We start from the raw sequence: 72,089 nt of genomic DNA on the forward strand, positions 1-72,089 counted from the left end.
AACTTTACTTAAATTTGCTGTGTGTGTGCAAATTTCGTTTTAGCCTATATATTTATATAGTAGTTAATTTAAACATATAAATTATCACATTTTGACTAGTTGTATACTGAAGAAATTAAAAAATTAGCTTCCAATTGTAAAGAAAATATGGTATTGATTACACAGTAATTTGTAGCTTATTTATTTAATATTGAGCTTATTGTAACTTATAAAATAAGTTTTCTTCAGTTCTAATACTGCATTTTAGAGTTTATGATTTGAAAAAAAAAAAAATATTTGCATCTAACTCTTCTAAAAATAAACGTTAAAAAAAAACAGTATAAATAAATTAACAAAAAGTTAAATGTGCAATGCTGATGCGTTTGCCAAATTTGAATATTTTAAATACTGGCTATTTTATAAGGATAATCAAAGTATACTTAAAAAATATTCATCATTCGCTGATTGAAGATTGATTTATGAGGTAAATTTAATATAAAGTTAAATTGATGACCTTTTACACTTTTCTAATCTCTTGAAATTAATAATTGAATTTCAAATTCTTAAAGTTTTAACCAGTGAAATTAAAAAAAAAAATTTCGAAAGAATATTTTGTAGGATTTTAATTTTTTGTAAAATTGTAACTTTTTGTATTAAACTTGTTTTATAGGAAATCAATTAACAAGAAATAAGTAGTTATCTGATTTTAATCATTTAGATTGTTTTACAAAAAAAAAAATTATTAGACATCTTTACAGATATTATAGGGAACAATTATATGTATGTATACTTTTTTTTCTACTTAGTCTTAAGTTTCAAAATGTATTGATGAACATTTAATTTATTATAGCCAATCCAAATCTGTATTAAATTATTTTATGTTATTTTTCATTGGAAAATGTAAGAAATTCCTTTAAAATTGTTTTTTTTTTTTTTTTAATTTTTCTACATATTTTATTATGTATCAAGAAATTAATTTTTCAAGTTACAGGGTGTCGAAAGATAATTATAAAAATGCAATAAAATTTTATGTTTAATTAAATATTTCAGTAGTTTTCAGTATTTACTTTTTGCTCTTTCACTTCAAATAGAATTGTTATTGTTGCTGAGTTTTAAATTTTATATTAAAATTGAGCAATACGATGTCTGTCTTTCTTTAAAAAGAAAAAACATTATTTGCAAATATCAATACTTCAATTCATCATGTAAAATCCAAAAACAAGTACAATAATTGATCCTGGCTGTCTCTTCTGCCATAAAACTTTTTCTTAAATAGTTCATTATTTTCCAAAATAAAGAAAATGTCTTTTTTCTTTTAAATCTTTTCAAACAAAAATATCTTTAAATTATTTTATTTACAAAAATATTTTACAATATGAACTCATGTACACTCACAATATGTCACTTTTTAAAAGTATTTCATAATAAATCAACTATTGTAGTATGAAATTATACTATTATGCAATGAAATAATTTCTTTAATCTAAAAGAATTGTCAAAAATATATTGCAGCAATTGGCATTAAAAGAAACATATATCTCCTCTAAAAAAGTGACAGAATTAAAAATAAGCTTATTTCTATTAGTTACTATCAAATTGTCATGAAAATAAGTGAAATTGAGTGATGAAAATAAGTGAAGTGAAATAAGTGAATTGAATTACTTATAGACCAAATACTGATCTCAAAGTACAAGAAGTTGAACTTTGTTTAATATGAATGTTGCCTTTTATATTTAATTAGTTAGAAATTCCTCTACATGCTTATAAAATTTTACTTTTTTTTTTGAGTCACTTTTATGGAGAAGATTTGAATTACAATTTCAATCACAGATAGAAGCAAATGACCTCTTCAAATTACAGATGAATTGGTGTGTTTTAGGTGAATATTTCACTAATGCATTGAAGTACAATAAGGTGTCACAGGCCAAAAAAAGGCAGAGTTCATGTTAAGCTTCAAAAAATTCATTACAAAGCTGACCTATTGAAACTGGGGACTCCAAATTTTTTAGTCTAAGAGTGGCATTAAATACTTAAACAAGACCTAGCAAAAGCATTATCTTTGGGAGATTAAGAATAACCCAATTTTCATGGTTTTGAGACTATTAAATTGGGGGGGGGATTCTCCAGCCTCTTTCCGGGTATAATATTTTCCCACAAGTTAACTCATCTTACCAACATAATGTAGTTTTAAAATGTAATTGTATGATTTCGATATCAATGGTATGGGATACAAGATTATGACAGTTATTGTAAGTTTAAGATAAATATCCCAATTAGGGATGTAACGAATAGCAATAGTGATTTGGCCGAATACCAAATATTCAGCGGCCAAATAGCAACATTTTTAAAAAAATCATTAATGAATATTATTAATGATTATTTATAGATATATAAATAAGTATAAATAGTTACATATATAAATAAGTCATTATTGAAAAATAATCAAAACTTCAGTACATTATTAGTATAAGGTAAAGGAAAAAGAAATTGAATAACCCCTAGTAAAAGATGAGTTATAGAGTTGAAAAAAGAAGGGAACTTTAAAAAAATGCCCTCTTAATTATTAAAACAAAACTTTAATGCTAATAATATTTTCCATAAAAAATTATAGTCTATCAAAAACGCTTTTAAAAATGCAGTGCTATCATAAAAACATCCATAAAAAAAAGATTATACACAAAAGCAAATCGGGGGAAAATAAAAATCTATCCTAATTTTTGAAGCTAAACATCTCAGTTTTCCAATAAGCTTGTGTATTTTCAAGAAAAAATGAAGATAAAGTCTAACCTTAATTACCACGTCATAATAAAAAGTTTAAAAAAAGAAAAAGCTAGATAGAAGCCAAAATATAAAATTTTCTTACTTTTCAAACAAAAATTAAAATGTTAATTTAGATTTTTCACATTGCCGTATTTTTAGAAAAAAGTGACCATAAAAGATGAACGTTCATTAGAAATGTTCTTTAAAAAATGCTGTTATAATAAAAACGCTGATGAAAAGAAAAGTTAATAAAAAAAGAGAAACACAAAATAAATTATTCTTAGTTCTGAAATGAAACTTTAAATTTTGAGACGCAACAAACAAAAAAATAATAATAATAATTCTTGAAAAGGAAACGAAAGCGTTGAAAAAAGTAGGAAATAGACTTGCCTGATTGTAATTTTAAAAAATCAGCAGTACGAAACTTATGGTTCAGTATAAAGTAATCTAGTTTCAAGTTTCGCTTTTCCATTTGTCTTTCAGAACAGAAATAAACAAGTTTTAGAACTTAAATATGTGTACGAACAAAAAATACATGATTTTAGATCATTCTTGATTAAATTTATTTAAATTCCTCCCCAAAAAAGAACTTAGTCGAAAAACACTTTTCCAAAAAATACTTAGCGGAATATTTTGCCAAAAATATTTGGTCAGCTGAATTATTCCGCAAAAGGGCCAAATATTCGTTATATCCCTAATCATAATTACTGTTAAAATTTTCAGTTTCATTATACTCATCAGTTTTCTTTTGACTAATTATTGTGTTAGTAGATTAACACATGTTGTAAATTTTAGAACTGAATAAAAATTAACTCGAGCAAGTCAGATACCTTGCATGTCAAGCCTGCTTCATGGGCAGATTGGGGATGTAGGCATACCATAATTTGGAGACACCTGTTTTAATCCATATGTTAGAATGAGTGTTGATTTTAACAGCAAGAGAGCTGAAGGCACCTGTACGATGCTAAAGTAATCAATATTATGCACCCAAACAAATGAAAATCAAGCAGCATTATATTAAACAAACAAAAGGCTAAATATCATTACAGAACATGGAACTGAATAACAAATATATGAGTTCCACAATTCCTAACGATATTTGTTAGTGCCTAAAAACAAAAAGTATTTATACATTTTGAATCTGGAGTACTTTATCAATAAATTTTTTTAATTATCACCTTATTAAAAACTCACTGTAGAAAATAAAAAGAGGACGGCCAAGACTTACTTGGCAAAGGCACATGCCCTAAGATCTGTGCAAAGCAAAACTTAATGCATAAGAGGCACTTGTGGCCTTATGAGGCACGAAGAGGATCGGTAGGACTCGGATCGGTTTATTTTATATGTGTATTAATTAGGAAATACACTTTCCTAAGTAAAACACATAAATATTTCTTTTCTGTATTCTCACAGCATTAATTAAACTTTTACATGACTAGCAAAACTATAAGACCAATTCTGGGTTATCCAAAGATAATTCCATACAACAACAAAAAATTTGTAAATATTTATTATTATCTTTTATGATAGTCGAAAAAATTTTAAATTGTAAGGTGAACAAATTTTTACATAATTTTAAGTGTGCAATTTTACATGGCAAAATACAAAATTTGAGTAAATTGAATTTTAAATAAATTACTTCTTTAAAATTTGATTTCTCAGGAACTATTCGACCGATTTCACTCAAATTTTGCCATGTAAATTTACATACTTTAATGATGTAAAAAATTGCATACCTTACAATCCAAAATTTTTTTGACTATTATTAAGTAAAATAATAAATATTTACTAAAGTTTATTTTCTGTACAGAATTATTTTTGGATAAGTGAATTATATAACTGTGTGCAAAAATTTTTCAATTCGCTGAAAAAGTTCTGGGAATATGGCACAAAAAGTAAAAATAACATTATGGAATCCAAACCATCAGGACCATATTTCAAAGATTGTGGCAATCCCCTATATTTTGGGGGGTCAAAAATCAGAATCCATAAAAAAAAAAGAGGTATGTTTATTCTGAGAAAGTACGTTTTTGTATCTGATTTCATAACTAAATATATCGTTTGCACTTATTAATTAGCATATTTGAGGTCACCCCCTCGAACCATTAATATTGAGTCCCAGAATATGATCTGATCATTAAATCAAAAGTTATTCGGGATGGTTCTTTTTTTTTTTGGCGCACTGTGCATATTTCTTCCGCTGTAAGCAGCCGCTAGTGTAGGATCTGAAAATAAATAATCTCTAAAAATAATATTTCACTCTTCCAGTATATATCGTTGATGTTACAACTAATAGTACTGCTTACAAATTTTAATCAGATGTCACTGATTCTTCATGTAGAGTTTTATGTGGAACTAATACAGCAACATAGACCCACACAGCCAATACAGAACTAGGATATGCATGAATATAAACAGCGACTGAAAATTCTGCTCTTTGGTCCTCATTGAGATGAACACCTGTTGCAAAAACAGTTTCCACAACATCATCCAAATCTGTGTAAGGCATTGACAGAGGAAAACCATCAATCTAAAAGACCAACAAAACGACTATTAGGTATGAGTAATTCACTTTAAGTGCAAAGATCTCAATAAGTTAACTTAGATTTATAATTACCTTATACATTTTTAAAAGCTGTTCCAATTCTTGTAAAGAGTCATCACTGGCAGTTCTTCCGAAGTTTCTTTCAAGCCTATAAAGAAAATAAAAAATTTAACAATAAATTTAAATTATTAATAATTTAAATGTATGTTTAAAACTAAATTGTAATATTTAAAAAAAAAATTCTTCGTTTAAATTTGATTTTTTTTTTAGTTTGCAAAAAGTAGTAACTACAAAACAGATTCTAAATTATATATGTATTTTTTCATTAAGAATTTTTTTGTATGTTTTCATTTTTGTTTTCTATTCAAATGAGAGAGAAATAAGCAAATACGACCAATTTGCACATTTTTAAAAAAATTTATTTTATTTTATAAACTAATATGAAATTAATGCAAAGCTAGACATAACACTAAAACAAATATATTGAAAAGAAATTATATATTATTAGTTTTTGCTTTCTTTACAGTTCTGACGTAACAGGAATCAAGTATTCTTGCACACAAATTTAGAATTATATACTTGGTTAATTTTTAATGTTTAATTTTTAGAATATAATTTTGTTAACTTTTACATCATATTTAACTGCATAATTTAACATGCTAAAATCTAAAATTGATTTAATAGTTCTAATCAAATTATTTTAAAATAAAATTTTTATTAATACATAATATAAAGCTTTTTCTAAATTTGAATTATTCAAACAATTTATTTAAAATTTCAGCTATTAAACAACTTTGTAATTTAGCATATAATATTGCGTGCCCAATTATTCATTCAAAATAATTATCCAAAGCATACTTATTTTTTGTTTATTTATAGACATTCATAAATATTTTACTCGCCATAATCTAAATAGATTGCATGATTCATAAGAAAGAATTTAAAAACACATATTTTTATTAATAATAATATGTCTTTAAATTCCAATTTTTTAAAAAATTTATATCAACTTTCAACTATTAAGCAATAATGCAAGTTTATGTACTAAATTTATTATTTAAGCAAATAAACTTTTTTTGTATGAATTGTTTTCAGGACAAATAAATTTTTATAATTATTTATTCTAAAATCTTTTTGCATCTAAGATATTCCCCTAAACGCATCTTGCTAAACTAGTGAAATAATATTTTTTAGCCTGGTCACAAAAAAGTTGCAACAAGCATTTAGGGAAGGTAGGGTTGACTAGAAATGTAATTCACTGTTGATTTGCATCTCGCTTCTTAAATACTATTGCACCTCAGTGCTTCTAGGTGCTCTGTACACTTATCCAGTTCATTGAACCTTTTAATGTTTCTGTGGCGTATGATAAGCAATAAATCTTGTGTCAAGAATCATCTATGCTGTTGTAATCAAAGAAGTGTCAGGTAATCAGTACTCAACTGGCATCTGGCACTTATCGTAACATAAGAAACTAATAATCTCTTCATTAATATTCAGAATGTTTAATAAAGTTTTTAATTAATCATTCCCTTGTGTCCCTTAAGATTTTCTAATGCTGCAAAAATCTTTTTCCAGTTTTTGGGTTGTTACACAATTGTCAATCCTTATCATCTGCCCTGCCTCTCCTAAATATTTGTTGCTACATGTTTGAGACACCTTTTTATTCGATTTTGTAACTTTATTCAAGGTTAAAACAAATAGCATATTTTAAAGGGGTGTCTTAAATCATGAAGAGAGATTTAGAGCACAGGAAAATCTAATCAACAAATCAAAAGTTATTCCGGATTTGTTTTTTTATTATTATTATTATGTGCACTATACATAAATGATTTACTACTTATTAGCATTCTATCAATAATAAAAATGTTTTAATTCATAATTAGCTCTTACCTTGTTAGAATTTTATACAAAATTTTGTTGCAGTTACTATTCCATATTACAGTTGTACTTTTCTGTCTCCATTTTTCAATACTCTCTTTTAAGATATTTTGTAAAGAATCTTGAAGAATCTGGGATGCTTCAATATCTGCAGGTGTGTAAGCTAAGGCTGTTGGCTAGAGTATAAAAAATTAAATATTTTAAATTCTAATGAAAACATGTTGCACGCATTTAAAAATATCTACCTATAGTTCAACTTAAGTTCTTGAAAAATTTATCATGACGGAACACTGAATTGTGTGATTAATAAAGACTGCAAAATAATCTTACAGAGAAAGTTTTAAACATATCTTTTTACTTGTTGACAAACGTAATCTTTTATACATGCGTTTTTAAAATTTTAATCTATAACTTTAAGTCAGTGGTTCTTAATCTTTTCAGAATCATGGAACAAACACAATTTTGTTACATTTCTGAAGAAAGCCAACATAGAATAAAGATGTATCGTTTCTATAATGTACTTGTTGCAAAAAACATGCTTTTCAGTGTGCTAAAATATGACACCTTAATATTAGATATAAAAAAACTTTATATAACTTTTTATTAACTTTATAAATCTATATCTCAGATTTTTATTTGAAAATCATGGTTTTTATCATTTTTATTGATTTATAATGAATATTTTTCACAGTGGCATTTATTCTTTTTCTTTCTCTTTTTTTTTTTTTGGAAATCACATTGAAATTTAAATTCTGCAATCTTTCAAGAGAAAAAAAATTTTGAAAAATTTCATAAATTCATAAATCATTTTCATAAATTAGAACCCTATATTCTATAATCTATTTAAAAGTTATTTCACAACACAATATTTCTGGGCTATCCTACATATTAGCTGCTTCTGCCACAAGCTGATTTGCCCATTTTTAATCTGAGTACTTAGCAATTACTAGAAATAAAAATGTTTTCCCTGTTAACTAATTATGCGTTCTTAATAATAATCTGATAATTCATTCGGCGGGGGGAAAAACAAGAAAAAAATGTAGGCCTAAAGATACATTCGCTATATTTTTATAAATAGCAATTATTGATCTTTTGTTACATACACATTAACAATAATAAACTTGTAAAATACATTAATTTTTACCTGTATGCTTCTTAACCCAGGGTTGGGAAAACTCCTGCTGAAAAATGGCTTCCAGTCGCTTGTCTTATTTACATCAAAATTTATTCTAGAAGGATGGTTGTTTTTCTGAATATTGGCCCATACCTATTTAAACATGAAAAGCAACCTTTTTAAGCATATTTGAAAAAGTAACATTACATAATAAAATTCTAAACTTAATTATAACATATTAATGATTTATGCTAGAAATAACTGCGCAAAATTGCCTTCATGCCTTATGTAAAGATTAACTACATTTCAAAAGGAAACATGTTCCTCTTCTAATTACTGAATTTAAAATATGGTAGCGTCAAAGTCATTTTTTTAACTGTAAGAGATGTGTCCAGGCTCACATTTTGACGTTCAAAACCAAAGACTTTAAATCAAAGCCCATCCAATCCTGAGATTAAAAAAAAATTATTTTTTTGCTCAAATTCGAGCTTTGATATGAGTGATTAAGACCTAAATTCACGAAGATTAAAAACCAAAAACTTGAAGAAAAAACCAAATATACATATAACATCATGGAGGTTACTTATTTACAGATTAAAAAAAAAATTCCTTTAACTCCTTTCCGAATTTTTATTGAACGTATTTTTCATATTTTTTTCATTATTTTGCATTAATTTAGGTCAAAATAAGTAAAAAATATAATATTTAGCATTTTAATAATTAATAGTTATGAAATACAGCATTAAATGCTGGTGTCTTTTTCTGTATCAAAAGTAAAATTTTCCAAACAATAATTTTTCAAATGTGCAACTATTTAGATACATGAGAAACAGTTATTCATCATTGAAATTTCTTTAATTAACAAAATCAGTTATTGATATCTTTTTCAATTTGAAGGGGGGGGATTTCGAACTACTTTCTTGGATTCTATACTTTAGTACAAATGTAATACAATTCCAGATTTATTTTAAAGTAACTATTGGACTGTTTTTAATGATTAAAAAATAGCAAAATATATTTCCACTTGTAATTAGAGCACCATAAAAATTTATATGTAACAAGGACATCGGTGTCAAAGGGTTAATAATTTTTCTTAAAGTGTTATAACTGAACAAACGAATTTATGCATAATTGTTCAGCTTGAAAGTATGAGAAAAGTTTATCTTAAGCCTGAGTCCAATGAATTCTCTAAAATGCTGAGCCTGTTTTATCTCCATAACCCTTAAAAACACTTGTCTAGCCTCGAGCGTCCAAGTAGTTTAAAATTGGGCAAAGTTATTTGAAATGATTGAATAAATTAATTGTAATCAACTTTTTCATATCAGAAAGGCAGTTTGAAACATTATATATGTACTCAACTCAGCTAAATACGAAAAAAATTAATCTATCAGTGGAATTATTAATATCCCAGTAACTATTTTAAAAGTTATCCTCATGCCAAACACACAGATTTAAAAAATTTCACAACACTCTTTTTCTCAGATCATTTTCATTTTATAATAAATGATGTGCATTTTAGTGATTATTAGTTATTTAATAATTTATTTATAGTACTTAAATACTATTGAATTGACAACAATATGCATCTGCATTATGCCAAAATCAAGAATGTGCCAAAAGTTACTTTTGAACAAAACAAACCTAAATGCATTCAAATGTATACTAACCTACATCTCAAATAAAAGCATATACTATTTCAAACTACTTTTAAGTGTGACATTCACTTTCGTGTCTTTGTCTTAGATCAAGAGTGTTGATCAAGATATGAATCCAAAAAGAGATATATATGAGAATATGTAAGAATTCGCAGATTCCTGATTTTTTTGTAGTGCCAACGAACCATGGGTTAACTCAATTAGTTGGTTTAATGTTTATTAAAATCGATTACTATTAAAAAATTATTTTTTATAGAATGTTTATAAAACAGATTTAACTTTCTCCTTTTCATTACAAAATAGAAAATCTATTTGATATTTTTAAGGGTTATTTTTTGATTAACTTAATAATTTTTTAATAAAAAAAAATTTTTTAAAATAAAAATTACTAATGGTTTATGTGGCTTTATTTACACTAGCATTGAACTAATTGTTCATTTTACGAAAATGTTCCTTGAAGTGGCTATAGTTGTCTCAAGGTTAGTATATGTTTAAATTTTGCATAAAACTTAACTCAAAAAAATTTTAATTGATTTTCTTTAAGACATTAAATAAATAAATTTACCTTGAGACATTAAATAAATTAACAATTAGCCTTCCAGTGCTTTTTAGACATTAAAAGATTGATTGAAGAGTTCATTTGATGAAGGTTCTAAGTTCATGTGTTGACAGTAAGAAATAAAGATTATATCCTGCCTCTATTTCCTATTTGCAAACTTTAATCTGACAAATTCTATGTATTCTTAACACTTATTTAAACTGCTAGCACTTTAAGCCAAAAAATAAGTTATTTGTTGAATAATGCTTTTGAAACCATCTTCCACTTTAACTAAAAACATTCAAATATTTCCACTCAGTACATTACCCTCTGAGATTAAAAATGATACAAAATTTTAAGACTTGGCAAAATAAATTATTTTTGTATAATTAAATAAATCTAAAATAAGATCGTTCCCAGAAGAATCTCAATTTTTTCAAAAATGTTATTTGGAACCTTCATCTACTGAACTCTTCAATCATTAGTTTAAAATGTTTTGAAATGATTTAAAGATGATTTTACGTTATCAGTACTGATTAAGCATCCAACACTCTGTAGAGGGCTGTGGTTGTCACGAATGTTGAAATAATCTCCGGTAGTAGCATTCCACACTAAGATATTAACAGATGATTCCCACATTACAACATATGCTGTCGGCCCTTCAGGTATACCAGAGCCCAGAAGAAGCATGGCCTTCTTTCCAAGGTGAAGAAAATAGTTACACAATAAGATGGCATGTTCTTCCTCATCGCCAGTCATCATTTGCAAAAATTGCTGCAAAGAAAAATACATCACTTATTTTTTAAATCAATGAAATATTTTTTTGAAATATTTCCGGAATAGTTTTTTCGTACGTTTCAAATAATGCAAAGCACAAGTTTTTATAAAACCATGGGTAGAGTAAAATGTGGAAGAAATAAGAAACCTATGCGTATTACAGTCATTTCATTTTGGAAGTTACAGTAATTCTTTAGAGTTCTAATAGAAATTTCTTCTGTCTACTAAATGTCTGCACAATTATTACTTTGTTTTTTAACTTAGATGAACATTTTCTTAATTTAACCATAAACATAGAGGAGGATTTTAGAGATTTCTAATTGTTAAAGGGGACATACTCATCACATACATCCCTTTTAATAAATCTGATGTTATATATATAGCACTACAACTATATATATATATCCTTCTGTATAACAAAAGTTAAAAATAGATTAAATTCTGCTGTATGCTACCGAAAGATGCTTTGAAATTACACTATTAAAACGAAATCATATAAACTCTCATAAATTTTAATCTTAACCAGTCACTAAAACCATAATAGGCATATGTGGCAAATGGAGTAAAAATTGTAGTAGATACAATGATAAAAATTAGAAAATAAATAATTAAACAATGCTATGATGAACATTGCATATACATAGAAAATATTATGGTACAATAGAAAACTGATGCACAATAATTCTCTTATTTGTATTTATAATATTCACTGTATTTATTCTAATTCAAAACACTCACCAAACCAATCCATCATGAATGTTATAATGATGAATTTAATATAAACACAGAAATTGCATTTTTAGTCTTTCAGAAGAAAAAAAATTTATTCGCTTGATTGAAATACAAAAAATACAACATTTTATGTATGGTTATTGTGGCATAAATCATCATTAGTGTCGTGAATGATATAATTATTTTAAAATAAATTATTATACATCCATTTCTAAATACATACAATAAATTTAAATGAAATTACCTCAGAAGTGCTCCAAATGTCACATAATCCAGGAAATGTCACACTATCAGAAACAGTTGGAATTAAAGATACAAAACGAGCCAACATTTCCTAAATACAGCAGAAAAAAATTCTTTAAAAACAATTTTTTGAAAACAAATAATTTGCAATAAAAGTCAATAGTTTTTAAATTTTAATTTCTTTAACGAAATTTGGACTGCAAATTGTATCAAATACAATAATATGTTCATGATATAATATAATAAAAAAAATAGTGGTTTCCATAACGCTACTTTTGTAACAGTTAATCAGAAATTTTAGTTTAAAAATTCAAACAAGAATATTTTTCAGAAGCAATATTAGTTTTTAAAACATGTATCGACTGAAACTAGTTAAAATAATATTAGTTATATATTGTATACTCTTAACAATGCCTAAGCATTGTTAGGCGTCAATTCTAATACAACTGCATGCATCATTAAGCCTTCTAAATTAAAAGTTTTGTTGAGCTGTAAATTCTGAAAAAGAATAATAAACCCTTAAAATTTATATAGTAATTATGTATCTTTCTCTTGATCATGAAACCTATCTAATCAAATAATAAATTTTTTATAGGGAGTATATTTTTTAAAATCTTTCTAAAGAACTAATCATGAAAATGAATAATAGCTGTGCTTCAACATTACCATTGCTTCCATTGACTCTTTATTATATCCTAAAAGTTCTTCAGGAGGAGCGATCGATCTCAAGAATCTGGTTACAAACATCCATTTTCCACTGAGATCAACAGACATAAGCTTTATTAAACGATCAGGATATCGAGGAATGACAGACTGACGCCATTTTTCCACTTCTAATAATACTTTCTCAGGCTCTGCACTATCAAACTATTTATTCAAAACATTTCATTAACATGTTTTTATAAGTTTTTCAAAAAGACAATGAAAAGAATCAAAAATTTAAAATCTATGCATCAATTGACATAAAGAGGAATGGTAAATTTTTTTACAAAAATAAGTCAGGATACTTCAAAACCTTTTAGCATACTTAATATAAAGAGAACTTTTTGAGAAGAAACTTAAAATGGAGTTAGAATGATATTTTTAGCAAAAATAGTGACAATGTTAGACAGAGATGAAGAGATCAAAAATGCCAGATTGTAGAGAATAGCCACAGCATGTCAGGAGGTAAATTACTAACAAGTCAAAAATTAATAAAATACATATCTTTTTATCTCTGCCAAGCACTCTCATTTTCCATACAAAAATAGCATTTCTAATATATTTTTGTTTTTTACAGTGAGGAGTATGTTTCAATGAAAAAAAATAGACGTGGTTATTTTAATTTCTGCAACTGGTTTTAATACATTACACTTCAGAACTTGTATCATTATATATTTTTACGAAATATTTAATGATACAAGCTATAATATTAAGTTTATACCTTTCCTTGAAAAGTATGCGCATAAAGAAGTGGTATATTGGCACAGTTTTTTTTTTATAAATACTGGATTAAGATCTATTATCACAATATCACACACTATTTATCACAATAGCTTAGACTAAAGTAGTTTAGAGTATTTATCACAATAATTTCAGACTAAATTATGGTTTTTTTCAACATTTAAAACTATATCCTATTTTTCCTTTAACAAAACATTCAAATGAAACTACTTGTCCTGAAAATATAAGACTTTAAGTTTTAGATTAACTACTAATTTATAAGTTATATTGAAAATAAAAGATGTCATCTACTTTTAATGTTGTCAAAAAAGCAACTTTGTCACCTAAACTCATTGAGGTCACTAACTAAAATGATCCACAGCTATAACAGTGACGTCATGGTTACCCTAACTAGAGAAAGAGTCAGAAACAAAAACAAAAAAAACAATATTTAGGTATAATTATAGGTGCACCATTTATCCTCTTCCTTATTTATTTATTTTTATTGTTATTCATGGAAACTGATAATAATGTGCCTCAAATAATGTGTCTCAAATAAAAATAAATGATATTTTGCATTCAAATAAAGAATAAGTGTCGAGTTTATTAATATGCTGTATTATACCTATGAATAGCAGTGCAGCATTAACAGTTTTGGGCGATACCACTGTTTTATCCAGCACGTTAGGCTTAAAATAATTAACATATTTACGAAAGAAATTACACACATACATATTCATGATTGGCTTTATGCATATTAATAGAAAATACTTGTATAAATTATAATTTCCTCCTCTCTGAAATTATCAGACTATAAAAAAATTATAAAATATAATTCATAGATTACAGATTCATTATGACTATTAAGGATGTATCTAAGGGGTTAAATAGTAGCTGAAGAAACATGCTTAACTTACAATAGCAGTCAATATATACTACATCTTAATGCAACAGCCATTGTCAAAATAATGAGAATTATGTTTTTAAGTTTATTGTAAAATAGTACAATGCATGATTTTCTGTTACTGCCATAGTAGAGGGTTCAATAAATGTATTTTGTTTTTCCATTTTTTTATTTTCTCCATTTCTTTTTTTTTATCTGTAATCTAAGATTAAAAAACTTTCCCAAATGATCTATTTTTAAATTAATAATTTGTTACTTTATTACAATGCTTTATATAACGCTACAATTGTAACACACACAAAAGTAATAATAAAAGATTTTGCTGGAAGCTTGCCCATAATATTGTACAACAAACTTAATGTGGACAATAACATTTCTTATGCACATCTTTACAACCACAAAGTTCACATTCATCGGAACTTAAAATCTAAAGTTATTCAGGACTTCTAGTAAACTTTCTATATAATTAATTAATAAAATGTGTATGTAAAAAGAAAAATATTATAAAAGTGTAACTCTCTAATCTTTGGATTTTTAAAAATAATTCTAATGAACAAGAAAAAGGATCACCTGATCTCTGAAAATTTCAGGTAACTGCAAACAAGGCTCTATAGTCATGAAGAAAGATATGTAAGTATGATTACCAGACAAGTTCGATAAGCCAGTGAGCCAAGGCCTAGGCTCATTTTCATAGCTTAGTAAAACCTGAGGAACATTAAGTCGAAATGTACCCTCAATCTAAAAGAAAAACTATTTATTTCCTTATAATAACATATATAACTCATAATATTAAAAAAAATTCTTATAATAAATTAAATCAAAAACTAAAGTAAAATTTTGCAGCTTTAAGCAAAATGAGTGTTTTAAACATAATGTTGAATAGATTTTTTTCATTAAAACGAATTATTTGATCTTAAAGCATAGTCCAAGTCCAAACATTGCAAATATAACTAAAAATTATTCCATAAAAGTAACAGTATAGTCTGTATGACTTCCAAGTTTATGATACAAAATGTTTGAATCAACAGATGTCAGAAATTACTTCAAGTACGTTAAGATAAGACTACCTAATATTAAGAGTTATAAGTTTCTACAATATTTAGAATCTACAGGCTACTCTTAAATTATCTGACCGAACCTAATAATGCGATGTTGTTTTTAAACACCTGTAGCAAAGACAAATAATGAAAGACAAGTTTTAATTGTTTTTTCATTCCTTTATTTAATGTTTTCTTTCCTCCTTTTAGGTGTAGATGAAAAAGGATTTAAAAGCAATTATTATCCTTTCCCCGATTACAGCTTGATAATCTTGAAATATAGTTGATAAAATCTTAGAGTTTGGATTATGTTAGACTAGAACTCATGTAAACATAGATATAAGCAGTCATAAAATTAAAAAAAAAGTGAAAAAGCAAATTAAAATAATGCAATTGTAAAACATGTGCACATAGTAAATTTATTAACTGACAACACTTTCGTTTAAATCAGTGGTCGGCAAAGTGCGGCTCCAGAGCCGCATGTGGCTCTTTGTCTCCTTAAGTGCGGCTCTGGCACAAATATCCACGGAAGGTGCCATAATGTCTTCATTTAAAAAAAACTTGGTAAGAAAAAAATTGCATCTTATTTTGACAAAATAAAATTCTTCTTTAAATCGAGAACATGTATAATTTTTTGTTTAAGTTAAAAGATAGATAGGTGATTAAAATTTTATATTGTTGTAAAAATACGTAACGAACATCGAGTTTAATTTTATTAGTTTTCGTAAACGTAAACACAAACCATGTACAAGCTACCGGCTGAAACTGTTCGTATGTTTTCGGCGTACTCCGGTGTGATACAAGGGTACCACAAGCATATGCACGTATACTTTTTCTAAAGTAGTGGGGGCACAAATTGGCGTCGCAGACCAGCACTCGCGTTTGCTGTTCTTGCCCTTTTCGGTTCTACATATATATGCGAACAATCTTTTTCAACAAGAACATTGTCAAGAGTAAACTGAGAAGTCGTCTTATTGATGAGAACTTGGAATCATGCCTAAAATTAAAAACAACAATATACAAACCTGACTTACTCAAACTTTCCAAGGAGATGCAAGCACATTGTTCGCATTAATACATATTTATTAAGTATGAAATAGTTTTATTTAGTGTATTACTTATTTAGTGTAACAAAAGTTTACTAAACAAGCAGATTTGGCTCCTAAATTTTTTTAAAATTGTTGTAATGTTCATATTTGGCTCTTTGGCCAATAAGTTTGCCGACCACTGGTTTAAATGCCTCTTTATGGAGGGAAAAGTATAACATTTACTATATTAATTCACAGAATTTTTTTAAAACTTTCAACAAGAGAATTGGAATATATCAATGGGACAAAAATATTATATTTTAAAGATATTTAAATTGTGTGAGCATAATAGAATGCCAGTAACATAAAGTTTAAATTAAATAAGATTAACCATTACTTAAAAACAAAAGTATTAAATGTAAAAAGCTAAGATAGCAAAACATATCATATAAACTTCAGTTTGATTAATAACCTTTGAAACTTTTAAAAAATTAATACGTAAATGATTCCTTAATAAGCCACACTAAAAAATTCAAATTACCAGTCCCTAGCCTCCATTTTTTTAATCTAAGAAGCTTAAGTTCCATTTTACTGCATTAATACAATTTGAAAAGAACACGACATAATAAGAATATTTTAAAAACAATACATTAATTTTTACACAATAAAAAATTTTGATTGGTTAGTGATGTGGTTATTTTCCAACATCCTTGGAAAATGGTCACAAAAAACCAGAAAACTATTGAAAAAAGAAAAATTTTAGGTTTGAGAAAGAATTTCACACCTAAAATTACATACCATTGAAATAAATAAAAAATTGCTTTAATTTTGCAAAAATATTTCATCATTTAAAATTAATTATTATATAGTATTGAAAATTGCTGTTGAGCAATTACCTTTGAATTTAAATATAATGTTGTAAATGGAATTTTCAAGTTTCCCAGCCACCTCCTTTCTAGTCGCTCATAAACAATACTAGCTCTTTCTTTTTCGCTTTCTAAAAGATCAACAGTAACTTCATCGAATAAATTTATATAAATAACATCTTTCACACTTTCTAAATTTGCAGGTAAGTAATTATCATTTGGAGCTCTGTAAAAGAAAAAAATTCTTTTAATTATTACATTTAGGATATTATGGAAACATTGAAAAGTAAATATTAGATAAACTCATAATAATATCACACATTTTTTTAGCAAAACAACATTGTTAAAATGTTTTATATCAGAATTATTTTAAAAACTTCCATGATGAATATTTCCTAAGAGCCAAAACTTAGGATTTATTTTTAAAAAAGTATTTTGAAAAATGAAAGCTATATTAGAAAGCTATGAAATCCTTATTATCAACCTTAAACTATGCAAGAGGTTTCCCAGCCAATAAAATACAGCTTTGAATGTACTAATTAAATTTTCACTTCAATAATGGTGCAGTAGCCTAGCAATAAAATACTTGTCTAATAAGAAGACACGTGGAATTCGAACTGTGCAGGGAACTTTTTTTTTTCTCTCTTCTTTTTTTGTAATAATTTTTTTTAATTTGCAAATAGAATTAAATATAGTTTTATATTTTATTTATGGTATAATTATTTGAAATTTATAAATTTATTAACTTTAAATTATTTAAAATTTATAAATTTATTAATTTTAAATTATTTGAAATTTAAATTACAGTAACAATTTAATCATTCAAGTAAATATTAACTGTTAATATAATATTTATAATTAGAACTAATAATAGTTAAAAAGTTAGATTTTTATTAATTACTTTTATTACATTAATTATTTTTATTATATTATTTTGTTTTATAAACAAAACAAAACTAGTTGATAATTCCCAAGAAAAATTTGAAAACAAAAAATTATTAGTCATATTGAACACTTTAAAGCGCATCAGTCATATTTTATTATTTTATTCAAAATTGATTATGGAAATTTATGATTAACTGTTTCTTAATTTATTTTTTTTTAATATACAGTTTTTGAGAGAACTTATTTCTTGCTTTTATGCAATTAATTATATAGAAATCTATAAATGCTCCAGACTTATTGCCTGCATTTAAAAATAAACGTCACAAGGTCCAATGAGACTAGTTTATTTGGGTGGAATCATATTAAAATATAACTTTTCAATTATGTTAACTACTATTCATAAACATTATTTTAATTAATATGTTTGAATTCAAAGATGGAATTATTACTGTCATAATATCATGTAAGTCATAATATCATATCATATATTACTGTCATATAAGTGTCAAGTAATATCTATTAACTGAAAAAATATAATAAAATAAAATAATTTATACTCAAACTAATACTATTTGTAATTTGTGGAACATTAAAGAAATTTAAAAAATAATAAAAATACTGAAATTTAAATTTCAAATAATACAATTTATAATTTGTTGAAGTAATTATTTTATAATTAAAGTATTATTTTATACTTAGAGTATACTACAAATATACCACTCTTATATATATCATGTTATTCTTATTGTATTCATATGTTCAAAATAAAGATAATAGTAATGATTTTTTTAAAACTTATCTAAACATTTTAGTTATAAAATACACCATGTGTTTCATTTATCAAATACCCATATTCTTTTTAAATAATTCCATATTGTTTCATGTAATCATTTTTGTGTTGTGACAATGAGAAGCACACTTGTCAAAAGATTTTCCAAAACAGCGCTGATGATAATTTCTTTCAATATGGAGTTCAAAAATATTAAAGCAAGTTACATTTGAGAAAAATATTCACAAAAACAAATTTCTTTTAAAAAAGAAAGTGTTAGTCTGTTATTTAATACATACAGAATTATTTAAAATTGTTTGAAATTAATAATTATCTTTATTTTCAGCAGATGAAAAGCTTTCATTTTTAGTTAAATCAAATTCTGCAACAGAATCAGATGTATTTCCTAGAAACTCAACCATGCTGTTTTTGTTTCCTGGCTTAATATTGTGATCTCCAAATCCAAAGTTTCCACTTTCTATGACTATTGTGTTTCTTTTTGTTTAATCTATTAAGACATAATTACAAAAAGCTTATTGTGTTTCTGTAGTTATTGAAGGCATACTTAATATTTTTAGAGAAATTTCAGTAAACTCAAAACCGTCTATTATCAAAGTTTTTATTCAGTGCAAATCAGTTTACTATGACTTTTGAAATAGATTTTTTTTTAATTTGCTACAGAAGGGTTGTTTTTTTTAATGACTTATATGCAGATAAAATACTTAAGATTGTCTTCATTCTAAGAAAACTTTAGGGTAATATTGAAGAACAAAAGAATACCAAGATTTCTCTTGGTTATTCCCCCAAAGTAGCATTAATGAAAATTTTCCATCTCCACATTTATTATATTTCCTATTTTGAAAATTGATCTCATGACATACTGAAATGGAAGTTCAAGTTCTTGATTCCATGTTGGATGTGGTCCATCAGCAATTCCTGTTTTGACTGCCATCCTTTGAAACATTACTTCCACAAATGGCTGCACTTGACTTTCAAAATTAAAAGGAGTCTCTAAAAAATCATTACAAAGATCAAAATTTTTAAGTGCATTTTAAAAAATATACTCGGTACTACATAAATTATTACATAAATTATTATATGTATTTTTTAAATCATAATACCACCCCAATTCAAAATAGAAAAAAAATCCAATAAATTCAATTTATACACAATCTACTAAATAAAACAAAATATATAATTACATGAAATGTATTAATAGCAATTTTACATTTTGCCATGCATCTGTAGGCTACATTAACAAGATAGCCTGCGATAAATTAAAAAGTGTATGAAATTTTTGTTTTTGGAAAAATTAAGAAGGATGGGGTGCATTTGGAAACACATTCTAGTTCATACTTCGAGTGATTAAAATGCATGAATATTCATCACTATTCCCATTTACTTAAATGCTGTAGAACAGAAAAGTCCTACATATGGATACTTTATGCATACACAATCAACGAACAATGTTTTGTCCTATGGTCAACGGGTGTCAAAATGACGGACATGTTGTCATTTAGAGTGGTATAAAATAAACACTATGATACAAAAAACATGTATGAGTGGACAGACCAATTTGACTCCCTCTAATCTTTGCACACAGAAAATGGCCACTGTATTCTGTAGACATGTATGCATATGAATGATGTTTTTATTAAGACACATTTGATTAAATGAGATATTAATGGATATTGTTATGCACATGTCATAGGTTAATTAAAAAATCCAGCTCATTGCCAACTGCTGACGTCTATAGTTGCACTGATTTCAATACATGTAAATTCTTTGCAAATTAATGTGGGCACTTTGAAAATAAAAGGGTTTTTCTAATTAGCCAGAGTAATATACGAGTGGTGTCCTTCAATATATTACATTTTCATTCACATTTAACTTTTTAAAATCTGGCTTTTTCATATAAAGAGAGTTGTTCAATATTAATAAATTCAGTAATAAATTTAGATTGTTTTGAAGAAATAAAAGGTAATACAGTAACTAAATTTATACAAAAAAAATACACCATTGTCAAGAAAAATATTTTTCTTAAATATATTTTGTACTATTACAATAGGCTAAAGGATAGTAGACCAATTTTTTTACAATTTAACAAATCCAGAAAACGTACCTGCTTTTTAAAGATGTAATATTTTGCGTTATTTCTTCTGATGATGCTGACTTTAAAATTATTATAATACATTATTGCAAATTCCTCAAACATAAAATTTCTAAATACAACTAGCTAACAATGAATTAATTTTTTCATAAATTATATATATAAAATTCCAACAAATTTTCAGTACTCCTACAATAATATACATGAATTATTTTTATAATGTTTCCCTTCTTATTTCAAAAGCTATTGTATAAACTAATTTATTTATGGTAAAACACCCATTTACTTTTTTAATGAATAATTTTTCTAATATATTGTTGAATCTTTTTTTCTTCTAATTCCATTTAAATCACAATAAATCTTTGCTAGTTCATCTTTAAAAATTTTTAATAAATAAATGATTTGCTGTTTACATTATTATAATTTGTTTTTATTTACCTTCTTAACTAATTTGAATTTCTTTACTGTGAATTTTACCTTGAAGAAAAATTTTAGTTGAATAAGGTTTTCTTAAATTATTGTAATTTTATGTTCTGCATTCATAATTTATACAGAAAGTATCATTTATTGTTAAATGGAAATGCATTAATTTATCAATTTACTATATCAACTATAAGAACACTCCAATTGATTCACTTATTGATTTTAAATAATGATTAAGTTGGATTTTTATACTTAAATTTATTTTCTTTAAAACAAAATAACTGGAGCTAGAAAGAGAGGCAGACCCCGACTGAGATGGGCGGATTGCCTCCAAAGGGACTTTACCACAATCAAGGTCAGAGACTGGAAAGCCGTGGCATGCAGAAGAAAGGGCTGGTGCAGTCTTCTTGAGAAAGCCAGGGTCCACCGAGGACTGTCGAGCTACTGATGATGAAAACAAAATAACTGCAAAAAAGATAAGAATAAAAGAAAACCTGCAGCTTTTTCTTCATTTTTTTCTTTTTCTAGTCTTGAATCTTTACGTACAGGAACATTCGAAGCATGCAATATTCTAACTATGATCTTTACATCAAGGTGTGTATTGGAGCAAACTATCTTTTTTCGCTCTTTTCTCTCTGGACAGAGTGGACGTCTAGGTTGAAACAGTTTCAATAAACTAAAACCAATAGTCCTGTAAAAAAATTGCTTTTTAAAAAGAAGCATACTTAATTTATAGAAGGGAGAAGAGAAATTCAGTTAATATAGAAGGTAAAGCTTCTTTTATGAAGAAACATAACAAGAGAAATACAAAAATAGCGGGAAGTTTTTGAAACTTCCAGCTAAAAACCATGATGCAACAAAAATATTGGATTAATTATTGGTTCATTTTTTGTTACTTACGTAATTTACATTTAGTGCAGATGGCCTCAAATAATTTTATATTGTGCGTTCGTAAAATCTAATGATTTATCTTAGATGAAAAAGTTCATAAGTTCAAGTAATTGAAAAGCTTTCAACAAACCTGTTCTTGAAACACACCCTTAGTATCCAAATTTTTCTAAATATGACAATGTAACAATCACTTACATTTGAAAAAAAAAGCACTTTCAAAAAGTGAGTGAGCTCCATAAAATGTTAAGTAAAATAAATCACAAGAGTAATTTTAAAAAAATTCAAAATTTTCATATTAACTTAACTTTTATAAAACTTTTTTTTTATTTTTTGATTATAGATAAACTATGAAGCAAAACAAGGGGTATAAAATAAACTATGATAGCTAAAAAAAAAATTTCATTTTAAGCAGCCTTTTTTGGCTATAAATGTACTGAATTTTATAAGAACATAATCTGTTTGTTTTTTTCTGTTATGAGAAACACAAATTATTAATAATAGAAAATGTAAGTTTGTAACATTTCTTTGGATCTCTATTACTTTTTCTTTTGAGAGTAAAAAGGTTATCAGAGATTATGCAATTTTATACTTATCATAACATTTATTTCAGCAAGAAAAAATATGCAAGAAAAAACTATGCAAGTTCATAACTTTTCCTTGCATCTCTGTTCCCTTTTCTTATGAGAGCAAAAAAGTTATCAGAGGTTATAAGTCATTTAAGATTTTAATAATTATGAAACTAAAAAAAAATTTAAAGTTGCCTAGTAACTAGCACCACATAGATTATTTTAGTTTAAGAGAAAATAACCTCTGTTATGTTACAGACTTTACAATCTAGCAGTTACACAAGATGGCTAATGAATGTGAATGATAATCCTTAACTCACTTTGTAACTATTTTTCATCAAAATAAAAACGAATATTTATGAAGCATGCAGAGTTTTGAAACTGATTACATACCTTCCTTAATAATATATACAATATCCAAACAACATATATATTTTTAAAAAAATATTTATATCAATACCCTATAGTAGGAACTTTTTCCTCTGTAACTATATCTTCTAAACATTTTTGATGCTGAGAAACATAAAATCTTTTGGCAACTTCTTCCCTAACCTTTTAAAAAAAAGAGAAATCAATTATATAAAATTGAAATGCATTTAACTTACAAATTATCGCCTCTGAAATATTACAATCATTCTTGTTAATATCTGTAAAAATTTGTTCCTTTACACATTTCACTATTTTTACCTGATTCGTCCAAAATTATAAAAAATAAAACTTTAATTCTACAAAAAAAAAAAAAGACTAGTTATGTTTAAAAATAAGCTAGTTTTTTTTGCCTTAACAACACACTAAAGAAACACTACTTACTACTCAACTAGTACTACACTACACTACTACTACTACAGTTAAGAAGAAAAAAAATTGAGTTTTCTTTATGATTTAACTTTTAGCCCTTTTTTGGAACAACACCCATTATACTACATACATTATCATATTATCATTAACAAACAGCAACGCAATAGGCATGAAATTATTTTATTAAAGCTTTTTGCACAATGTCTTTTTCATAGTTTTAAAACGGTTGTAATGACAATTTTAATCATTGTAAATTTTCTGAATCTTTATTTTTAACATTTTCACGTTGTCAAGCGTCATAAAATTTTGATTTCCATTCTACTGCACAAAGAACTTTTCATTTACCTATTAATAAAAATGTGTTTTGATAAAAATGAATTCGGTGCTAAGAGTTTATATAGATCTGATAAATGATTTACATTTTTTTTAGAAAAATGCAAGCAGACAAATGAAGAAATGGAAGTTACAAGAGGTTGAATCTATTCAATGGTTTACATATGTTAACATCTTTTGTAAGTAATTTCAAAGAACAACCACAGTTTCTTATTCATTTGTTGCTGTGCTATAGCCCAGTATTCATGATAAGATTTAAAAAAAACAGAGTACAATACAGAGCAAAAGAATAGAAACTTTCAAAAATGCTTTATAAAAATAATAATAAAATAAAAATAATAAAAATCCAAACTTGAAATGCATTTTAAGATGTCTTATCTTTATATAATATTATACAGTAAATTCTTTCTCCTTTAACATACATAACCACCTGAAGCCATCTTGGAACAGATTCTACAAGAGACCTGATAATGTCACACGNATGTTTTTATTTATTTAGAAGCTACGGGTTAGTTTAAAATGAGGACGGGTACATTGTTGGACATGTCGTCCTCGGGGACGGGTAAAATTTCTGAGTTTTTCGAGCCCTGAAATCTTCTCTTCATTTTTTAACTGAGTATTTTTTTACTTTTTCAAATTTATTTTTTATTATTCCCCACAAAATTTCTATAGAACTGAGATCAGGGAGTGAAGCAGGCCACTTTAAAATATTTATTCCATTATCCTCAAGCCATTTTGCAGTTTGTTTTGAAGTGTGATGACTAACATTTTCTTGTGGTAACAAAAAGCTGTTAGATAATGTGTGCGAAATTTAGAGAAACTTTTGTTAATTTTTTAACAAAGTTTAAAAATGAAACAATTGCATTTTTAAGTTTCAAAATTACTGGGCCATAAAAGCATGCAATTACTTTAAATTAGGCATGCATTTCTACTTCTAAATTTAAGAACGGTTTTAAAAGGAAATGCAGAAATACACTTTTTACACTTTTAAAACATTCTATAGAGCAGCCAAATAAACAAGCAAATCATTAAATGAAATGAAATTTAATAAAATGCATGGCAGCTTTTTAAACAGAAATGAGAGTTTGATTTAGGGTCATAAAATCAAAGACATTTATCAAGTTGATTCAAGCAGTCATTAGATTATTACTGTAAATCTTCATGCCCATTGTATTTGAACTATTATAAGGTCCTAAATTACATAAACAAGAAAGATAAATAATCTGCCTATATATAAAGGCTAATAAATTTCTAACACAGCTATTTTCTATTTTTTCTAATAGATATCAAATATAAGAAATTAATAAAACTTTCATAATTTTAATTAAATTTTATGATAGTATAAAAGTTAGATCATATGCAAATAAAATCTTAAAAGTAAATGCACAGAAGCTTTTGTCGTGTGTATATTTGCAACTAATTATCTAAATATATAACCATCAAAAAGGGAGTTAGGCCATGAGATCAAAAATCTAGTGAAGGCTGCCAATTTCATGTAAAACATCTAGTATCAAAAAATTGCTTTTGTCAAACCAATGTGTAAAATCATAATTTAATCTTACTTTCATCAGAACTTTTTTAGATTGTTCTCTTTGAAGTTGGTCCCCTTCCTCTTCTCTCGATTCTTCGTTGGGCTGTGATCTTTCTTTCAAATTCTAAAAAGATAGGTCCCAAGTAGAACAACAATTATTTTTATTTAACTAATATATGGATATAAAATAATATAAACACAACATCAGATACTTTTCACATTGTGGATAAAGGAGCTTAGGGAAAAAAATATGAAAATTAAGTGTACGAAAGAAGTAGTGGAGTGTTTGGGGTATAATTAAGAGGTTAAATATAGTTTTTAAATTCAGTTCAGTGCATGCTTAAAAAATGGGGATAATGTGGGTTTAATCCTGTACCAACAGTTGCAAAAGCAATATATTAAAATAAAATCGATTTCATTTTAGATAAAGCATACTTAATATTTTTAAAACTCCTTTATCAATATTAATGTTCTTTCCCTTGAATTAATTATGGTGCAAACAAATAATCTTAAAATAAAATTACAGGAAACTATAATTTTTTGAAACATATAAGCAAATATTTTAGTTCATGATAAAAAGAAAACAAGTAAATGCAAAAGTTCAAAGAATTTTTCTTTATTTTTTAATAGTCTCTTTTTGCCTCACATACATACATTAGATATAGTGTAAATAATTAACATTTGCATTATCAAAATAAATGCATGGCCACTATCACACAAACCAATGTGAAATTATTTTATAAAATCAACTTCTAAGATGTAGAAATAAATATTTTTATTAAAAACTACAAACTCAAAGGTAAGCAAAAACTAAAGATTAAGTACTCATAGATTGAATATTTTTGCATGTTGAATAAATATACTGGAGTAACACATATTATGACCTAATAAGCCAAAAACATTGAAACGATTGAACAATTTAGATTTTATCTATACATCGTAAACACACATTAAATATATAGTTTTAAATCAAATTTATACATACTAATTATCTAAGAGCTAGAAAGAACAATAATTAAAAAATCAAACCTCTAACATATCTTCTGTTACATCTTCTTGATTAATTGGAATCATTTTCAGATTTTGATATTCAGCAACATTGCGATTTCTCAGCATTAGGAGTTGAAATCTTTTATTGTTATCAATTTCATCCATGGAGCAAAATTCAAGTTCATCTTTGAAGGGCTCCAATCGAAAACATTCCAAACTATTTTCAGAATTATCTTCTTCTAAATTTAATTCCTAAAAAATATAAAACAGATTATTAACATTTTCAAATATACAGAATGTTCTGTAATCACGGCCTTCAATATATTATTTTAGACTTCAGAATCATAGTCAAAAAATGAAAATATGCACATTAGAGCTCTCAAAATGTTAAAGCAAAGAAAATACAAAACTTCTATCAAAATCTAAAATGTTATTATTAAGGACTAAAAATGCCAAAGTCTGCTAAGGGGGAAAACAGAAAGAAGTTGAAAACAAATTATTATAAACACTTCTAAGTTTCAGCACGTGAGCAAACTGGTTTTGAGACTTCTTCACTAGTAATTTGATAATGTTTATGTTTCTTCCAGGCTTAAACTTTTGTTTGTATTATGTATATTCTTTTTTCCTCACTTTTTGATAAAGATTCTTAAAATATATGTAATTAAAAGTGGTGGTTGTTGATCACCATGTATATTATAGAACAACATCAATCAATAATGTTACATTAAAATTGATCTCCACAATCCAAATTTAAAATAACACCAAAAATATTTTTCTGAAGAAATGTTACAATTTTTTTGGAGTTTCAAAGTAATTTTTAATTGTTATTCAAAACAAAACAATTTTCAGGATTAAAAATTGTTTATAAGGTATTGGAATTACATAACCTTTATTACACATTAATTATTGGCTAAATAAAGAATAGAAATTTCAAAAAATCTAAAGGTTGGAAATGACTACCTGGAAAAAATGAAAAAGTGCAGCATTTTCAGGATTGTGAGGATCCAGATTTGATTTTTTAATCCACTTGTGCAATTTATCGATGTCAGAGAAGTTTTCAGTGTTCAGGCATGATAAAGGATCTGCTTTTTTGCTTTCACTAAAACAAGCAAGGAATCTTAACCAAAATAAGGAAAAATTAGTAAATAAAATAGCTTTATCAATATCAAAAGCTTTATACAATACAATGAACAAGTGGATTTTGTACAAACAAACAAAAATTTAAAATACTTGGTCAACATAAAATAACAGGAGGTGTAAGTTTTAAGTAATGAAATGCAAAAAAAGTTTTTTTAAAAAAAAAAGAAGAATTTAGAATTAAGAAGCTCTAATAAGAAAATATTTGACGCTTCAAGCATAATGGATAATGAATAGAATATCAAAATGGCAATTATATTGAGTCACATTTGTACATTTTATTTTATTTTATATCCGTCGATGAACAATCGACCCAATTCGGGTTTACGACTACTAATGTTCAACTCTGTGGCCTTGTCATTTTGAACCAATCCAAAAGACACGGAAACTCCTGGATCAGTACCCCCAATTGATTTGTTATGTGAACTTCGCGAGTCTTCGGCCGGCGGGATCGATCCTACGACCTCTTGGACATGGGCCCAGTGCTGTACCAACCAGACTATCCCGGCCCACCCACATTTGTACATTTGTAAATAATAACAAATGCTACTTCTTAATAATGATGAAATAGTTTTTTTCAGCAGAAAATATGTATTCATTTATTCTGCCAGAAGCACAAAATTTTATCCCATTAGCACTTTTAGCTCGATTTTTTTTTTGTTTTTTTTGTTTCAAGAATTGTTTTAATCATTTTGTGTTTTTTATTCTATAAATATTCATATCTACAAATGTACATTTATTGATAAAACAAGTGAAACACTTTTACCAATATTTATCCTAAAGTAATGCTTTTGAGATTGAGCAAATGCAATCTCAAAAAAGACATGAAATATCTTATATTTGGATAAAGTTTCTAAAAAAAAGGTTGTTTCAGAAAGAGTTAGCCAACTACATAATTTTAAGAACTCCTAGAACATATTGTGTTTATTATTTGATAATATAAATGAAAAACATTATACAATATCTCTAATCATTTCTGTGCTTATAGGGTAGTTACACAGGATGATAATGATCCTAAAGTGTACACTTTCTTGACTTCATTATTGAAAACGAATCTAAAAATGGGTAATAAAGACAATGAATGTAGAATAACATGTAAATTTCATAATATTGAAATAAGAAAAAAAAACTTTTCTCAATAACAAGAGATAGAGATTATGTTCAACTTTAATATCATACAAATCAAAAAATTTAATTAAGAAGATACTTTATATTGCTGGCAAGTTTTGAAGGAGCCAAAACAACGTCATCATCAGAGACACCCCACACAAGGCTACACTTGCAGGTTCCACTAGTTAATAAAAAGGTTTCACTTCCATCTTTAAATTTATGAGAAAAACCTGAAATATAATGCGTTATTCTCAAAAACTAGTATCAAAAATATAAATAATATTACAATACAAGTAAATGTAAGTACAAGTAATATCACAATCAATCAAACTAGTAAACCTAGCTTTTTTAATGAATTTTTCAATTTCTTTAAAGAACACTTAATTAAATCATTAAATAAGACCAAAGAGACAATTAAGAAATAAATATGTTTTTTAATACTAAATTTAAGATGAATCTTGTTAAAGAAAAAAATACAGATACATCCATATGCAGCTCAAAATTTCATTTTCGATAAATTTTAGAGCTTTAAAAATGTTTTTTGTATCTAAATTTAGAACTAACAACCTATGATACTAATGTAATTTATTGTTATGTGCCTAGTAAAATACTTCTTTAGTTATTTGAGTCAAATATACAAAAATTTTGTTTTTTAAAAATAATTGTAAAAATTAAAGCCAAATGCAAAAAAATAGATTTAAACTTGAATTAATCAACCAAAATTCCCTCCTTGAAATTGCAATATTTTAATAAATATTTACAGAGAAAAACTAATTTTTTTCTTCTGAATTAAATTTTATATTTTCCCCTTGTTTGCTTAGAGAAAAAAATCAAATTGAAATCCATTATTTAAAAAATTTGTAATGTTTTTACGTCAATTTTTGTTTTAGCTCTATGCAAAACAAAGTTTTAAAAAAAAAGTAAAAAAATTTGTTTTTAAAGTGGACTACAAAGGAGAAAAAAAACTTATAACTCTTATAAAAGTTATGTATCCTATTTTTTTGTTTATGGTGTCTTACAAAAATAGAATTATTTTCTTTTTTCAGTTCATTTTAAAAATTAAAATTTTCTTCTTATAAGTTATTTACCTAGTAGTTCGTAAAAAAAAAAGCCGTCAAAATTACGATTGGTGATAAAATATTAAAACATTTTGTCTGCACCACTTAGGAAACACTTAAAACTTATATTGTCACAGATCTCGAGTAGAAAATTGAACATTCTAAAGAGTCAAAAAGTAGTTCGGAATTCAATCAATGATATTGGCTATAATCTCCGTCTGCAGCAGTTAGGAAGCCATAATATTTTTATCTGACACAGAGCTCCAGACAAAATTTGATTACTTTAGCTGGTCAAAATTTAAATTAAAAATAATTCTTATTTGGTTTTAAAGCAATAAATTCTGCTTGAAATGTTCAGGAAAAAATTGAAAGTCACATTGAAGTTAATTTCAGAGGTGCATTAACAATTAGAGCACTATAGCTACTCAAAAAGTAATAGGAATTTTTACGGACAATAATTTCTAACTGAATTTTATATGACAATAAATTTCGCTTGCAGCTATTTGGAAATGATTGAAAATTTCATTGCTGTCAAAGAGGTGAGGTTGTAATTTGGATCCTTTAGCTAGTCGAAAAGTGGTGAGAATTGGTAGATGATAAATTCTCAATGGTTATTAAGATGACAATTAAAATATTTGTATTGGTCAGAAAACAATTAAAACTTGTATTGTCATCCAGTATAAACTTTCTGTTAAAATTTTATTTCTCGAGTTAATCTTAAAGTGAGCAGAAGTTTTATTTATCGTGATGTTATCCCTTTGGTGATAACACCATATTAAATTTTGCGTGCATCAGTAAGGAAACGATTAAAATTTGAACTATCATTGAGAACGAAGCTACAGTTAAAATTTGAGTATTTTAGTAAATTGGAAAGGGATCAAAATTTTGATTAGAAGATTACATAGTTATAAACATGAAAAGAAGTTAATATTTAAAAATATAGTAATAAAATTGGTTCTACAAACTACAATAAAATTAATGAATAAATTACCACTTCCAAGAGCATTGTATACTGGAGGATAAACTTTATCAGAGCTAAACTGGTGATCCACAAGTTTAGCATTTAAGGCAGTTTGAGAAAGAGTAGGAATAGGTACATACAACTCAGCTAACTGATTGCTATTCAAAAAGCTCTTTTCAAATACCTGAAGAAAAAGTTGATACTTTGAAAGTAATACATAAATTAAATTAACAAAAAATAAATTAATAATTGCACAGATAAATTGACTTTCAGCTCTTCTTTGTTTCTTTAGGTGATCAAACAGGTTTTGGTTTTTTCATTCTCAGTTTTGTTTTATTAAATTTCATTTATTACATATAAAGTTTTTAGCATACTTTTTTACATAAAGTTGCTTCATATTTTATAAGATATGAATCCCATATAAGGTTAACTAATTTTTTTTTTAATTTTATCGTTCAAAAAAACAAAAAAGATATTATATCATATGAATAACAGCTATTTCGTTAAAGTTAGAATACAGCATTACAGTCAAGTAGGAAGATTTTTGTTTAAAAATTATGTATTAAATTTGAATAATGTTTCAGAAGTTATAACATGTAAAAAGTTATATAGAAATAAAAATAAAAATCATACTTTATTTGAAACTTTAAAATAAAATATTTATTTTTATTTCTGATAAAATATCATGTAATTCAAAAAAATTATAAATATTCAGAATATGATTACGCAATTTAGTGATTAAACACTCAGGTATGTTGATTTTCCTTTAAAGTATCATGCTTTAAATTTAAATAAATGTTTGGAAGTTAAAATCAGTAAAAAGTTACATAATTAAAGAAAGAAAAAATATCCCATCTTACTTGAAACTTTAAAATAAAATATGCATTTTCAGTTATGTTCTGTCAAATCATCATGTAATTTAATATATTAGAAAAATTCATACATAAATGATTACACAATTTAATGTATTAACAAGGTATACATTAATTATGTAAAAAAGAAAAGGTTAATTACAAGGCCTCTTAAATACACAATAAATTTTCTAATCTGTCTGGGTGTCAACTTAATCAACAAATTCATAATACTCAGTATTTAAATCTTAGTATTCAATAAGTATTATAAGATAACCATAGTATATCACTGCATTAAAAACAATATACCTCTATCCGCAGACTTTGAGGATAATGTACAATTTGAATTTTGAATATCTGTCCCCATACAGCTTTGAAATCTTGAGTTAAATTCCTACAGAAAAAGTAACAAAGCATTAGAAGAACTGTGAGTATAAAAAAACTTTTTTTATCATGCAATTTTTTGTAAAATAAAAAAATTCATACCTTTCGGAAGTTTCTAACACTTTTTTATCATTAAACATAATTTTAAAGTATATTTTCTGTTTTGAAACTGCACTTCTCCGTTGAACTTCATATCTATCTTAAAAGCAAAATATTCAGTATTATGAACTTAGAGGAGACATCATGAATGTATTATGAAGAAAGATAAACAAACCTTGGACACTGATTTTCTGGTGTTATAGGTATATCATAGTCCACAGTTAAATGCAGTATTGGTTCACCTGAAAATAAAATTTAAATTTAATCAATACATAATTTTTGTTCCATATGTTATGGGAGCAAGAGAAACTAAATTGTAAACAAGTTGGATAAGTTGGAGTTGATGAAGATATATCTACAGTCGCCGGGTATTTCAAAAAGAAATCTTTCAGACTTGGATGTCTGTCTGACGATTTAAAGCATTGAAAGAATTCCCAGTGGGATGATTTTGAAGTAAATAGGGAAGGTTCAAGAGAAAATATAATGATACTGGAAAACATAATTTCTTAATAAATTACATATGTAAGTTTCTAAAAAAACCAAGGAAATCTCATTTAATACTTTAATAATATAATAGAATTCATTGTAATTCTTTAGAAATTTAAGAATGATTTGGATTACTTTGGGTTGAACTAGCGTGGGACAAGCTTTAAAAAGTCCTGGACAGATTTCTGATTCCAGGGCGGCACTGTTTAAAATTCTGATACACAGTAAAGTACCACGTTGAAATAGCAAATAAAAACATAGTTTAGATACAAAACCCGAACAAAAGAGAATACCTGGATTTCTTCTCATTTTAACAGCATTGCTTCTTAGTTTTTCTAAGGTAGTTGTAGAATTAAATTTGGGAACAGGTTTTGGCTTAGGAATTTCAGGCTCGGACAAAAGTCTTTCATCTTCAGCTTTTGTTGTCATTAGATCCTCAACCATCTCACTGTCATCTTCCAGTTGTGAATCAGACTGTAGTTTTTCTCTCATTTCCTGTCTTTTGGTAGCTAATTTCTAAAAAGAAAAAAAATATCCAAATTAGAAGAAGGAAAACAATTTAAGTGGAAATTGCAAGCAATGTTAAATCAATCAAATTAAATATCATAAAAAGAAAAACAGTATTCCTTATTCCCAAGTAGAAAGAGTGAGTTAGTTTTCACAATAAAATTTTTAATAAATTAAAAAAATTTGTTAAATAGCTCAATCTATAAAATAATAGTATCAAAGAGTGCAGTTACCTTAAAAAAGTATTCAAAAATTCATTTGACATTTTAATTAATACTTTCAGATTTTAAATGAAGATTTGGTGAAACTTAACTAGTTTATGGTAATAGATATTTTCTGCATCAGTAGTTTTAAATTGAAAATACTGTATCTCAGTAATAATAAAAAAAGTACTATATAGAAATTACAAAGACAATATCTAGTTATTAGTAACTTACATCATAATTATATAGTATGATAAAAACATTTTGAAAATATAAAAATGAATTTTCACAGTTAAAAAATTTTTTATTTGATGTCAAACTCATTAATAAAGAAATACTACAGTGTAATATACAGTTAATTTATTTCTGAACCAATACCTTTAAAATATACCATTTTCCAAACTAATAAAGTGTATTATTTTTCAGTTGTTAAGTATTTGGAGCACATTAAAGATATGCACAATCAACTAGAATGTGTGTTTAAGATAGAGTTCATAACTACAAATATATAAATTACCTTTTCTTCTTGTATTGAAATTTACTATGACCATTTTCAAATCAAATTTAACGCAACACTACTTTGTATTATAATGAAGATTAAGGCAAATAACTGTTAAAAACATCTTCTCAACTTCCCAAGACTTAAAACCACAACAAAAATATACCATTAGAATAAATACACTCTTCTGAAAAACTTAAAATCGTCTAGTTATACAACTTATTTTTCAAAAAAAATTAGTTACACAAATATTTAGGTGAACCAGGAGTAAAATTCTTTAAATAATTTAATGTAATAACGAAGAAAAACTCATTTGTTGTAGATTAAGTAAAAATTGAGTTAACTATTAATGTCTATTAAGCATCTTTTATTGAATATTCTAAAAGTAGAATCAAAATCTAGTACAAGCAGTGCTGAATCGGGAAATTTTCCAGTGGGAAAATGCCAAAAATTCCAACATTTTATAAATTTCTTTTTGTTAACAATATGCAGAAATGTTACGGAAACTTTTGCTTCTAACTACATTTAATGTGGAATTCTCTAAATTATAAAACTATAACCACTTTTAAGTTATATTTTTCAGATTTAATTTTAATTCATATTAAATAAAATAGTTACAGAAAACTAGTTCTTTTAAATTTGCACCATGACCTTGAAAATAAAAGGGTGATTGTAGATGTGGATCCATAGAGGACAGTTTTGATATTTTGCGTTAAATATACTTGCAACAAAGCAGCAAGAAATGATACTGCACTCAGAGATTTTATCTTTTATCCAACTATGAAAGTACAAAAAAAAATATAATTCATAAAAAATTAAAAAAATAAATAAATATTACAAATAATTAAAAAATTAATTAATTTAAAATCAGCGAAATTCTTGATAAATCAGAAATTCATGAAATATTTACCATTGCTTTATTCCTTTGCTTCCACTTGCTTAATGCTTCTTCATATTCAGTAAACAGTTTTCCAGAACTAGCTTCATAATCTTCCATTTCTTCTTCTAATTCATCTAACAGTTCTCTTTCAAATTCTTCTTTTTCAGCAGATTTATTGAGTTTTTCTCTGGTGGTAAAAAATTAGTACATATTTAATTAATTAAAAAACAATTACAACAACAGATAAACAATTTCTGGAAAGTTTAATTTCACCTTTATTAGATGGTTTAGCAGCATTGAATGACAGAGAAGGTAAAATGTAATATAATCATATTTTGTATAGTTATATAAATTTGAATAAATATTTTGAATAATTATACTATCATTGAATTAAAAATTTATATTTTCACTAAATGAATAAGTTAGAAAATTTAATTTTAACTTTATCAAGTGGTTTAGTAGCATTGAATAACAGAGAATGAATAAATGTAATATAATTATATTTTGTATAGTTAAATTATTTTGAATAATTATATTATTATTTTAAGCAATTATATTATCACTGTATTACAAATTTAAACTTTCATTAAATAAATAAGTTGCATAAAATAGCATTACTTTTTAATTCTAAAATATTGTAATAACTTAACATGAAATAAATATTTATGAAAAATCAATATCAACATGCTAATAAAATTGTAGGCTAAAAAGAATAACATAAAGTAATATAGCATTAGCATAACTATAAATTTTATAGATTTAAGAACTTCATTAAACACAACTGTTATTTAATAATCAGTAATCAAATTTTAACATTTAAAAACTAAGTTTAAAAACATAATATCCTTATAGGTAATTATGGCATATAATACCAAAAGAGGAAGGAAAACATTTTGATATGGTTGGTATGCAACAGAGCATCAATATGTGTGTAAAATGTGAGTCTACAAAAAAGGAAACCAAACTTCATATGCAAGCAAAAAAATAACAGTTTTTCTATTGCAGAAAAGTAAATGCTTTAAGTGTTCATCAAGAAATTCATGAAATATACATGTGATACATACCATACAACAACTGTAGATAACAACTGATACACATCACATAACAACTGAGGGCAACAAGTGATAAATACCACATAACTGTAGGAAATAACTGATACATACCACATAACAATTTAATTATGTAGAAAGTTTTAAAAAAAGTGTTTTCACTCATTAAAAAATTTACACCACATTTAATTATCTAGTTCCTTCATTTAATTGAAAGAAATCAAAGTAAAAATGGTTTTTAATTAAAATAAAATAAATGTATAATATAATAAATGTAAAATGTAATAAAATTATCTACCAAATCTTACAAACACCAAAGTATAGTTATTATTTTGCAAAAAAAACATTCTCTTTTATTATATTTCCAACCTAATTGCAAAATAAGCAATAATTTTTTTAACTTTCTTTTTTATGCGTATAATGATCTTGTTCATAAAACTATACAATTTCTACAATTAAGTCACAAATTTTTTTTTCATTTAACACACATTAAAAATCACAATTTACTTAACAATTTTACAATGAAAATTGAGAGAATGAAATGTAAATCTGGACTTATGAAGTTTAGATGTTTTTTATCCATCAATTTATTCATTTAGAACTTTTTTAGAATTTATTTATTAGACTTTTTAATGTCTCTGATAATATAAACTAAAAACTTACTCGTGAACAGTGAGATTTAAAGAAGTTGAAGTAAATCTCTGAGTTTTCCGACAATCTTTTAATTCTTCCCAAATATTTAATAAGCTTTTCCNAAGAAAAGCAAAGTAAAAATGGTTTTTAATTAAAATAAAATAAATGTATAATATAATAAATGTAAAATATAATAAATGTAAAATATAATAAATGTAAAATATAATAAAATTATCTACCAAATCTTACTAACACCAAAGTATAGTTATGCTTTTGCATAAAAATATTCTCTTTTACTATATTTTCAACCTAATTGCAAAATATGCAATAAATTTCTTTACTTCCTTTTTTATGTGTATAAAGATCTTGTTCTTAAAACTATACAATTTCTACAATTAAGTCCAAAAAGTTTTTTTTATTTAACACACATTAAAAATCAAAATTTACTTAATGATTTTACAATCAAAATAGAGAGAATGAAATGTAAATCTGGACTTCTGAAGTTCAGATATTTTTTATCTACCAATTTATTCATTTAGAACTTTCTTAGATTTTATTTATTAGACTTTTTAATATCACTGATAATGTAAACTAAAAACTTACTCGTGAACAGTGAGATTTAAAGAAGTTGAAGTGAATCTCTGAGTTTTCCGACAATCTTTTAATTCTTCCCAAATATTTAATAAGCTTTTCCATAAAGTTTTTTGCTCAACTTCAGCTAAATCTCTAATTCTCTTTGTTTGCCTAAACATAAAAGATAGTAAAACAATTATAATTTAGATAAAATAAACGTCAATATGAAGTCTTATTGTTAGAAATCAAGTTGAATATCTAGTATATTAACATAAATGATACATATATAATTTTTAAAACACATAAGCAATAACAACATAATAATAATATGCAACACATAATTATTTTATGCAACACAGAATGCAACAGTTTTAAAACATTCAAAAGTATCCTTTTACAAGATTTCACACTGTATAAATAAATTTTTAACATGAATTTTAAAGTTCTAAACTTAAAAAATTATACAGTAACTATACAAACTTATACAGTCAATTGTGAAAACTGTTCTAGAAAACTTTACTAGAAAACAACATATTCCTTTGGCCCTTTTACATATTAAATAAATAAATTTCTTTTTAGTAAAGTATAGTAGGACTTCAAATTTTCAATCTCAATTTACTAAGCACAAATTATAAGCAAAATAGAACTTATAGTTCCAGATAAAAGCTTCTTTACATTATGAAGAAAAGTTTTTTTAAATATAATCAAGTGACCAATTTATAATACTTTCATTTCCTTTAGAAATTAAGTTCCAATTTCTATGGCTTACTTGAGAACTCAAAAAACTTATTGATTTTGTATAGTTCTGTTTTCTTTCTTTAGATACATTTAACACAATAAAAATAAATTTAAATTAACAGAAATATTTTTATATGTTTGTTAGCATGTTAGTTGAATTTTAAATTTATAGTAGATTAAAGAATATTTCAGTTTATGTAAAAATTAAAAGATATTTTCAAAAATTTATTAAATATAAAAACGAATGAAAGAGTAACAGCAGAATTACTTCCCTTTAGTGTATATTATATTTCTTCACTAAAAATACAGAATTCAGGTATAATAAAGAAATATAAATATAGAGATAGTGTAAACAATGTAAAGTAAAATAAATTATAAAGTTTTAAAAGCTTCTATACCTTATATCTCTCTCATACTGCTTCAAACGCAGTTGTCTCTCCTGATTAACAGTTGTCTCCTGCATGTCCTTCTGCATAGTATTCTTTAAATTTGTGACAGCAGTTCTTAAGGCTTTCAACTAAAAAACAAAAAACATTTAAGGCAGTTTTAAAGAATAAATACTTATTACTTACATCACCTTAATTTAGTATAATGACAATTAGAAAAAACATTAAATAAAATACTAATGACATTATTTTCAATTACAAATAACAAAAATAGTAAGGCAACAGGCCATTGTAGGTCAGGGGTTCATGAAGGTTAAGGCCCTACATTTTCATGACATACAACATGATTGAGGTAACATGATCAGCGTTGCGCACAGGCTACTTTTACCTCCAAGACAAGTTGGTACCCTGAAGCTGAGAAGGCTTCAAGCCACCTCTGGGAATTGAAACTTCAGTCCTTCACATTGACAGTTCAATAAAACTATTAAAACTATTAAAGGGTGTTAAACTATTAAGGGTGTAAAACTATAACAAATTTAAATATGTTTTATCTTAACTATATATCTCACATTATAAGTAAAATAACCTTTTGCTTCAACACATTTACAACATCTTTCTTCACATTGCTTAAATGTTTCTCATACATTTGAACCAAACGAGCCTCTAGCACATGTTCAGTGCTAAAAAGTGGGTGATGTAAAAAGGAGATTGATGAAATATCTAAATCTAGTTGAGAAGTTCTGTTTTCCTGACTAGTCAATGTCTGCTTGTCTATACTGAGTGAGGCCTAGAAAGAAAATATAAAAGATTGCTATGATATAGAACAAATGAATTTGAATGAAAAGAAAAATGCTTTTAACACTAATGCTATTTTCAAAGAAAAAAAAGCAATTTTATTAGAAATTTAAAGCAGCATGCTATTCAAAACAAAATAACTATTCATTTTTAAATTCAGAAATAAAAAATGCACTGTAAAAATTATTAAGTTTAATTTTTAGTAGAAGAAAGATATTTTTTTAAACTAATAATAATAACTAATAATTCATAATTCGGCACATAAATAAACTAAATATTTGTAAAGAATTAGAATTAACAAAACATGATACAATTATTTCAGCATAATAATTATTGCTTAAAACCTATAAAAAAATTTGCAATTTTTAATAATCATTAACAATATTTTTTTTATATTCTGATACATATAATGTTATAAAGAAAGATATATAGATAAAAAAATTTTCAAAAAAGTATTTAAAAAAATGTTCCTATTCAGAGAGCTCTCACCTTAACGTATTCCAGATCTGGAAATGAGTCAATACTATCAGTAGGCATAGGGCGAATTGGATTTTGGTAGACAGGATTAGACAACATTTTCATGCAACCATCTTCTCCAAACCATTGGAACTCCTAAATAAATACAACAAACAAATCAATTTTTAACTTCGGCATAGTAAAAATTAAAATATACATTTTAATGCTCTTAAAATAAATTGCAATGAAAAAAATTAAGGAAAAAAAGAGCATGACTGAAAAAAAATCATTCTGAATGACAATTGAAAAACATTGAAGGAGGGAATGTTACAGTTGTTACAAAAACAGTTTTCCACAACATCAGTGTATATAACTCTAAAATTTAACAACTCTCAATTTTAATATTTTATTGCTATTCAGTTTGGTATTTAAAAAATTTAAATAAAACTCAACTACATTTTAATATAATTTAATTTAATCTTACTCTGCCAAACATCTACTGCTTCTGCTCTCTATAACAAGGAATATTTATTTCAAAAAACGATTTATAATACAATTTATGAAATCAGTAAGGAGAAATTTCAGCACACATGCAAAAAATATATATATATACAATTGTTATAAAATAGTTAGTAAAGAATAATAGATTGGAGTTATAGAGGGGGGGGGAATTCAATGCAACAAACATAAGCTTTATATTCATATAATAAAAAAATTTAAATGAATTTTCCTCACAATAAAATTACAAGAAAAAAGTATTGAAGCATCTTTAAAAAAAGTAAAGCTATTTTTCAAGAAGATGCATTTTAAGAATTAGATGCATACATTCTCAAAAGAAAAAAGGATAATTAAACTCAAAACAACATAAAAGAATACAAATACATTTCTTTCTTTAATAAGAAGGGGTAACAGAAATAATAAATGAAGTGTATAATATATAATCCAAGATACTTTTATTCTTCAGTAATGAGTTTTTCTAAGAACAAGAATTCAAACAATGCAAGCAAAATTTTTATATAATTAACCTTTCTTTTAAGAAATGAGAAAAAACACTTAACATAGCAGGGACTACGCTATTACATCAAATTATTTTAATATATTTAAGTGGAACTTAAAAATATCACAAATTATCTTTTGCATAATTAAACTATATTTTAGTACATTATTTAGAGAATAACAAAAATTACCTTTTGCGTAACTAATCTATTCTCCAATTTATTAACATTTCGTGTAGGTACTTTTGGTCTTTTAGTCAAGAAGAAACCTTCATCTGCCAAACTTCTGGCTTCAGCACCCTCAGGCAATTTCATTTTTATAGGAACTATCAATACATAAAATTACATAAAGTATTTAATTTAAACAATAGCATACATTATTAACTGTCTACATTAGAAAATGGATTAAAATACAGCATGATTGATGGAATATAATAAAGTTTAATGACCCAAGATACAAAAGTAACATACTGTCTAAAACTTAAAATACATTAAATACTCAAAATAAGAAAATCACAAGCAACCATAAACTAAGCCTGATGTAAAAATAAATTATAAAAAATGGGAAACAAAGACAATAAAGGAAAAAGTTTACCAGTGTGAGTCATGAAATTTGTATAAATTGAAGCAGCAAAAGGGACAAAGTAACAATGAAAAGTTGATGAAGATTTGCTTTTGAAACAAATAATAGTCAGAAAATATATTAAAGACAGATAATTCAATATCAATTGAAAAAATATAAAAACATTTTTAAGTTAATAATCTAACAACAGTTATATTAGTTCACAACTTGTTTAAATCAGTATTAATTCATACTGATAAAAAGGAATAAGACACTTAAAGGCAGGTGTATAGGGCATTCAGAAAAGAACAGGTAGCATAGAACATGCCAAAACAAGCTTATTTTACAAAACGTTTCACAGATGTAAATCAATAGTCAATATTATAAATTTTTTTTACTAAAGTTGTCCAAAGAAAAACACTTTTTTCTTACAGGAAAATTCCTTGTTATAATAAATACCTGCAGTTGACATAAGCCACGTGGTCTTAACAACACAAAAATATTAATTAAATAATGTTAATTAAATAATGTTATTAATTAAATAATTAATGTTAATTAAATAATGTTAATTACAATAATGTTTCCTTTTAAAACATAGTGAAGCCAGGAAAGGCAACCTCTTTGTAGCAACCACCTCTATTTACGACCACTTTTGGGAGGCATGGAACTTTTACATTGACTTTGCATTGAAGAAAACCTTTAGGAGAGACCATCAAAACCTCTCCCAGCTGCCGGACAAACCTCCACATCAAATGTAAAAACTCCAAATATGGTAACAAGAAAAATTACAAAAATAAAAAATATTAATAAAGCAAACAAGTAGATTCAAATGTATTCAAAGTATTTGTGAGTTATCTTATTTACAGAGCCCTTTTTGACGATTGTAGAAAGAGCTTGACAGCCTCGTGTTACAGCCAGAGTGCACTAGAGACAAAGGTATCACTGATTTAGCTTTAGAGTTAGAAGTTAAATAAGAAAAAAAAAATTTCTTAGGAAGCATTAAGCGTCTCAAACAAACCTCTCATTTTTTTATGTAACCTAAATTTCATGATATGATGCAAACTTAAATAAAAAATATAATTGTTTATTTATGTAGAATAGTTCTATCATTCACAATTGGTAAATTTACACACAATTATATCAATAGGGCTGATTATAATTGATGCTGATTGATCCGGTATTCATGATGGCTTCTAAAGTGGCATTTTCACGCCAAAAACGACACTGAGTAAAATTAAAATCAGTTGAAAAAATCATATCAATCACTTTCGCTAACATTTTGAAGTCAATAAAATAACCACTAAGAACAACCAACCTCCATTAACGATAATTTTACTGTGGAACAGTGAGTGGTCGCTGCTGAGAGATTTCCCTGAAATAAGAAGTTTTGTACTTTGATTCCTTAGTTTTACTTTTTGAGATATTCAAGTGAATTATTTTAATCAAATTTGAGCATTACGTAAAAATATGTGACAAAAAAAATTTTTTTAATTATTATTATTACTAACTAGCCTAATAGGGTTTTTTCCCCCCTTTTTCAAAAACTAGGAATGAGTTACTATTTAGAAAAATGATTGCCAAAGCATGAAATTCCAAATTTAAAAATAAATTCCACATAGTTTCAGAAATTTTTATTTTTTTACTCATAGTTTTAAAACAAAAAGAGGATGATTTGTTTTCTTCTAGACACCAAAAATGCGTCTATAAACTGTGCATCTTTAGTGTCTGAAATAAGAATAAATTCAACATTTATGCTTCAAAAATGTTCGAAATAAATTGCCTTATATGAAAAAGATATTCAATAAGGAAATGTAATAAAAATGTGAATCAATTATAAAATACTTAATTAAAATCTTAAGGTACCTGACAGTTAAGTCAATTCAGTAGAAAAATGATTGAAGAAACAATAAATAATGATTTTCTTTATGTTGATTCTATGCGAAGTATTATAACAAAGAATGCAGTAATAAAATATAGCTGAATTCATTTACCAGAAAGATTTTCAATTCACAATATAAAGTTTCAAAACTTCAGCATGATATTAACAAAAAAAGCTTATAAAATTTAAACATAAATTAAAACATACTACAAAAAAATGCAAATTACATCATTATTATAACATCATTATTACAATAATATTTATCGCTATATTGAAAAATGACTGTTTAAATGCCATTGAGAAAAAAAATTTGCTATAATGTATAAAAAATAATTCACCCACATTATATTTTAAAAAAATAACTTAATTTCCAACTTTACTTTTTTTTTTTTAATTAAAAGAATTCAATTTTTTAATTATAGATTTAATGAAAATATTTAAAAAAAATTATATTACTAAATATCAAAGACCTTTAAAATATTAATATTTTAAGAACATTGTTGTCACCAAAACATACCAGGTTTATATGAAGGGTGAAAAAATGAATTCTTCTCTTTTTCAATTTTCAGAGTGAAGGGAATATATGAAGGACGCTCATGATCAACTATATCAACAATTTGAAATTTTTCTTGCAATTCTCTTTGAATGAGATTTATGGAATCTGTTTAAAGGGAAAAAAATGTTTTAACATTCTGATGAAAAACAAAAAAAACATGATGAAGTAAAAAATATTACACAAAATTTAACCTTTAATTTACTAAGAAACATTTTGAACAATAAAAGAAAAATAATATGAATAACTTTTGAATAGCTAATTGGCTTACACTAATCTGTACCAAACAATAATTTAAATAAGCTTAACAACCACTTGATTCACATATTTGTAGATTGTATTAACTTATTTTTAAGAAAAACTGAGCTGTATAGTCGTTTAACTTTTTTATTTTTTTATTATAAGTATACTGATTCAATTGATTAATAAATTATTGAAAATATTTACACTATAAATAAAAGACAACCAATTCAACACTAGATAAATTCATTTAAATTAAAACATTAAATGATCAACAATGATTCGATAAATTATTGGGAAGCATAATTTAAATTTCAAAGCTGATAAGATCTTTGTTTCATTAATATAAAATTAATGAATGGAATGTTCAGTGAAAATTATATTTACATTGATAAAAGCATAATACATAATTTTTATAGAAGAAATGATGAAAAATTCAAGTAGAGATAAATAACAATGAAAAATGAAATGCATTTTAAATAAACAAAAATTTGCATATAAGCCAAGTACAATATGGGATACATGATATAATATGATTATTAGTTAATAACAAAAGCATTAATAATTTTCAGAAATTCATCTGATATTTAATAAATGATGTTTAAATAAATAATAATTTAAATAAATGATTAAAAAAAATTATCATACTACTGGATTAAACTTTAAGAAAATTACAGTAAACAAAATTATGGCCTATGGCTGTTTTTTGAAGGCCTTGATGCTTTTTAGCAATTAATATACTATTTTCCTAATTGCTGCGAGCTTGTAACAGTTACTCGTGACTGTTAGGTCAACTTTTCCCTATCTTTGACTATGCTTATTTTGAAAATGGCACAAAACGTCGATATGGAGATAAGCCACAGTTTTTCAAAAATGAAAAGCATTTGTGGTCTAGTTTTTAATAATTAAAATCCAATGCTGCATTATCTGGGCTTATAAAATTTTTTAAAAACTGAGAATAACGCATTTATTTTGATAATTTTCATATAAAAATGCCACCAAATTGGTGATTTTTAAAAAAGTTTGCTAACTTTTAAAATATTTAAGTTATTTGTCCGTTTAAAAGCCCAGATAACTCTTCATTGCAAGATGTTATACATAGTTTAAAAATTATAGCTTTACTTCAAGTATCAGGCACTTAAATTATGGCCTTTTTTATTTTCCTTGGTGAAAGAGATTCGAAAAATCATGTTAAGCTAATAAATCTAAATTTAATGAACAGCTCTTGCATGACAGTTAACAAACCAGTATCTTCCTGTGATGTTCCATCAGTTTCAATGTTTTCAGAAGGCACAATTTTTGGTTCTGGTTCAGCTTCCCATTCTCGTACGAAAAAATCATATTCATCAATTTCATCAGCTTCAGGAGGCAATTCTATAATCTTATCAGCTTCCTATTTAAACGAGGAAAATTTAAAGGAAAATAATCATCTTATAGGTTTCCACAATACAATTTGACAAGCAAAAATTATTCAATTTCAAAAATTAATAAATTAGACTTACATCTTCAATAGTAGAAGTTGGAACTTTAACTGGAGATTCTTCTTCAATCTAAAAACAAAATTTATAAATCTTCTATTATGAAAAATTATATTTAGAGTTAAACCATTATACTAAAAAAATACTTAGAATAACCTTATACCTGGTCATGTGAAGTTGACTCTTTTAAATCATAAAGCTTTTTGGTTTTTCTAGGTGGTGGGAGGGGTCTTAGAGCATGAACACTATCACCTAAAATTTCATATTAAGTGTTGATTACTGTTTGAAAATTAACTGGAGAAGTGAAAGGTGAAAACATAATGAGCTCAGTCTCAAGAAGCTCCTGAGTTAATTGGTGCTAAATTAATTGAGTGCCTAGCATTTCAAAGGAAGCCATAAACTAATGTGTTTTCTTTTTAAATTGAAAAACATAAAAATTTTGAAACAATTAATTATTTTGGATGCATATTGGCAGAAAATGAGAGGGAGTGATTAGAGTTATTACAAAACTTGTACTGATTTTGCTTCTAAATGGTTAAAGTAACTCTGCATCTAATATCTAACCACACAAAAAATAAAGAAAGAAAAATCAGACATAACATAATTAGAAATATAAATCAGTAATTATATTTAGGTAAACTAACCAAAAATAAAAACAATTGCAATTTATAAAAAGCATAGATCATGTATACTACTTTTTAATATGAAAAATTCAAAGCACATGTAAGTAAGATAAATAAAATAATAATAAAAAAATAATTTTAAAAACTATATACATAAAAAATGACCCTATTGCATCCTAAATGCTCCAATTAATTAAAATTATCAAAAATATAATTGCTTTGGAATCAAATGATAAAAAAGAGTAAACTAATGTATGACTTACGCTGCTTGTACAAAGAATCTTGCAAAGAAATTTTATCTAAAGGTGGAAGTGGTAACTGCCGCTCAGTGATTTTAGGCAAAATTTTAGGTAACATTTTAGCTGCATCCTGCTTAATGATTGACTCTTCATCCGGCACAGGTTGTATAGCTTCAAAATCAAAGTTTTGTTCTTCAGTAGATGACTTTGCCCGTTTCTAATAAAAGTTAGAAGTAACTAAAATAAAATTTAACTTTTCGAATAGTTAATTAAATTTTTAAAATCATAAGAGAATTAATTAATAAAATTAACAATTTGAAATAAAATCTGTGACACAATAAAAAAAGTTTATAATGGTAATATAAATTAATTTTTATAAGAATAGTGTAATTTTTACATAGAATAAATATTCCTAATTATGTTAAAATCCTGCTCCATGTTAAATAATATACATTAATTAGTAATTTTAACTTTCTGAAAGCTGAATTTGATATTTGTTATAATCATATAAAAAATTAAAACCCACCTCCTTAAGTTTTCTTCTTTTCTTTTTCAATTCTAATTTCAAGCTCTCAGAAAGCTCAGATGTTACCTAAAAATAAAAAGTTTTTGAAATTAAGACAGAAATAAAACAATTGCTAATGAAAGTTGCATTAAAATCATGTATATGACTGTATGAGTTTAAGATAACATTGAAGTAAGTTTAATTTTGTGATAAGGTAAAACGACAATTGCCGTAGTTTAAAAAATACACATATTTAATGAGATTCGTAACCGGGAAATAGTAAAAATAATTTCTAAGTAATGGACAATACAAAGTCAATAAAGTTAAAATCGAAAGATATCCCTATATAATCCTTAAATTTTGTAGTACTTTGATTATTTATGAGAGAAATAGAATTATATACCAAACAAATACATACGTCTCAAATAACTATTTAAAAAAAACTTTTTTCTTATTTTTCATAGAATTATAAAATGAAAATATGTTTGTCGACCTATTGCAGTTGTATTTTATAAACAAATAAACAACAAAAAGTCATGTGAAGTCATTCAAGACTTATTAAACAAAGCGAATAATTTTTAAGGTCAAAGTTTTTACCCCTTTTAAATAACTCATAAACTTACAAAATAATCTTCATTACTTACAAAACAATGTTTACATTTTATTGGTTGCTATCAAGAATGTCAGAGTCTAGAGACATGTAGAGAATATGTTTCTTTTATTACAAACAATTAAAAATATATCCATATGACTGTCAGACTTTGTGGTCCGAGGCGAGAGTGTAGATCAGTGATTCTCAACCTTTTTTTTGTGGCGGCACACTTTTAACGATTTCGAAATTTGACGGCACACAATGAAAAAAATTAGTTTAAAAGTTGTTTACTTACCTATAATACACTGTGTTAAATAGTTTGTGATAATAGTTTTGACTGTGAAATAAAATAATATGTACTACAAAAGCACATTTATTAAGGGATTAATTATTTCTTTCGACTAATTTTTTATTAGTTAGTAACAGTCTTTTTTTTGCTAGTTATTAATTGTTAGCTTGTTTTCCATAGTTATTAACTGTTAGTTTTTTTACATTAATTATTATTTTTTGCGATTTCTTGTTAGTTAGTTTTTTGCTAATTATTAATTGCTAGCTTTTCTTTTTTTTTTTTGCTAGTCATCCTTTGTTAATTTGTTTTTATAACTATTAATTGCATAGCTTACCTTAATGATTAGCTTTCATTTTCGCTTGGAAGTTAGTATTTAGCTTGTTTTAGCCTTTGTTAATTAATAATTTTAATAGTCATTAAATTTCCTACTAATTTCAACATTTTTTCAAATTGTGTGTCAAACACAATTTAAACACTTCCTTCTTATTTTAAGATTGTCAGAGACAAGACAATCGCCCACAAAGAGATGTTCACGCGGTTAAAGTGCGGAAAAATTATAAAAAGTATATATATAATAATATATATCTATAGACTTTTCTTTAATTTAAACTTTACTTGTAATAAAAAAAGCATTATAATTTTTATTGTATCATTTCTAATATTTGGCGGCACATTTTAAGAATTTGGCGGCACACAAAAGTGCCGCGGCACAATGGTTGAGAATCACTGGTGTAGATGAACAGCAAATCTGCCAGTAAAATGCTTCCCCAACTAGCATTTTGATTACTACAATACCAGTCTATCACTTAAGATATTATGTGTACTCTTTCTTCATGCTTCTCACTGTTATTTATATACAAGAGAGAAAATAATATACTAGTAAAACTTAGTCAATAATGACTTTAGGAGAAATTAGAAACACCATAAGTGAGATTATTAATAAAACCTCTGAGTTTCATATGGCAGTCAAAGTGGTCTTGATATTTTTAATCCAGCCATGCTCAATAATGGTGACAGATTTTGGTGGTATTTCTTTAATAGCTTGAATATTAATTAAACCCTTAAAATCTTAATTAATATAATAATATTTTACATTTCATATAGACAAGGATTCAAAAAGTCTACATTGAGGATAGTCATAACAGAAAGACTTATATTTTTTGCCTATTAAGTTACATTCCAAAAAATTAACCAGAAAAAAATTACTATTTTTAAACAACATGAAAAATAAACTAATAATATTTATGTATGCTTATGTCAAAAGAAGGACTTGAAAAGAGAAACATTAATATCAATAAAAATTACCCTATTGACCCAAAAAAAATTTAATTATAAAGTCATGAAAGTACCTAAGTATAACTAAATCTTACCTCTACAGTAGCTTCAATCTTTCCCTCCGGTATCGAGGACATTTTAAGCCTCTGAAAAAAAGGCCATTTTTACAAAGTAAAACTATTTATTTCCCCTACACATAACAATTAAAATTATTTTTTTAATTTTGATTTAAAAAAAATAAGGAAATGAAAAACTTAAACAAATCAACATCAAGCAACATCAACACAAAGACAAAAACAAATTTATCTGGCGTTAAAAGCTTACACATTCATATAGAATAAATAACATAGATTAGGAAAAGATGAAGTACCGATGCATAAATTTCAAAACAATCGCATAATTTTCATGTATAATTCCCTTTATAGATAATGCAAAAAATATTATTTACAAAACAAATCACCGGTATGTTATTGTGATCACCATGACAACCCAAGACTTAAAAGTTGAGTTGCACAAAGCAAGTTCAGTTAACAAATAAAACAAGGCTTCTCAATTCATAGATGGCGCTAAAAATACTAATGAAATTAGATTTCCAATCTGATCAAATTGATTGTTTGAATACCCTGAAAACTTCTAAAACTTCAAATGTATTGGTACTATTTTTATTATGAAATAAAAATTAAAGGGTTAGAAAAATTATTTGTCTCAAACAACGAAATGAAATCTTAAGGCATCTATCTATTCAAGCTATTTTATGAAGAATAAATAAATTATGGTTAAGATTTTCAAATAAATTTCATTAAATCATTAAAATTTAAATATTTTAAGAATATTTTACTGTAAATAATAAATATTTTACTGTAGAATAATTTCTTTTAACATTTACATAAAAATGAAAAGATATAGATAGGGATTTAGATCTTTTTATGAATATTGATTTTTTGAAACTTTTAACCAAAATGATGTTGGAACCAAAACTTCTTAGTTTAAGAAGCATTAACAGTTTCTTTTCACGCATTAATGAAAGGAGACACAGGCACGTGAAGGGATGATATTAAATTTTTTATTTTGAATTTTTGCCGGTTTTACTTCAAACCAAGACTTACTTTTCGCTATTTAATGAAAATACTGGATTTTTAGATTGAAAATAAACAAGAATGATTGGTACTCTTAAATTGTAATGAAAAACCGAAATAATAATTAAAATCATAGTTCAAGTGAACTATTTGAAATTATGTTTCTGGTATATGTTGACTAGGTCTTCAAAAAAGTGACCAGCGAAAAATAATATTGGAAATCACGGCAAAAACTGACTTGAGAAACGACTTGAAATCGCGAAACTAATAATATTGAATTAATTGAGTCTGTAGGCATCTTTGTCTTCTCTCCACTCTCCCCTCCCCCAAAAAAGTCCTAGATGGCAAACCTTTTCTCAACCTCTTGTTTCCTATTTTAGTAGGTGCTTGATTTAGAATAAATTTTTAAAAATTTGTCCCTCAGATGGCTAACTATTCACAGTTATTTAATGGCTTATATACAGGTAAATATTTTTTTTCAGGGGGGGGGGGGTTTAAATTATTCAAGCAACTGAAGCAATCCAAACAGTTTTTCTTAAATGTATTTTTTAAAATATGAGTATTTCATTTTTTATTTATTTTAAAATGAGAAATTTTTGTATAAAGCAAAGAAATTTTCGTGTATGCCTTTTTACGAGAAATTTAACCCTTTTCTCGTACAAAAACTGCATTTGTACGAGTATAGTTGTCAGTGCGCTTGGTACCGTAGAATAAAATTATGAAATAACTGAATTTTTTAGCGAAATATACCATTCAAATTTAATACACGATATTCGCCCACAGAAATTAAGACACTTAATTTCTTTCACTTGTCGTAACTGGACAAATGCATGTGAAATGACTAAAAGAAATTTTATCTAACTTTTCTATATTTGATTTATTTATTTACTCTTTCTTTTTATTTTTTTTAGCATGAATATCTTTAAACAATCATAGTTAAACCTTGAAATTCAATTTTTAAGTTTTTGGCTGTTCATTTCATAGTAAATATAAAAAAATTTCCTGATATTATTCTTCAAGATATTACACAGAAAGAAGATATTCGTTTATTAGGCAAGACAAGAAGACACTAACATTAATATAACCCTTTCTCGAAAATGACACCTGCAGAATTATTTCTATTACACTGTGGAAACAACATTAATTTTTGAAATAAAAAGATGATTAATAAATCGTAATAATTTATTTAATTTATATCGATCTCATTTGACTCAATCCGTCATACTAAATCCGTGAGCTAAAAGATCCATATACGAAAGAGATAATACAATGGAAAAATCAATTTAATCTGATTTTATTCACTTCTTTTTATCAACTTCTGAGATTTTTACCAGTATAAGTAATAAAATCATTAGTATCTGTCTTGTTTGAGCAATTTCACGGTACTTAACAAAACAATACCCATTTTTATTCTTTACTCTTTAAAAAATTTATTTAAAAAGGATTATAAAAAAATTCCCATATCTTTTAATCTATTTGTTTAAAAAACGATTTTCAATTATAAAAGATAAAATCAAAAACACTATCTATAAAATGAGTTTATGTTTGTGTTTTAGCAATCGATTGTTCGGATTTTATAGAAAACAATGAACCATTTTTTGAGAAAAATCTCATTTTTGTCAAACTTTGACCCGAGGGAGCGGAGTCTAGATATTATTTTACTGAGTTGATTTTTCAAATATTAGTTGTATACCAAATGGAATCTTTTTATGGGGTGCCGTGAAAATATTCACCGAAAATTTTTTTTTATCCATGTTAATAAAAACCACGCTAGTATGCAGTTATAGGTGAAGACACAAACGTTAAGCAACTAATCTTTTGATCAATTTGGCGAGCATGAAGATAGGCTTTTTAAGACATTTGAAAACCAAATTATTATTTGCATTTAAGGCGATTTTTGGCCAAAACGACAGTTAAAAATCGTATCACTGACGCATTTTATACACTTTTTGGCATGACAATTAAAAACCGATCCTATCCGATGTGGTTGCGGTGGATGTTCCGAGAACTAGCCAGAGTTTCCTCAGCTGGTTTTTACCCGGACCTGGTAAAATAAATTTCACTACTTGGTACCCGGACACGACCAATTTTAACTAGTATTGAGTCAGGGCCGTCTCGAAAGGATAATTGGACGAGTTTTTGCACTCATTTATGTTCGACACAAATTTATTCAAAATCATAGTATATCTGGTATATCCGGGACTAACGTAACCATCATAAAAGAGAACCCAGCAAGACAGATTGATAGTCAACCAGAATTATAACTTGTGTGGTACTTTTTCTCTTTACGAACAGCGACTGTTAATGATATCTATCTGTTTTGAAAATTAGTTTGGAATTTTATTGAACAGTTGACAGTTGGAATTGTAAGAAAATGACATCTTAGTCCTTGGTCATCTCTAAAAATAATGGGAAGAACCTTTTTACCACTAGTATGGGCCTATGGAAACTGAAATATCAAATTGCAACTATTATAACATACATTTTTTTTACTTCATTTTTTTAAATTTAAATTTAGTAATACATACTTCGTGCGAGGATTTTGGAACATTTTGTACAATTGATTTGTAAAATAAATATTAAAACCTATTAGTAAAGAGATAGAAATGACAGCTAATGTTAAGTTTACATGATAGAAAAAAAGGATAAAGAGATATCAAATATCTATGACAGGCTGTGATCTATGTATCTAATAGATATTTACACAAAAATACGATTTAATAGATCTATCACGCTGTGAAGAATAATCAATTTTGCAAGACTGTAAAAGTGAGTATCAGAAATGGTGCTCCACAAATATTTATTTTGAATAAATTACGTTCGCATTTCACTTAGTGGAAATCAAGAAAGAAATAATTTTAACCATTCTAAAAGAAATTACCGTAAATTAATACTTAATTTGTAAAGAATGCGGGGAAAAGGGAGAAATGACTCTTACCTAATATTTCACAAAATCAAATTTAGATTTGTGGTTGTTGGTGAAAGAAATTGTGCGAAAATGTAAAATCAAAGGGGAGAGATTTTTTTATTTTTTTTATTTTTACTATTCATATATTCAGAAAAATTAGATTATGTTTATAAATAAATTTAAAAATATTTTTCAAACCAAACTTGAGAACCGTTTTCTACATTCTTTCAATATTTATTTCATCTGATTTACTTATCGAGTTTACTATACATGCAGGGCCGTTTTATCCATTAGGCACTGTAGGCAACAGCCGAGGGGCCCCGCAATGTTCAGGGGCCCTGTGATACAGATAAAAAAATTTACAATGTTTCTTAAACAGTAAAAATCTTTTCGAAATTTCAATTACGATTGTCTTGCTCTGTACATTACATCGACGCTATTTTAGTACATTTCTGAACGCATTCCAAATTAGATATTAATATTATGGTAGTTAGTTCATATATAACGGAGTAATATAATCGCAAGTAATTTTATCGCGGTTATTTTAACGCCGACTAATCAGATGACTATACAGCAAGAGCAGCTTTTTTAACACAACACGCTTGAAAAACGCGCAAAATTCTACGTTGTGAATGCACAGTTACTGTTCTGGTACCTACCATAGGTATGTATATTCTATGGCCAAGCTACCAAAGAGTATGTAAAAATAAGGTTGGCAGTACTGGTTCTTTCGTCGCATGACTGGGGAATTCCCCGATCGGGTAAATACATACGTTGTATTGTTTCATAGACAACATTTTTGAAACATTTTTAATGTAATAGTTGAATTTTCACTTCGTGCAATTTGTTTGCGAGTTTTACGGCTGTGAATAAAAAGAGAGTTTTACAGTTTGTGTTTCAAAACTTACGAATTTAGAGCTAAGTATTGGATATTTATTTATGAAGACTGCAGAAGTGCTTCGGGCTTTGAGAAAATCGGTGAAACGACGAGTAAAAATCCGTGTAGTGTAAACTGAAGTTAAAATTACTATACGTAAGTTTTATTATTTTTCTCATATTTTATTACCTAATACAGGACTTGACAAATGTGAAGTTTAAATTCATTGGTCATAATGGCAAATGAAAATGATGCATTGGAAAAGGTTAACTTTCAGGATGCCTTGAACGATTTTGTGACAAAAAAAGTTAGAAGAGTTAATATTTAAGCTTATTGTATGATTTTTTTTAAATGCATATATTAATTACTTATACTCGTTTCGTTTNTAATTTGTAAAGAATGCGGGGAAAAGGGAGAAATGACTCTTACCTAATATTTCACAAAATCAAATTTAGATTTGTGGTTGTTGGTGAAAGAAATTGTGCGAAAATGTAAAATCAGAGGGGAGAGATTTTTTTATTTTTTTTATTTTTACTATTCATATATTCAGAAAAATTTGATTATGTTTATAAATAAATTTAAAAATATTTTTCAAACCAAACTTGAGAACCGTGTTCTGCATTCTTTCAATATTTATTTCATCTGATTTACTTATCGAGTTTACTATACATGGCTTCGTAATCACCATTTTTAATATATATTTAAAGAATCTTTGCCAAAAAGAATGTCACAATTTAAGAACATAAATTAATATAATTTAAGAGCATAAATTGATATTTACACGGAGAAAAGAACAAGATCCAAACCTAACAAACCACAACTGAGAAAAGCGGGACTAAAAAAGTCAAAAAATTTTTGTAACAGAATGAAACAGAGAAGAGTGAGTCAGAAGGCAATTGTTGGAAGCGCCTCTACGTTTCACAAAGCAATCAAGCAGGTTTTGATGCTTTTCCTCCCACTTTCTTCACTAACGACTCGATAGAGTATTCATATTTTACTAGCTTTAATGTGCGAGCTTATTTTTTTTTACTTAATTATTGACATGGATTTTAAAAATATATCCTCCTGAGACTCAGAGTCTTAATATATATCCGATATATCTATCATAATATAGATGTCCAAAATGTATAGACCTATAGTAGTCAACATTTTGGTATACTTAACTTACTTAAAAAATAAAAAAAATTCTGTTAGTATGTCTTTTCTAAGCGATCATGTAAGTAGAAATATCATTTGTTCTACCCAAGTTCGTCGTAACTTTTGATTATAGGAAAAAATCAAAAAATACTATGATTGATTCAAATTACTTTTTTGGATAATTCAGTGGCATATTATATTGTTTAACTATAATTATATTGTTATAATTATATTGTGTGTGTTATTTGAGTATAGTGGTTTTTGTTAAATGACCAAAATGTGAAAGATTGCACTATAAAAATATTCTATAACATGTAAAAAAAATGCTTAAAATTAAACTTATCAATTTTTGCGCAATACTTAAAAATAATTTTGAAAAATTATTAAGTTTAATTAATTGAATTCTTCCCTGCTTTAAAGAGTTTACTTTCTTTTGAGCAGCATATTTCTAAGTTGAAACCTAATTCGAAATTGAGGAGCATCACCGATCATGACCCCCATCCCCTATCCAACAAACTGGCTGTTTGGGGAGTGCTTCACCTTTCTTTATACAGAGTGTTCGGTAATCACAGCTCTTACTGTAGGTTTTTAGTATCTTTTAGAAAATAAATTGAAAGAAATATGATCATTAGGAATCGCAAATTAATATTCAAGCGAAGAAAAAACAGTAGTACAGCGACCTCCGCTAATAAAATGACTGGATTGTAAAAATCATCCATTTTTTTAAAAAATCAAATCTGAAAGAACGAAATACAATATCAAAATATGATAAACAACCCTTTTATAAAATCATGATCAGCAATTTTTTTAGAAATAAAATCTTTGAAGGGAATATGCTTAAAAAAATTAAAAATTAGATCTTCCTTTTTATTTTCTCAAGTTTTGAAAGTATATCAATAACAAATATTATCTAGCCCCCTACTAATTAAAAAAGAACCAAGTTCCGTCAAGAGCTTAAATTTCTTAGGGTTTTTCATGGGTGAAAGTTAAGAAATAGGGAGTGTAAAGGAATCTGAAAGAAAACTATTTGGGAATTATGAAAAGTTATAGAATAAATATCATAATTTAATGCAAATGTTCATAACTCATTCAATGAGCACATCAATTTTTGACAATCTTCAATTGATGTTAAAAAAGAGCTTGATATTTAAAATCGAACTTCAGAACAAAGAAAAAGAAAGATTAAAAGCTACTAAAACTTTATAAGTTTTCAAATCAATCTTTAATTTTAAATTTTGCTATTCAAGCAAATGTGCTAGTATTTTAAAACTCTTCTTTATATTACCAACAACAAAAAAAAGCTTATATTTAACTACAATGTCAATTTAGTAAAAATAAAGTCTAAATGTAGCAATCAATTTAGCTTTTAGTGTTTATGTAAAGTTTAATTTAAATTTTATTGCTTCTAAAGTGTGAATTTCTCGGTTTATAAGATCAGTCTCCTTTCAAAGTAAAATGTTCCCAAAATAGATGTAATTTTAATAAGCGGTGATGACTACTGTACTCTCTTACGATCTTCTATCGAGAAAAGCAGAACTGAAAACATCAAAACATGTTTAATTTTTGGGGGAGAGATGAAAGACCAACAGAGAGAGAGAGAGATGAAAGACCATTGTTGGAAACAATTCCAAGTTTCATCAGTATTGTTGTCCTTCATATTGAATTCTTAAGTAATGATTTGTTATATTTTGATAACGCTTTATTTTTTCAAATCGCTAAAATACTCACTTGTGTTCACTAATGTCTATACAGCTTTGACTTCTGACAATTCATAAATTATTTACTATGGGCGATCGTTCGGTGCCGAGATAGCTCGGTAGAGCGCTGGGTCAGGTTCGTGAGAACGGGAGTTCGAATCTAGCCGGCCGGAGACTACTCGTGTAATAAATAGTGACTGGTGCATGTTAAATCTGTCGGATCACAAAGTCCTCCATGTTCCTATAACAAATTAAACCTCTGGGGGTACTGGATTGGAGTTTGGTCGTTCCCTGGTTCAGGTCAAAATTACGATCAGTGGATGAATGGATGTATGAATGTGTCCACTCTATAACCGGATGTGACGTATGGGTGGGACAGATGTCGCATTCTTTGCCATAGATGACGCCACTGGAAAACAAGAACAATCTCACCCCCAGTGCCTTAATAACCTACGACAGCGACAACAGGGGGATAGTTGCAGAACACCCTGTATGTCTGATACTAATTTTGCCCTAAAATAAGTATTGCTTCAAAACTTACTCAAACGAATTGAGGTCGTTCCCTCTACTTTTCAAATGGTAATATGTCATTCTTTAACCGAATTTATCAAATTATGAAAAATGTACAAATTTTTTGCTTTATCAAATCATGTCTATTTTACACTTCAATATATATACATATTTTCAATTTTATATAATTCAATTTTATATATTAATATATATTTATTTTCCAAAATTTCATTAGTGTTTAATTTGAGACTTACAAAATTGTAATTAAGCATTTATGCTTTGTTTAATAACAGTTGAAAATGTTAATGAATCAAATATGAAATAACTTGTAAAATTAATCGAGATAGGAAGCTGAGAATGGAGAAAAAAAATTGAGGAATCATAAAATGGCGCCTTCGAACGAAATATCAACAACTAAATAGTTTCATAGGTGATGTTCAACTTCAAATAATCTTGTGCTGCCAACTAAGTAATGATAAACAGAAAGTCACTTTGCGGGGGTAACGGTGGGAGGTTTTCGTGTTTTTCCTCTCCATTTAACGCAAATTCAGGTCAGTTTGATCAAAAAGTTCTCCAAAAAGGCAAAATTTTCACAATACATGATCCAGGAGTTCCCTTGTCTTCTGGATTGGGTTCAAAATTACAAGGCTACAAAGTTGAACATTGGTAGCCGTCGGTTATAAAATAAAATAAAGCTTTATTAAAAAATATAACCAATTTAGCGAGATTTTTTCACCTAGATAAAAATAATCAAAATCAATAAGTAGTTCTCCAATTTTGCAATACGCAGCATTGAAGTAACTTTTAAAAAAAATTTTAAAAAATAAATAAGTGATAAACGCTTTTCTTTTTTACAAAACTGTAGTTTTTTGGCTGTGGCATATAGACATTTCTCGCTATTTTCAGAATAATCATCGAGACAAAGACAGGTTAAACTTGACCTAGCACTCATGAATAACTGTTGCTAACTCATAGCAGTCATGAAAATAACAAATTATTCGCAAAAAAGTGTCATGTCGTGTGACGATAGAGATCTTGAAAACAGTCTTTACATCAAAATTTACTCTTAAAATAATGTCCTCGTTGAAAGGAATGGTACTTTTTTTTTCAGATTCTTCTTCGCTTAAATAAAAATTAAAATAAACAATAGTAAACAACAAAAGTTCTACTCTGTGTTCTTTTTAAGAAAGTAGAATATGTCATCCTGTTCCGGCACACGCTTTCTTTCCATTCTATTATCACTAAGAGATTTTTTACAGAAAAGAAGTAATACATCCTCTTCTCAAAAAGCAAGCTTGCTAAAAATACAGCAACAGCAGCGAGCGCTGTGAAGCAGGTGCAAAGAGGGACGAAAATGCGACGGTGCTAGCGTCAGCTTTTCCCAAATAGAGTTTAAATGTTTTCCCCGCCAAACACGTTGACTAATGAGGGAAAAGTACATGTACAGAGAGGAAAAAGAACTGATTTGTAATCCCTGCTTGGCGCTTCTCTTTGGATGTGGGCTTGAATAATTTCACACAAGATGAAAATATAAATAAGAAAATGAAAATTGATTTACTTCCTAAATCTTCTTTTCTGTTCATTTTTAAATATGTTGAAGTTTTTAACTGTCAAAATGAAGTAAAAGAATACGTTTTCAAAAAGCTATAACTATTTGTAAAACTTTTTTTCCCCACAAACAATTGTTTTAAAGAAAATTTCAAATAGTAAAATTGAGAAAAAATACATTTATTGACAAAAGTATTACCACATTATCTGCTATTAACCTTAATCAACTAGCATGGTTTAATTTATTATTTCAAATTCAATTCGAATCAGTTGAAGCCTTCTGATATAAAATATATTATATCATTATATTTAGACCCTATCACATTTTGAAAAATTCCTATTTAGAATTACAAAGTAATTTCAAACAATTTATTTATTTTGGGTTTTTTCTACAAGTTAGAAATAATTCACACCAGCAATTTCTACTAATTATATAACAGTAATTCAAATAAAGTTAAAATTAATCGATAACAATTCATTATTAATTCCTTAATCATAGTAATAACTCACTATTAAGAAATCATTGGATAATAAAAATAATTCATTTTTGCTAAGTGTTCCATAATTACCGCAATTAGTGTATAGTTTTTCGGCCATCTATCAAAAATTAATTTAAAATTATGTACACATTAGACGCCTGAAAACATATTTAAATTATGAAAAAACAAAAAAATTATCAAATTCTAACGAATCAAAATTAAAGAAAGTGAGATTAAAATCTTTAAAGCCTGTTTGATTGCCAGAAAAAACAGTAAGGCTGTGAAAGACATTAGAAACACTTTCAAATTTTATCCAGTTTTTAAAGTGGTTTAGGTATTTTTAGTCGTTCCCTCTTCAATAGTGATTAGTGAGATTTTGATGACATTTTTGTTTTTTTTCTAGCCTTAAATATATATTTTCGACACTTAATGTACCTATAATAAAGAATTCTAAACAAAAAATTATTTGAGGCAATAGTTATGGAACATTCTGAATACGTTTTATATTTAAATGCAAAGTTTTCAATTTTTTCGCATTTTCTAAATTTTATTTTTTTGGACATTTTTAAAACAAATAAATGCAGATTTTATGATCGTTCAAAATTTTATTTATTAAACATAAACTATATCAAATAAAAGTTAAGCATCTTCTCAAACAGCCAGTTGTTAACCAAGGAGGTTATAACAACCACAATTTCAAGACCGACAATATGAGAGTGGCAATGCTATCAGCATTGAACATCGATCACCTTTACTCTGCAGACAAGCTGGTCCTCAACGATATGATGTATACGACGATCTCTTTTAATTTTTTATAGTATCTTTGAAAAAAATCAAGCAGTTTTTTTTTTCCTTAATTAAAAGCTTTTGCTAATGCGATACTTTGAACTTAAACTATTTATTACAAAAAATATATTTTTAATTTAAATACGTAATACGTTTAGTTTAAATACGTTTTAATTTAAACACATTTTTAATTTAAATACGTAAAATCGATGTTTTTACAATACACGCCAGAAATTTTTTTATTATTTTTTTTTTTCATAATTCTTTTTAATAGTGATCATTAAACATCGTCAGGAGGTTTTTGATATGGGTAGCGAAATAGAGAGCTATCAGGTGTTCTAATTTTTTTTTTATTATTATCATTATTTGCGAAATTAAAATTTTAAGTTAAAAGAAAATAAATTGTTCAGTCACATACGGCATTTTGCAATTATTGCACTCAATATGTATAATATGTTTAGAATTCTTGTGAAAATAGAATCCTTTTAAACCTTTTAGGACCGTGATCACATACATCTGATAGCGCGATTCTCCATTCATGTCCCCACTGAATCATATATGAAACGAGCCTTTCTGATTCCAGTAGTTTGAGACCACGTGATCTCAATACGCTATTCCTATATTATAACTTATATTCGCACTCGTTAGTAATTCTTCAGATTAGATCAATAGTGATTCCGTAGAATTCAATAGTGTTTTTGCTTTTTTCCCGTCGAAACAGTAATTTACGAACGTTAATTATTATTTACGAACGAATTTAATTACGAACGTAATTTATGTTATATGTGAACTTTTTTAAGTTAATTTCTTACAAGGATTCTTAAAATTTCATCAAAGGAGGTTATTTTGGGAGGCGCGGTGTATGCAACTCTTAATGTGTTTAATTTTTTTAATTCATTTTTCTCGAATACCGTCAACGCAGAAAAATAAATTTGCTATTTGTTGATTATTATTATATCTGTATCCTTGTTACAAATTATCTCTGTTACATATTATATTTTCTTCATCGATCTTTACTTATACTTAGGATGCTAAAATTAACATACGAAAAAGAAAAAAATTTCAGGAAACTATTAGAGTAATGGTCAATATATAATAAATTTAAATAATAGTCTAGTAGATAAATAATAATTAAATAATTAATAATTAAATAAATTAAATAATAGTGATTTAGATTAATTATTCCTAGTATATAATATATTATAAGTTTAGTGAATAAGCCTAACCAAATTAGTAAAACTGTTAAGCTATCCCTTAAGCTATCCCTATTATCCACTTAAAAATTTTATTTTTAAATCACAATCAAGTTGAACAAAAATAATAATCTATATAATTTATACCCTTGTTCAACTAAAAGGTTTCTTGAATTTTAACTTTAAGCCACACTTTTTCATATGGGACATTTTAAATTAAAATCTTTCTTAGTGTTGCATCCAGGTAGATGCCTAATAAGTTTCCATTAGATAACAACACACAGCATTTCTTAGAAAAAACATGGACATCGTGGTGTCTTTCACTAAAAATGCCAGGTCTATTCGAAAAATTGGTTTATCCTTGTATCTCATAAGCCATGCTAGGGTACACCAACCAGTGAAGGAACACTACCCAGTGAAGGAACATTTCATATATATTGATTAAAAATAAGAATTTGAAAGTTTTTCTTTAGACAATAGCTTACTGCCAAACAATAGGAAGTCATCTAGCAATGTTTTGGATTACCTGGTCAAATAGACTTCTCTGGAAAAAAAAATTTGAATTTGTTGTTAGCTCTCCAACACCTTGTTTCTTTGAAAAAATTATAAGGTGATCGTTTGTATTTATATGTTTGAAGTGGAATTAATTGCATGTAATAGCTTTAATTTTCTCACTGCGAAAAAGAGAAGTCAAAATATAGTTACTGAAGTTACGTTTTATTTTTTTAAGCATCATAGCATAATAAAGTACTGAGATAAGGGGGTGTTTATTCACTGGATCACCAAACGATGAAAAACCAGTGAAGGAACAAGTGTTCCTTTACTGGGTTTTTTTCTAAGTTAATGAAAATAAAAGATAAACTTTAATTTTCTTGTACCTTTAGTGATGTTTCGCATCAAAAGTATGCTAAAAATACGAAAAACAACTTCTAACCAGTGTGGGAACAGGCATGTTCCCTTACTGATGGGCATAGATTTCCCAGTGGATGAACAGTATGTGTTAATATGTTGACACTTTAATTTTCAATTCATGATTACAAAAAAAAGTTTACTTTTCCAAGTATTTATATGTTATAATTTCAATAATAGGTTTGTTTTTAAATATTTTTATGGCTAATAAATTCGTAAAGAGCATTAAAAAATAACCTAAATTAAGTGTTCCTTTACTGGATGTTCATTCACTGGTAAGAGCTGTTCCTTCACTTGGTCTTCTTACAGCTTGTTATTTGAACCTCCAAAACTTTAAAACAATATTTTGTAAGTTCTCAACAATTTTTTTACATAATTTGTAATTGGTAACAAATATGTTGACACTGTCATTTAACTATTAATTTTGAAATTAATATGATTTTTGAAAAGGCAAGCGAAGCTTAAGTGTTCCTTCGCTGGATATTTTACCCTATAGAGTGTTTAATTGACGAGAATAATTTGGAGCATTAAATTTAATTAAAAAGAAAAAGGGGAGAAATTTTGAGTTAAAAGATAAATTAGAGAAATCAATCAGTAGAATCACAAAATTATTCAGTTACTTTGGTTTCGTTTTGATGTTTTTTTTTTTTACTATTCTGTAGACTCAAAATATCCATTCTATTTTTCGAATAAGCTTTAAATATTAATGAAGGATGAAAATTCGATAAAAAGTTTCCATTCCTTCTTTCTGCCCAACTAATATATAAAAGAAACGAATTTAAATTAGAAAATCATTTAAAGTCGAACCTAATACTTAAATTCCCTTCTGGAATTCCGCTAAGAGAATAGTTGCGTGAAAATTTTCTAAACTAAAATGCAAGCAGGCATCAACACAACTCTGGATGTGTCAGATGGTGGTGTTGCAGCACGTACCAGCAGAGGGTAGCAGCTGGAAAACAATGCTCAAGGGATCCTTTTTCTGATGCCCGCCTTTTTTTCTGTTTTAGTCATTCTCTTTGCTTATTCCATTTTCCGGCCTGTTCCTTTTTTCAGTTTCCGCCCTTTTCCTTTTTCTCTCGCTAAGAATAAACTGATTAGCAAAACTGGCGTTTTGTGTTTTTAGACGAGTTTAGTGAATCGTAATGAAACGCCACATGCTCCCCCTGGTGAACGCAGCTGCAAATTAGAAGACTCAAACGATCAAACGATTTTCTGCGGACGCGTGGCAGACGCGCTTTCACACACACACACTCTTCGAAGCGAACGAAACGCAACGTCAGGCAAAAAGACATCTGTGTTACTTTCCGTTTTCAGTTTTTTCTCTATTTAATTTCCTATCTCGCAGCTGATGTAAAAGCAAAATGTTCTTCTAAAAGTATCTTTTAAGTCTTAGAAAAAGAAAATAAAGCATTTAAAATTTTCTAACTTGCTGAAAATTAAATCTCAAGGCTTGATAAAATAATTACGTTTCTTGAGAAATATTCAGGATAATTATATGGAGACTTTAAACTTCTGAAAACTAAATTTTTTTAATATTATTCAAAAGAGTAAAAATAGATTTTCAATAAATAATAAAAGTTTAAACTTTTTTAGAATTAAATTATTTAAGATTTAACGATTTTACTGTAGTTATTTGCCAAAAACTGCCATTGAATTCTACATTGTTTTGAACGCAACTTTTACCACTAATAATACTTATTAATTAGGCTTTCCAACAACACAAATAGAAATATTCCATAATTTCATTTGTATCCCTTTAATAAACATTATAGTTAAAAGTGAAGATCTACTTCAATAAATAGATACAGGGGATAAAGCGTTCGACTTCCAATGAGATGAGCCGGGTTCGAATCCCGGTCGGTACGAATCCGCATCCGGCTTGCACCGACCACAGTGCTGACGTGAAATATCGTCAGTGGTAGACGGATCATGGGTTGGAGTCCCCTTGCCGTCAGACTAACCGTGGAGGTTCTCGTGGTCTTCCTCTCCATGTAACGCAAATGCGAGTTAGCTCCATCAAAAAGTCTTCCACGAAGGCCAATTTCTCATAATACTTGATCCAGGAGATCCCTTGTCTTCTGGATCGGGTTCAAAATTCGGAGTTGATTGGTAGTCGTAAACCCAAAATATGGGTCGGCTGTTCAACGACGGTTATAAAATAAAATATAATGAATATATAAGGGAGGGGATAGCCTGGTTTGTAGGGCACTTAGCCTGTGTCAAAGAATTCGTGGGTTCGATGTCAGGCCGGCCGAAGACTGCCCGTTTAGTAAATAGTGACTGATGCACGTTAAATCTATCGAGTCGCAAAGTCCACCATGTTCCCATAACAAATCAATACCGCTGAGGTTACTGATCAAGGAGTTTCCTTGTCTTCTGGATTGGTTCAAAATTACAAGGCTATAGAGTCATTAGGTCTGCTGTTCAACGACGTATATAAAATATAAAATAAAATGAACATATATAAAAGTGACATTTTTGTTATTAAAATCTTGTATAATTTTTGATTTGTGATTTCACATGTTTGTATGCAAATTTAAAAATTAAAAAAGTGCACGTAAATTTAAAATAATAAAACGAAGTTTGACCCTTAAAATTTTCATAATTGGATATCTGAAAGTGACGCCAGTTTAGGAAAATCGTGGCTTTTGTCGATTTAGAAGCCAATCAGGCTCGATACACACGAGTGAGGTCGCTTGCAGGTATCCAATTAAATTTAATTTGAATCACATGGTTGGGCATTATCACTTCACTTCTTCTCGTGTTGCAAGTAGCCAATTTCTCAGAAAAAAACATAAATTACATAAAATGTTGCCATGAGTCAAAAGTCCATTTATCGTCAAGGTAACCATGTGAGACTTTCTAGATCTGCAAGTGTAAAGCAAATATAAGTTATTAGATAATCTTTACTCTAAAAATCTTCAAAAAGGCGAATTACCACCTCAATACATGTCACACATAAGTTTTTTTGTCTTCTGAGTTGAATTCCAAATTAAGAGGTCACTGTGATAGCTGCTATTGCCTTGTAATGGCTGCTTAATGTAAAGAATCAAATGAAGTGAACGTTTATCGGGATTAAAAGAATGATTTATTAATTTGTAAATAAAAACACCTGAAATCACGACTCTAATTTTGAATCCTCATTAAAAAAAAATCACTCCAGAAGAAAGGAAAAACCAAATTTAGTTTAATTTTATGTCGATAAACGACCAGTAATGGCTACAACCTAACTCATCTTTGCACTCACGAAACTTTCTAACACATCATTTCACTTCTCAGACTTGAAGATGTTCACGTCTTCAAAAATGGATAAGTCTCTAATCCATTTTGTAAATAGACTGATAAAATTAACTGAAAACGCATGCAAAAGAAATAAAGTAGAAAAAAAGAATATGACTGATTGGACGCGGAATGAAATGGTAGGCACAAGAGCCGGACCCGGCTACACTGATCCGAACATCAACTGCAATACATAATCCAAGTTTCACTAGGTTACTTAATGCTTAGTAACTAGCCAGCTTATCAAAAGCTGTTATAAGCTAAGTATAATGCTTAAAAAAAAGAAAGGGGGAAAATGAAGTAGGAGTGTTATATTTTGGAATCGTAGAAATAGTCTGAATGAGATGTTTTACAAAAGGTTGTTCTAAACAATAATTTAAGAAATTGTTTTAATGAAAATTATCGTCCAGATGAATGTTTTCAAGAGAGTAATAGAAAGAAAGAAAAAAAATTAAAGTGTGAAAAAGTGCTAAAAATATTCCTGCATCGCAAGAAAATGGAATTAAAATAATAATTATAACTCTTCCGTTTACATTGTACTTTAACGTGAAATCTATCCAATTCTTTGCTAATCAAGTTTTTGAGTATGAAATTAAAATCTGCCATTTAAAATAACTCCTTAGTAAGACTTCTTAGTATGTAAAAAAAATTTCAAAAGCGAGTAATTTTCCTTCAGCATTTTTAGAAGCATTTAAAAAGCAATTCAAAACCTCACCAAAGGATCCAGAGAAAATTCTCATTTTTCAAAAGTTTAACCAGCATTATGTTTCAAATTTAAACTGATTTTTCTGCAGGCGTACTCTACCTAAGTAATAAGAATGAAATGATTGGGGATATCTTGTACTTATACACTATCAGAAAAACCGATTCAGCATTGAACCATAATACTTTGCAAATTTTCCACAAATCAAATTTTCAACGTTTTGTAAAATCGAATTATAGTATTAAACACTGATCATAATGCTAGAATTAATTTACACTATGATTCAACTCGGCACCATATCAATGTCACAAAAAATTTGCAAAAAATAATGGCGTAACTGGACGTTTCTGCTTCGCCATTTTGTCCTTGTTAATGTTCTTTCCCTTATAAATTCTGTTTTTCTCCTTAGATATCGAAATTTTAAAAAATTTACTCAAAATGCAAAACATACCGACGTAATTGTTATGATTCTTATTTCTATTTTATTTATTTCTGACTACTGAAATTTATCCACTATTAAAACATTTTCGTTTTTTCAAGGTAAAAATTATTTAAAAAAGAGTTTCCAGATTGCATCGCATGGACGGTAGTTATCACAGAAATTCTTATTTGTTTATTTACCAAACTGAACAATCTTAATTCTTTTTTTACATAATGATCAACATAATTATAAATAATGGAATACAAAAGAAAAGGATGGTTTTTAGTGAAAGTTAAATAAGTCTTTCGATAATTCATTTGAAAATTATAGCTGATCTTTCGTAAATATTCTTAATAATAATAATAAGTCCACACTTAATAGCTTTTAAATACTCAATAGCCATTTGAAATTCCAGATATTCTGAATAATAAATAAATAATTTAATAAGTTAGATAAGACTAGAAATAACAAATTATTTGATGAACTGAAAAAATTTATATTTCGGACTATTGAAACATAATCATCATAATAAAAAAAAGTAACAAATAGGATGAAATGCTGATATCAGAATAGACGAATCCAATTAGTAATAGGACTAAATCGAGAAATGACCGAAATGACAACGGGAGTGGAACGACAACGGTACCGAAACGACGGACCCGAAATAATGGCTCAACGCTCTTTGAAATTTCTATTAGTGTTCTATACATTGTATTCAAAACCACCTGTTTACCCCTGTTTTCTTTCAAAACAAAACAAAACAAAAAAGAAAGAAATCCTTTAAAAAAAAAATTCAATTTAATAATTTGTGAATCAAATTCCCAAGAAAGAAAGTAAGCCTTTTAATTTTCTAAAAAAGTTTATTTTTATTAACTTTTTACATGTTCTTCTTAAGTTTGAAAATTAAGTTTCTTAAGTTCTCCGAAGTTTAAAGTATTTTATTTATGGTGTCATACACTTATGAAACTTTGGACTCAAAATGTCCACCGAACACCTTGATGGTACCTCTACAAGGCCATAAACAAGCTATTTCTTACCTTTGTTCAATGAAAAAAGGTCAAAAATAAAATCCTTGATTTATTAGCGGCAAAGAAATAAGTGAAACGTGGAACGCATGTTGGTACCCCATTTGTATCCTAAACGCCCTTCGATTATTAGTCTGCTGGACATTTTCCCTTGTGCTGGCCACTCGTAAATAGTTGTTGATGGTGACAGAACCCGGATATAGAACACAATACTACCTTTTGTGTCGCCGACTGAAGAACAATTGTAAAACAAGAAATTAATTCGAGGTCTTTCAATAGTAAGAAACTCGCCCCACTTCCCGACAGTAAATTTCAACTCTTTCAACTATTTGTACTGAAAAAAAAATACTTAAAAACTATTCGCTGTTGAAAGGTTGTAGCAGGATATCGATAAATCACGTTCGTGAAATTTTCGAAACCGTGAGGAAAGAAAATACTAACTAAAAAAAATCTAGGTAGATTTTTTTTCTCATCTGCTTTTTGGAAGAAGCAGGTATTACTCACTTCAAAGATTACCAGGCCTCTATACGCCTTCACAACCAGGTGCAAAAATAAAAATTTCAAAATTTTTTTATTTTTGGGCCGTTTTAAAAAATTTAAAAATAAGTTTTTAAAAATAACAATTTACTTTTACGCTATTTACCTAAAATAAACAACCACTGGAAGTTTATATTTTGGGGAAAGGATCGTAACTCCTAATTTACAGCAGGAAATTCAAATTTTACTTTTTCACACTTTATTTTACCTAAAATAGGCATTAAACTTACATAATTGGTCGAATTATGTTTTTGACCATTTTAAATTCGCTATAAGTACACTCTGATATTTTCGACACTTCCTTAGGAATTATGTAGTTATTATTATTATTATTCAACACAAAGAATTTCTAATTCCTTTCGTAATGCGTTTGGAAAATTGCCCAATTGTCTAAATTTGTCGAACGTCAAAAAAATTTCCCTATATTCCGAATAATGAAACTGTTTTGGAGGTTACAGATCTTCCTAGATCAAAAACCTAGATTCCTAACGTGGGCGCGAGGCATTAGAATTGTCTGCAAAATTTGCACAGCTTACAACAGAAAATAATTTTAAATATCGAGTGCACATTAAAATGAATTATTTCGTTAGTTTTATATCGAAAAACGAATGCATACTTAACTCTGCCAACATTAAATGTGTTATTAAAGCCATTATTGGTTTAGTACTTAATTAAGAAAAAGATTACTAACCTATTGGATTTATTGGAATTACATACATTTACAGGCTTGTGTGCTCAATTTAGGGTTATAAGCCTTTGTCAAATAGAAGAACAGTTAGCACAATACAGAGACGACAGCACGAAGATGCATCCAGAATAACAGTGGGATTCGAACTACCTCCACGCTTTGCACAGCGTTTGGCGGGCGATGACGCTCGACCAGGGGGAGGCCCTACTAACCTATTGGATACTTGCAACTCGAGAAGAAGTGAAATGATTATGCCTAACCATGTGATTTAAACAAAATTTTATTGGATTCCTGTAAGCAAGGTCACACGAGTGAATAAATTCAACTCTACAATAACTAAATACTCTGTTCAAAATATTTAAAGGATATTATAAGTCTTGAATAAAATAACAGTATAAGCAATTTTTTTTTTGTTTTTTTTTTTTGTGCATAAAATGGAAGAGAGTCACAAATGCAAATCTTTCTTATTTTCAAACTTTGCAGTATGCAAATTTTGAGTTTGACGTCGAAGAGGACGCTTTAGCGGCAGCGAATTTGATTTGGCTTTCAACTTAACGTAAGACAAAGCGGAAAAGAATGATCGACATTCAGTAAGCGTTATTTCGATGAGTGTAATGTCTCAACGAAGTCATTTAACCGAATCTGAAGCTTGGAAAGTTGTTGGCCAGTTAGAGAAGGTCCGAACACAAGCCGAAGTAGCAGAAACCATTGGAGCTTCACAAATAGTGATTTCCAGGGTCTGGAACCGTTTTTGGGGGACTGGAAATGCAGACCGAAGACCAGGGCAAGGGTGTAGACGTGCAACAACACCCAAATAAGACCGTTATTTAACGCTAACGGCTCAGAGACACCGAAATATGAGTGCCAATCTTCTTCAACAACACCTTCACTCCGCTACTGGCATCACAGTTTCGACACAAACTGTCCGAAACCGCCTTCCGCTGTAGGTCTGTATGTTCTCCGATCAAAGGTGTGAGTCGCGTTAACAGCAAGGCATCGCCGAGCTCGCAGGGAGTGGGCAACAGATCATGTGAACTGGAGGAGAAGTGAATGGCCCAATATTCTTTTATCTTACGACTCCCGTTTTTCTGTCCATCCTGATAGTAGGCGGTTTTTTTGTCTGGAGAGAACGTGGCTCTAGAAACAATCTCGTGTTTGTGCTCGAAAGTGTAAGATTTGGTGGTAAGGGAGTGACTGCTGGCATCTCCATTGATGGGCGCACCGATCTCTATATCATTCTGAATGGAGCTCTGACCGGTCGCCGATGTAGCGATGAGATCTTGAGACCTATTGTAGTCCCTTACGCGGCAGCGATTGGAGATGACTTCATGTTAATGGACGACAGTTGCAGACCTCATCGTGCTAACTTGGTGAATGATTTCATTTTGGAAGAAGAAATCATACGAATGATTTGGCCAGCTTGTTCTCCGGCCATGAACCCAATCGAGCACGTTTGGGATAGTCTAGAGACAACGCCTCAAGGCTGTACGCCTACCACCCCCGGAGGAGTGGGACAGAATACCCCAGGCCCTCATTAATAGCCTCATTAACTCAATGCCTCAAAGGTGTTCAACGTTACTGGCTGCCCGGGGAAACCATATCCCCTAATAAAAACGATTTTCTACAAAGAAAACACTTTTTTTGCTTGTTTTTTTTTTCTTCACATTCACAATATTTTTTTCTCCCTTTTGCACCCAAATGCTCAATAAAACACTTTTTTTTTTGTCTGCCAAACAAATGTCATTTTTATCTCATATAGCCTACTACGTCTGTCGATAATGTATCAATCATTTAAACAATTCTCCAGGTGTGAGATCAACCCACAACCTCAATATTCCTTAATTGTTTTGCGTAGTGTATTAAACCCAAATCAGAAGTGCATTAACCTTTGCAATATTCTAACGTATAATTTTCCAAACAAGCTAAGGTCGCCAGTTTGAAAAATAATTGGTAGGAATTGCTTTCCTAAACTATTATTTTGTGTAAATAAAACATTTTGCCCATTAGAATACGTCAGTAATTTAAAAATCCATTTCCCGTTCAAAAATATTTTCTTTTTCATCTGAAACTCAAACGACTTAAAAGCTTTGGGGGAAGGAAAAAAAGAAAAAATAATAAAATATAAATTCCATCTATTTTCCCGTCAAAGAGATGGGAATGGAAAGAACTTGAAATTTAGCAAACGAGTTTCAATTCCTGAAACTGTCATCAGAGAGAAAGAAATGGCATTAAAATGGCAACAGTATGTAATTTTTCCGCGACCTGGCGCCTCCATTGATATTAACTCTTGACATCTCAAAGAACAAAACGCAAACGATAAAGTAAAAGCAAAAACACTTCAACTCTCTCGACCTCTTCCTTCAAATTGCCAGATTTTTGGAAAAGAAACTAGCTGAGGACTTCTCAACCGGCTTCGTTCATTGAAGTTAAGGTTATTCTTGGAATGAAATTTCATATTTATTTTGCCATTTGTGAAATGTTTTGGAAAGGCCTGGGTGAGTGAATGACACCCTTTTCCAACGATGAAGTTCTGCACTGTCATCACGAGTTCATTTATCAGAAGAATCGAAACTAAAGAAAGAAAATTCTAAAAAATAAAAAACTTGAACTCGACTCAGCTTTTTAAAGTAACAATTTCTCAACAACAATCATTCTTTTTTTCTTTTCTGTAACTTATCATCGCAGCTGTGTTTGAGTAACTTTGTGGTTAAAAATATACCCAATCCGTTGAGTCACGACTCCGATTGTTAATAAAAATGAGAATGAAAAGAAAAAACTTTCAAATAAGCAAAATAATTGTATTTATCTAAAAGTGTATAAATAAATTGTCCTTGTATGGTATTGACCAATGAGATTCGTGTAATACTCAAAAGATAGTTTGAAATCAATACACTGCTTGAACGAATAAACGTTTAAACGCATTAAATTGAGACTTCATGTTAACTTTTCTAAGCTATAGAATTTGTTGAAAATGTGCATAAATTGAACACACCCGTTTGCGAAATCTGTGCCTTATTTACAAATTTATAAAAAAGCAATTTTTTACTGCAAACATCTAGTTTTAGTTAAATATTTCAAATTTGGATATTTTTAACTCCTAAATAATAAAATGGTAACTTATTATTTTACAACAAAAAATTTAGTTCGATTTAAACATTTGAAATCGGGATATTTTTCTCCCTTTACTAAAACAAAAAAAGTCTACTTATTATCAATACAATTTAATTTTGTAGTTATGAAGGAGATATGACATGTTTTAAAGCACCAAAAAACTCGTTGAAAAAAATTTGATTAATTAAGATAATAAAAACCTACGTGAAAGTATGAAAGATTTAAAGTCAATAATTTCAAACCTCTCCTTATGTCACAACCTCCTTTATCTCCTTATTCCTACAACTGCTTAATCTGCTTTTAATTTTGACGTGAGAAAGAACTATTAGTTCCACCATAGAAATTTATTCCCAAAAAAAGCTCCGAAAAGTGTGTGAATTGTTGTTACAATGTACG

The 72,089-nt window shown here is 27.4% G+C and overlaps 1 protein-coding gene across 1 annotated transcript; it reads right to left on the minus strand.

The window, feature by feature from the left end:
* Positions 1–4,986: 4,986 nt before the first annotated feature.
* LOC107442605 (Coiled-coil and C2 domain containing 2A) lies at positions 4,987–49,307 on the minus strand. The gene is made up of 35 exons (XM_043042149.2): positions 49,180–49,307; positions 48,905–48,955; positions 46,675–46,740; positions 46,173–46,365; positions 45,450–45,538; positions 45,311–45,358; positions 45,054–45,201; positions 43,533–43,676; positions 40,767–40,900; positions 39,613–39,735; positions 38,915–39,115; positions 38,341–38,459; positions 37,235–37,375; positions 34,980–35,136; positions 33,154–33,376; positions 32,550–32,616; positions 32,378–32,470; positions 32,201–32,285; positions 31,071–31,224; positions 29,119–29,251; positions 27,735–27,873; positions 26,814–27,026; positions 25,816–25,908; positions 23,583–23,674; positions 22,160–22,356; positions 20,014–20,143; positions 17,509–17,704; positions 15,118–15,285; positions 12,888–13,088; positions 12,223–12,312; positions 10,992–11,243; positions 8,307–8,429; positions 7,175–7,338; positions 5,357–5,432; positions 4,987–5,269 (listed from the first exon to the last, which is right to left on the minus strand). Exons 2-35 carry the CDS (start codon positions 48,944–48,946, stop codon positions 5,051–5,053), a joined length of 4,713 nt encoding a protein of 1,570 aa, XP_042898083.1. The 5' UTR covers positions 48,947–48,955; positions 49,180–49,307; the 3' UTR covers positions 4,987–5,050.
* Positions 49,308–72,089: the final 22,782 nt, after the last annotated feature.

This window comes from Parasteatoda tepidariorum, chromosome 4 (assembly GCF_043381705.1).
Source record: "Parasteatoda tepidariorum isolate YZ-2023 chromosome 4, CAS_Ptep_4.0, whole genome shotgun sequence".
Taxonomy (NCBI): Eukaryota; Metazoa; Arthropoda; class Arachnida; order Araneae; family Theridiidae; genus Parasteatoda; species Parasteatoda tepidariorum.

Bases quoted from the DNA above. Each gene is read 5' to 3' on its own strand.
- LOC107442605 (XM_043042149.2), bottom strand. From the start codon at position 48,946: ATGTCCTCGATACCGGAGGGAAAGATTGAAGCTACTGTAGAG. The intron at 29,252-31,070 runs GTAATTTATTCA...ATTATATTTCAG, and splicing joins ATACAATGCTCTTGGAAGTG to GTTTTTCTCATAAATTTAAA. The intron at 13,089-15,117 runs GTGATCCTTTTT...TTGAATAAATAG, and splicing joins CTGAAATTTTCAGAGATCAG to TTTGATAGTGCAGAGCCTGA.